The following is a 64,501-nucleotide window of genomic DNA, read 5'->3' on the forward strand; positions in this document are numbered from 1 at the left end:
AGAACATTCATTTGCATGTTACATACATGTACACTCACTGGGAACAACATGATTTGGTCAAATAGCTCTCAGTATAATGCAGTTTTTTTAAAAACAACCACTATAATGAAAACATGCCTCTGAAAGTGCCAAACGAAGAACGCTATTGCGTTTGAAAAGAGCTCTATAAGTTATTATATTGTACAGGTGTACTTAATCTTGTCGTTGGTAAGTGTGACTACAGTTTACAGCAGCTATTAACTAATATGCGGCTGATTAAAAGGCATTAAGTACAGTGGATTACCAGGCATCTTCCATCTGCTTTATTGGGCACTGAGCCAAGATCATGATAGTAAATAATGATACTCAGCAACAATTCATGACAAACAAGCACCTTTAACACATTACAGCTTTCGATTTTTCTACCCATTTCCAACTGTGGAGTTCAGTCACATGTTGCCTGTATGCAATTGATCCTATAGCCTTCTCTTAATTTTTATATTGTTTCTCTTGGTTGCATGTTCTGCTTATAGTAGTGTATGTTAGAGCTGTCAAGCAAAATCTCCCAAACGTGGGTGTGTGTTGGTGGTGTAATGGTCTGATGAAATATGGAATCAAGGTTGAACTTTTTGGCCATATTTCCAAAAGTTATGTTTGACACAAATGCAACATGTCCATCAAAACAACCCCATACCTACAGAAACATGGTGACGGCAGCATCAAGTTTTGGGGCTGTTTTTCTTCATATGGCCTAAGTCAAGTTAGAAGAAATTGGCACCAGTTCGATACCAGTTGGTGTACTCACAAAACCGAAAGACCTCTGCTCGAAAGAAAAAAAAAAAAAGTTAGAAAAAGCCCACTAGAACAGCTGAAGTTTAGTTTCGGTTAGTCAGGGGCACTTTGGTGGCAGGTGTGTGCTGCTGACTCCAGTTTAACACGAGTTTGAATGTAACTGGTTAATTCTGAATAGTATCACATACCAGATGTGAGGTTAATTCACACTAGTGCAACCACATTATTTCAGTCTATTTTCACTCCCCTTATTGAAAATATTTTTTCCATTGCGATGTAAATGTAAATAATGTCTCAAAAGGTTGAAGTCATCTGTCTTTTCTTTTTCTTTTTTTTTTTTACATGACAAAAACGTGGCATATTTGGACAATGGCGTGTAGACCTGTTCTCTCGACTGTACATGATAGGAGACCAAGGTGGGGGCCAAGTGAAGTGAAGCAACTTTCAACGTTAGTGGACCCATTGGGTATTTCCTTCCACATCCAGTCCCTCCTCACATCAGCCCACTCTAAACTAACCCCCCTCCTCCAGTCCTCCTCCTCTAAGGCTACTTGGCCAGATGGTGCAGCCTTTTCTTTTGTTTACCCATCGGCCATGAGATGACCTAACTGTCCCTAGCTACTCAACTATGGATGCTAACTGGGAGCCGTCATTCGACAAGTAAGTCAGTCGCTCTTGGTCGCCTAACTCCCTACGCACGCCTTGTAGTCGCTTATACGTCATTTAAAAAAAATGCAATCTACCTTTGACTTAGCTGACTTAGCCAGCTCATAAATTTGACTTGTTCTCCACGCTCGGTCTTAGCCTTTCTGCCCCATGTTATATTGGTACAGGCACTATACTATGTGTATAAATATATACACATATGAAGAAGCTACTTTTCACACTCTTGCTGCTAAAGTTTGACACGACGATGATACTTTTATTTGTGACTTCTCATTCGAACCTGAGTCGAGTTCTCCACATAACTATTGGCTGCTAGATTGACATCCGTGTAAACCAATGGAGGGCAATACAAGTATGTGTGTACACTGCCGTTGTCAACGTTACAGCCATCCTGAAAAGTCGTGGATGGGAAGGGCGGGACTAAGTTCTAAGCAAGGGTGGTTGCACTTTTGGAGCGTAAGCGACTGAAGAAACTTTTAAACTGTTGTAAATAGAGGAGGAAACGCATTATTTTCAGCACAATGTCATTGCATATGACTATGTGATGGGTAATATTTCCCTAGAAAGGCCAATTATACAATTGTTGTTGTTATTATGATAACCTGACAACGCCTAAACTAATGCTATTACGTGACAGGGACGAAGGGACGCCGTGTTGAAACTAGTAATAATAAATAAATGTAACTAGTCCAGTCTACACGGTGAAGTGAACTCAAGAGTAGCGTTTACAAGTGTGTGTGGATGTAGTTCACCTGCAAAGGTGCCTGTTGAAACACCGCTGAATCTTCCCATTGGATAAAAGTTATGTGACGTCATCCCATCCAGGTGTTACACCTTGAGTTTTTTTTCATAATAGGCTGTTTGGAATAATTCATCCATTACTTATTCCCTAACCAGTGAGTGAAAAATGATTTTATATCGTGAACTATATAATTGGCGGCACGGTGGTCGACTGGTTAGCACGTCCGCCTCACAGTTCAGAGGTCGTGGGTTCGATCCCGGCTCCGGCCTCCCTGTGTGGAGTTTGCATGTTCTCCCTGTGCCTGCGTGGGTTTTCTCCGGGCACTCCGGTTTCCTCCCACATTCCAAAAAACATGCATGGTAAGTTGATTGGATACTCTAAATTGCCCCTAGGTGTGATTGTGAGTGCGGATGTTTGTCTCTGTGTGCCCTGCAATTGGCTGGCAACCAGTTCAGGGTGTCCCCCGCCTACTGCCCAAAGACAGCTGGGATAGGCTCCAGCACGCCCCGCGACCCTTGTGAGGAGAAGCAGTACAGATAATGGATGGATGGATGGAACTATATAATTCACTCAGAAGTCAAATTAAAAATACATTTTTGAACCCTACTCGACTCGTATTAATGAGAGGTGGATGTGTCAGTACATCATTATTTCCGGTTGACCAAATCTGTCATCGTCATTTTAACCGCGCTTCAGTCATTGCTAAATTACAATTCGTCACCGCTATTTTAGGACCATCAGCCAGTCCGTTAGTCCGTCATCGTTATTTTAACCATGCTTCCGTTATCGTTAAATTACAGTTCATCACCACTATTTTAGAAACGCCAGATCTTCTTCGTCTTCTTCTTCGTCGGCAGCAACAGCCAATTGGCGAGAATGTACTACTTGCTTAAGTCACATGCATTCGCAGCACAAGCAGCGTATCTACTCCGATAAAGAACCATGGTTCAAACTGATGTCCACAATAGTTTTATTGCTTGTCCATTATGGAACACCGTGAAAACTAAAACAAATATATTCCATAGTATTTATTTACAGTCAATATTTACAATACTCTGACTCAAACATTCAATAAATAAACAAAACATAACATACCTTGAAAACCAGTAGTAGGTAAATTGAAGATAACACAGTTCCACACACAGTCACACAATATTGCTCTCTCGCCTCTCTCCAGAAATCTTTCTCTGTCTGACTCTGTCCAGCATACGTGATCCCAAACCGGAAGTAATTCTTCACATATTCTCAAACAAATCATTTCACCAACATTTAACAGAAAATCATAACCATAAAGGTTTATAAATAAATACACAGGCATACAATATTAGACTCAAACAAAGGTTTTACATTTTTGTTGTCATGGTGACCAATCAAAGGTAATATTAGCCCCAGCATCTGCAAAGTTGTGAAGCGTAACCGTGTTGATATTTGACTTTAATTTAATCCCACTTGAAAAATAAAGTAGAAAGTAGATGCTCAGCAGCTATGCAGAGTTCTGTCGTGACACCATGCACTTCACCCTGAACTCTGGGCTTTTATGTAACTTTAGAACAGGGGTCTGCAACCCACGGCTCCAGAACCACATGTGGCTCTTTCATTCTTCTGCTGTGGCTCTCTGTGACGTTTGAAAGTACAGAGTATTTAATTTAAATTTAAATTATTATTTGTTTTCATTTCACAACTTGTAATTATTAGATTTGAAGATAATGATGCTCGTGTAACATTAGAATAAAAACATTTAAATGGTATTTTTGTTGCTAAAAATATGCGTCACAAGCTCAATTGGACCTAAGTAATTTAAATATGTTCTGCTTCTTGAGAAGTGAAAACTTAAGAGCATATGCCATCCAAACTATCATCTGGTCTTTTCTGCAGGTAAATAAGTCTGACATGAGGATGGGTGGCTCTACTTTAGGAAGGCTGTGCCAGAGCTGAGTCCAAACTTTCACCCCTCCGTTGTATTTGCCACTCGATGGCAGAACTTTCTGACTAGAAGACGGAGGCTGGCTGCTCCAGCTTGGCAGCGACTGAAATGTTCTAAACAAATAGATGAGAGAAAATCCTCTGGCACTATGTTCAAGCAAGTGGATACGTCATCAAGAAGACGTCCTCATGGTGGCAATGAGGCCAACCGGCCCCACTCTCCTCCTGTCCAACACAGGCGAATCCGGGCTGTTGAAGTGGCCAGAGGGAGGACGGGATACGGTTTCACGCTCTCGGGTCAAAGCCCTTGTGTCCTCAGTTGCATCCTGAAAGGCAGCCCCGCGGATTATGTGAGTTTGCGATCAGGAGACCACATCCTCTCAGTCAACGACATCAACGTCTCCAAGGCGTCCCACGAAGATGTGGTCAAACTGATCGGACGATGCACCGGTATCTTAAAGCTGGTCATTGGTGAAGTGGAGCGCCACAGGCGACACCATCACCAACAACGAGGCGCTGGCGCTCGCCACCATAGCAGCAACGCTATGGCCGCATCTTATCTGGACTCGTGCTCCAGTGACGACGAGTTGGACGGCCTGTGCGACAACATCGTCAACACCAACAATAACAGCAGGACGGCCGGCGGAGCTCGCGGAGGCTGGTTGAGACCCAAAATGGATTCAAAGCAGCTCGGCATCAACCGTGCTGAGCGGGTCGTGGCCGAGTTGCAGTCCGGAGGAATTTTTAACATGATCTTCGAGAATTCCAGCCACTCGTCCAGCAGTTCTGACAAGGACAGACCCGGACATACCTCATCATCCAAACCACGTCCGATGTCCGATCCAGAGTTTCCTACATGTCGAAGCTCCTCTCGATCCCAGAGCAACCCAGTCCTGCTCTCTGAAGAGGAGATGGCCCAAGTTCTAAATGACGACTCCGTTTTCCTGGACTCAGGTTTTCGTCATCTCCACCTCCACCACCATGATGAGCAAGACATGGATGTTGGCGATGGCCGGGACTTGGTCCTAGATCCAAATCAGGACATTGTCAACGTGGGCATGATTGTGGGCTACCTGGGCTCCATTGAGCTGGCCTCCACAGGCACCAGCCTGGAAAGTGACAGCCTGCAAGCCATCAGAGGATGCATGAGGCGCCTCAGGGCAGAGCAGAAGATCCATTCCCTTGTCCTCATGAAGGTTAGCTCAACTATTTCTCAATACCAATATTTTCAATATTTTATTGTCAGAACGTAGATTGGTTTGGAAGTGTTAAAATATGATTCAGTTCAATCACTGTGTTTTAAAATGGCGTTTTCAATTATACCGTGAACCCCCGTTTATCACGGGGGCATAAGTTCCGAACCCATCTGAAAATCTGTGGTATTGAAGTCCTTACCATTTTAACGGTTTGACCTATGGATGTTCAATATCACTTTTTTTCAGACCTATACCAGTACGAGTACCCAACTATTGAGTACTGACTGAGATTGATACCAACTAACCAATCGCACAAGTACTTTTGATATATACATTATAATTAAATCAATGACAGCAAATTTTAAAGACCTTTCTTTTATTTCTGACGAAAGGCAGGACAGTCTCTCGGTCCGAGAATTTAGGTCCAAAATAAAACACAGAATTTAGGTGTTAATCAGTTGTGCAACCTCCATTGCAAATATAATTTTATTGCAAGTGCTGTACTCAGGCGACTGGTGGATTATTTTTCCAAAATAAGACACACTTTTGATCAGCACGTGTGCGCTGCGCATGCACGTGTTCTTCGGGTCGGCAGACTTTGGCAACAAAATTTGGCAGACTAGGCTCACAAGAACGGTTCTTGTGCGCTCGAAACGCTTTTGTATTCAAAATGTCTTCTTAGGTGCTTATAATTGAGTTACAAATAATTGGAAAGGAGGACTTGGTCGACATCAGATTTTTTTTGTGTTTTTTTTGCCATCATCGGTTGGTGGTATCGGCAGCTTTCGCGAGTATTCAATATCTTGAAATAAGGCTGGAATTGGACTGATACCGATACCTGTATCTGTACTCGTTCATCCCTGCTTTAACCACTCCCACACACTTTAAGCACATTCACTTAAACTTATGACAACAAACTTTTTAAAGTATTCCTGTTTTTGCTCTCACTAACATTGTTCTCCAATTACTGTACTGTGAGAGTCAAAGCGTGCGTTCTTCTTTACAGCAAAACTGACACATAAAAGAGAATCCACACATTGTATATTTTAATGAAATCATGTTTAACCAAGCCATATTATTTCTCCTGAAGAAAGTCTGCCATCTTAATGATAACACATAATGTCATATAGACCAGCTCATGGAAATTAGCATCGATAGTAATTACTGTACAACCCTTTAAACAACTGCTCCACAAAGAGCTTCAAAACACATACAAACACAGCATACAGCATTGCTAACAGACATACAGTATACTGTAACATAGTTAAACTTTGCACTATTACACTGAAGGGGCGCCCTCTTTTATCAAGAATCCGCGATTTAGTGGCAAAATATTAACCGCAATATTGTGGGGGATTCGCTATATTTTCCCTTGTCTCGATTTCTTATGCACGTTTTCTACCCTTCCTGCCAGGTCATGCATGACAGTGTTCGCCTGTGCAGTGACAAAGGCCAGATCCTTGCCACGTATCCAGCAGAAAAACTAGCGTTCAGCGCCTGTTGTCCTGATGACCGGCGGTTCTTTGGACTGGTCACAATGCAGGCCACAGACGAAGACTGTCACCTCAGCAGAGGACGATACGAAGAAGGAGGTTTGAGGACTTCTTGCCACGTGTTCATTGTGGATCCTGACCTGTGTCACCACCAGGTGTGAATACAGAAAGTGCTTGAGTATTCTGGATAGCTTTGTGGTATTTACCAATTTCATCCAATTGTAATTTGATGAATTGGAAGGCTTACTGTACTATAATCTGTTTTGAAAAATCTAACCTTAAAACAACGTCCACATTGTGGACATAGTTTTCTCTACTAAACCATCTCCATCGCATCATTCACTGCCGTCAGTCATTTGCATTTATTTACTAAATCAGATTAGAAAATGTGATGAAAAATTCCTCTAAGAATAATTCATTGTTACATTAATATAATCATAACATACTGTATAATACAATAATGTAATAGAACTATTTTTAATTCCAATGCCAATCACCCAGACAAGCACTGATTCAAGTCATTTAGTGATTGATAGCTCAACTAGTGGCCTACCTGCAACAAGGTGTTGTTCTTCAGTCTGGTCTATCTTCCAGACACCAACTTTCTCCCCTCACAAAACAATACAGTTAGATGGCTGAAAACACACCTTTGCTATGACTCATACCACTGCTTGCTCATGTTTACAGTTCAGTTAAAAGAAAAATTATAAAAGCAATAAAAGCTACTTTCTAGTATAGAGTACATACCGATACCTAATAAAACAAACAACGTTATATATCAATATATAGGATGGTAAATATAATGTTGTAATAATATTGTATTAATACTAGGGCTGTTAAAGTTAAAACATTAACTATGGAGATCAATTAAAATTTTATAATTAAAAAAAGATATAAAAAATTAACTCAGTTAACTCAGTTTTATTTACATCCTGTTGCAGCTGACCTCTGCTCACTGTGCAGCCAAACTTAGAGGAAACAGACCTTTACGTAGATTTACGTTAAAAGGTTCATTTGGAGAAATCCAAAATATTTTGCACACTTTGCAAAGCCAAATTCAAATACCATATTAGTTGTACATTTTTGATCAATCAACTGTTTTATTTTACAGGAAAATAATCGTATTCAAGGATCAAGGAAAGGTATTAGAATAGTCTTTGAATCGTAAAAGTATACTTTTATTTTTTTTCCACATTAATTCCAAGATTTTACTCAAGTAAATATCAGTTCCAAGCTTCGTAAAAAATTGTAGATGGAAAAATGCTTTTAAACGCGATCAATTATGGAAAATTTTGCGATAAATTAGTTTTAAAAAAATGTATCACTGGATAGCACTAATTAATACATTATATAGCATTCTGTATTAGTGGAACAAAGGCTTGAGCATGTAAGTAAAGTCCCCTTAATTAATGTCTTAACCCTAATAGATGACTGGTACACTCTACAGTTGAGGAGAAAATGCAGTATTTTGGCAACTGTATTTCATGTGGTCCGTTGTTTTCCTCAGGTGCATTTGGGAGTGGCCAGGAGATTTGGTTTTGAATGTACCCCTGACCCAGACATGGGAGGCTGCCTGGAATTCCCACCCACTTCTCAGTCTCTCCTCCACTTTGTGTCTGTACTTTACCGGGACATGGGGGACAACATTGAGGGCGTCCGGGCCAGGGCCTTTCACGATCCAGATAACGATGCCCAGCAGAACCACAGCACCAGCAGTAATAGTGATAGCGGGATTGGTAACTTTTTACCTGAGGAGAAGAGCAACAGAGTGCTCTTGGTTGACCTGGGAGGGCCTCTTAACCACAATCACGTCTCCGGGCCGCGCCACTGGGACAGCCCGCCTTCCTCGCAGCAGGCTTGGAGCCCCACCCTAGGAGCCGCTGCCGCTCAGCCACTTCCACCCCCACCCGCTATAAGGAATAGCCACTACCGCCATGAACCATACCTGGCCGACCTCCCTCATCCCCTCCCACTGTCGCACGCCGACGTAGCAGCGAGACATGCTCGAGGGGTCCACCCGCACCACTACTCGCAGGGAAAGTGGGGAGGAACCGTCGGAGGCGGGGACAAAAGAGGGGCTGGAGGAGGGGTGGAGCCTCAGCGTTGGCTGCCAGTCCACGTGCTGAGAGACTGGCATCAGCAGCCCCACCACCTCCACGGCTTGAGCAGCGATCAAGAGTCGTACGCCGAATCCACTGACGGGTGGTCATCAGCTAATTGCAGCACCCTGCCTCCACCCATGAGTAAGATCCCTGCTGACCGTTACCGGGCCCCGCTGGTCCCTGCAGACCCCCTGCTGCCACCTGGAGGAAGCCAGCCTCCACCTGCTTTACATGGCCAGACCCACACCCAACGGCTGAAAGATGAGTGGGCCAAGAAGCTGTTTGGTGCTGGCGACAGAGAGAGGAACCAAACCGACAAGAAGCGCGGGGGTGCAAAAGACGCCGAGAAAAAGGTAAAAACCAATCATGATGACTGCATTTTGTTTCTGGTGACTGCCATTTGCTTTCATAGCTTCCAACTGAATGCAATCTCTTTCTTTCCACGACGTGATGTGTCACTGTGTTGTTGATGGATTTTGGAGGAGTTATGTTAAAACTAACTATGCAATGAGAAGCCTTGACAGCAGGTAGCTTCCTCCATCACATAGTGCTGCTGTGGAAATTTACTCAACTCAAGTCTGTCCAAGTGCACTTTATTGAAGTTATAAATCTGCCTGTGTTCATGCCAATTCTTCCCATCACTCCCTCTGTCTGAAAGCCTCCTTTTTAACTCCAGTGCTCTTTGACTCAAATGCTTCTCTCACTGTCATGTCAAACTTTTCATCCGTGTGAAAGTTTCTGAACCCCCACCAAATATCCCTGTACCATATTGAGTAATGTGAGCACACAACTTGGGTCTCTACCCATCAACTACATTGATAAGTTATTTATCCCACTGCTCCAGTATCAGATCATACATTATGCACCAGCCAGACATATGACTTGACCTGAAAACCACCTGTTTTCACACGCTACTGAGTCCAACTGGAGTGGGTTTCAGATCAATGTCACAAAAAGTCTAGGATTAGGCAACTGTGGGACACAATGTGCACATTTGACCAAGGAAAGTGGACTTTTGTATTGATCTGAAACGATGTAGAACACATTGTTGGTGGTAAACCTAATGCAGAGATCTGGGGGAACGTTTGCTGGTCCGTTTATCTCAAATGGTTGCTTGTATTAACATTGACTGCCAGAGGACTGTATTTTCTCAGTTGAGCTATTTAAAGGGAAGTCAACCCAAACATTTTTTTTCAAGAATATGTTCTATGCAGGCTCACTATTTGAAAGGCATTTTGATAAATATTGCATTTGTGGAATAAGAGTTAATTCACCCGTTTTTAGCCATCTCTGGGGGCGGTCTTTTTTTCACTTCTGTCCACTGAAGATGACATCACAACTGCTCAGGTAACGACCAATCACGGCTCACCTGTTTTCTGATGCTGAGCCGTAATTGGTCGTTACCTGAGCCCTGAGCAGTTGTGATGTCATTTGTAGTCGACAGAAGTGACAAAATGGCCGCCCCCTGAGATGGCTAAAAAGGGGTAGATTTTGCTGCTTGATTCATATTCCACAAACGCAATATTAATCAGAATGCCTTGTCTCAACTAGTGGGCCTGCATAGAACATATTCTGGAAAAAAAAACATGTTTGGGTTGACTTGCTATTTAATGGATGCCAAAAAGATCGACACGGCTATGGAGCCTTTTCTGTGAGATGTGGAAGGTGGTCTAATCCAGGGGTCTCAAACACGCAGCTCAGGGGCCATTTGCGGCCCGCATGATGACATTTTGTGGCCACTTAATGTTCATGACATCAAATTTAATGTTAGTGTGGCCCCTATCTGGGCGTTTTTATTTATTTATTTTTTTTATGACTTATGGGCTACCATAGCTCAGGCTCATGACAGCTTTCGGCAAAACATAATTCTGAAGTGATACCAAGTGGAAGGAAAAAATATCCCGTAACCCAGTCCCTGTCGTGTCTTTTTCAAAACCTGCCGCGAAGAGAAAGGGTGGCGATGAGAACAGCCAATTTGACGAAAAACAGGAGACAAAATGTTTTTTTGTTGAGCACGGGGGTACCCCGACATGTCTTGAATCCACAGAGAAAGTTGCGGTGCTCAAAAAATCAGACGTCATCATGACTCAACTAGACATGCTGAGCAGTATACAAAGTATCAGGGAAATGAAAGAGAAGACTTGGTCAAAAATGTGGTTCACGTTCTAAAGAAGCATTGTTCTGAACTGTTATTAATAACGATTGAGAAGACTGGATTAGTTGTACTGTTTTTTTTTTTTTAATACTTGAACCCTTTTTTGTGGAACACTTGATGTGGCCCAGAAGACACCCAGACTCCAGCGGCTCCTCCATAATTGGAGTTTTAGACCCCTGATATATGTGTGTGACCCTTGAGATATGTGTGTGTGTGTGTGTATTAGTAAAAGTAATACCTCTCTGACATTGCCAATCAATACAGAGCTTGTATTGGCTTGTTATGTGTACCAAAGTGTTGGCAAGTAAGTACATATTGTTCTCAAATGGCATCATTTACATTTATAGCAAACGCTGTCACATACTGTAGGCGTAGATGGATATTTGCTTCATATTGAACCAGAATATTGCTTCTTCCTGGTCCCAGGGCCCCCAGGCCACAATCAGAGGAAGTGTTTCAAGGCCGGGGGGGGTGGGAGGACATGAAAGGTCTTAACAGTTACAGGAAGGTGGACATGAACTTTTTTTTGTTGTTCAGTATCCTTCATATGGAGAGCATAGACATAGGCTTTTGAGGCTATTGTCATTATTACTGTGTCAAGATAAAATGATGGTTGTGCACAGTAAATTTTGTAGAGTATATTTTACTCTAATTATACTATATTTGGTCCCAGTCCAAACAGAGAATACATTGTTCAGAGTCAATTTTAGTCAAAACAATGGAGTAGTACTTCAAACTATTAAAATCAACTTTTATTTTGATGAGGAAAAAAAAAGTCACTCAAGGGTTGAGGAAGGAACCTACAACTTTCAGGTTGGGAGACAGCCACTCTACCGCCCGAGCCATACCGCTCCTACTGGGAGTTAGTAAATCGCTGTTATCAGGCTAAATACCCATACCTACGTTTTTGGGGTCTCCTTTTGGAGACACCTGTGATTTGCTAACTCACACTAGGAGTGGCTTGGCTCATGTGGCACAGTGTCTGTTTTTTACCTGAAGATTGTGGGTACACTTTAAATTTCACAGAATACATTTTACTCTAAAAAGACGATATTTGGTCCCAGTAAACAGTAAAATTTGAGAGTCAACTATTCAGCGTACACTTTGCAAAGTAAGTTTTATGCAGAATTTTGTGCTGAATATTTGACTCAAATTTTACTCTGTTTAGACTGGGATGAAATATAGTCTTTTTAAAGTAAAATGTACCCTCTGAAATGTACTGTATACATTCCTCAACCCTTGAGTGAGTTTTTGTTTTAAATAAACTAATACTATGCAAGTAAAATGTACTCGAAAACTTCTTTGTAAAATTTACTTTGAATTTCTGAGTGAAAAACACATGGTTTTTCTGTTTTTTTTTCAGTGTAACATTTTTTCAGTGTAACATTTAATCTGGATATTTTACTCTCTTCCAAGTGTAAATTTTACTCTGTTTCGATAGGGACCGAATATAGTCTTTGTTGAGTAAAATGTACTCTACGAAATGTACTGTGTAATGTGTGCTACAGCTGTACCATTGCCGTGGTCTTTTTTTGTTTTGTTTTTGTTTTTTAAATCTAATATGGGTTTGAATTTGAACCTGACATATTTCAACTGGTTGTATTTATGTTGCAATACCACATGGTGGCACTGCTTCCACAATTTAAAAGATTTCATTATTAGGTACCATTATTACCTGCACAATCTAATCAGTTCAAATATCAAATTATGCCTTTACAAACAATATTATTATTATTACTGTTATCATCGTTGTTATTATTATTATTATTATTATTACTACTACTACTACTATTATTGTTAATAAATCTCTCGCTGTATCCTCACAAGGGTCATGGGTGGGCTTCGGCCTATCCCAGCTGACTGTGGGCGAGAAGCAGCGTACACCCTGAATTGGTTGTCAGGCAATCACAGTTCTCAAATAGATCATTCACACAATTTAGAGTCTTCAATTAACCTACCTTGCATGTTTGTGGAATGTGTGAGGAAACCGGAGTCCTTGGGGAAAACCGGCATACATACAGGGAGGACATGCAAACACCGCACTGGAAGGCCGAAGCTTGGACGTGAACACATGACCTCTGAACTATGAGATGGATGCCCTAACCAGCCGTCCACTGTGCAACAGTAATAATAATTAAAATGATAATAGTAATAATAATAGTAATATTAATATTAATAACAGTGTTAATAGTAATGATAATAATAATAACAATACGTTTTGATTGAGACTGTATTCATTAAACCAAACAGTCGTCATTGTACTTTTAGTTTGCAGTGATGACTGAATTACTGACTGGATCTCTGTTTTGACTTGAGGGAATCCTCTTCTCTTTCACTGTCCCTTTTGTTGTGTGTGCATGTTTGTTTCGTGTGAGAGCGTGTTTGAGCAAGACAGATCGTTGCATAGATACAAGCCACATTTTTAGATGCTACTTTGCAAAGGCTCTAACCGAACCAGATCTCAAAAAACTTGCTACCTTGAAGTGAGGTTAATTACTGGCATGCTCTGTGTAATGCTGACTTTAATTAGTGTTGGACACATTGATTTGTCAGAGGGCATTAATTAAGCAGGGGTCTCTCATTACACGCTCTCTCCTGCATTAAGGGCAAATCATCTTTCAGAGGACAGTTGAGTTCTTCAGTTCCCCAAGCACAAAATAACATACGATATTAAGAGTGTTATGTGGAAATGTGAAGGCAACGAAAGACTTCTGTTTGGTTTATGGGTTACGTCATTGTTTGATGGCTTTGAACAGTAAATCTTGATGACCCGGTGACTAATCTCATGCACATTTAAGGCAGCAGTTTATGACTAAATGGAACAGCTGGACAGTTTTTGCTTGTCACTCCAGTTAATGGTTTGCTACAGCAAACCATCTAAATCCATCTACAGTATATATCTATCCATTCATCTTCTACTGTATACCATTGTGACGGACCATCTCTGTCCAGCTGACATTGAGTCAACACCCTGGACAAAGTTCAGACAATAATTAATAGAAATAGAAGGCACAATGCAATTAAACCGATTGGTTGAGTCAATATAATCACATTGTACAGTCTATTATGTGTTTCAGTATTTGTGAATGTGTGGTTTACTATTTGAGTTGAATCCTACTGGTTGTACATGCAATAACACAGGACTGCACATGCCTGTGTCTTATGTGGAATTTAACATTTCAGTGGGAGGAAAAAACTGCTTGCGTAAATGGACTTGCCTCCACACTGGCGCAAAGTCATACAAATTCTGAACAATGGGTGACACTTGACTACAGTGTTTTGTAGCAGGTGAATTGACATTTACAAGAACCCACTCTCAGTAGAGGTAATAGTGATCCTTTGTTTGCCACAGATCCAAATTTGAGCGGGTAGGTTTGAATTAATGTTCTCTGATCATGTTCTACCGCTTACTCGATTCAGACTAAACAACTATAGTCAAGATGACCCGAGAGACGGGGCAGGAGAGTTCTTGGTGTGTCTGCTGGCCGGAAAAAGGAGAACTGGACTAAACCACCAACTGCTGCATAGCATACAGAAAACAAAGTTAACTAAGAAGAAGTGGGACACTGATAGTTATGAGATGAGAAAAGGAATACAAGGAAACGTTACATAAGGCATGGGTAGAGGTAGTAGAGGCCAAACCGGAAGCATACGATGACTTGTAGGCCAATTTGGGCAGTCAAACTGGAAAGTAAGCTATTATACCGCTTTGCTGTTCAGAATGATAGTGATTGGAAATGTATGCAGCAGGTTACGGTGATTAAGGCTAGAGATGAAAATGTTTTGACCGATGCCCGGTAGTTTGCTGAATATGACAGCAAAGGAAGAGGAGAAGATTGCCATAGACCAGGAAGTAGCAATGGTTAGTAAGGAGGAGTTAAAAGCAGGCATACCCTTTGCCATTCCACTTGGCAGTTTTACCTGAACGAAAGGTGCACCAAAGTAAATTTGATGCTGTACTTGAACCATTTGGAGTATCGGCATAGTTTTGGTCTCTTTTTGAAGATGACACTTTGAATTTTTCTCCTCAACTGTCAGAATCATAAAAGAAGGCGGACCCACGGACGACCCACAGTCTTCTATGTATTCAAACTTCCATAATTCAGTGCCAGCAGCACTTAAAAAGATTCTGACAGTTGTGGAGAAAAATTCAATCTTCGTTGCACCTTTCGTTCAGGTAAAACTGCCAGGTGGAATGGCAAAGGGTTAAAGAGGATTAAAATGGAAAAGCAGTTGGTCCCGAACAAACATGCTGGAAGACAAAAGGCCCTCGCATAAATGTTTTCGCTCAAGTTGCCACAAAGTGTTTGAATAATGTGATCATTTCATGTGAATTAGTTAAAGCATATAGGGTAAATGGCTTTGATAGAACTGAAATTCAAAAACATAACTGCAAGACACTCTATAAGATGGGGAACAGAACACTAAAAATATTGTTACATTCATTTGTTGATGAGGGCAAGTTTGTCTGTTCATATCGTCGGGGCAGGGTTTGTTTTTGTGATGCTTTTTCAGAATCCCTTCTCCACAACAGATAGATGGAAATGTCCAAGATTTTATCTAGCTTCCCAGACCTTCAATTCTGTCACCACCTGGATGTGAAACCTGTGACTACGTTTACGTGCCAATGTCAATGTTCGGGTTTCAGAAACATTCGGGATAACGCGTTTATATGCGTGTGGGCTCAGAGTTACTCCCGTATGAACATATTCGGGTTTTTGGGCGTGTCTATATGACCTTTCACACCCCGAATATTGGCAAACTTTGGGTTATCGACTGCATGTAAATGAAGTGTGTGTCTTTTCTCTCCTTAGAATGGTCGGTTCCGAGGTCTGACAATGGGTTTCCCTCCTCTCCCCCAGCGCTCCTCAGCCAGACGCTCCTTCAGACGTTCCAAACGTCTCAGCCTCGCCCGCTCCCTGGATGACCTAGAGGTAGGAGTGCACGTCTGTCTGTCTTTCTGTGTGTCTCTCACACACACACGCACACCGCAGCGCACACACCCCCACACATACTCATACAGCCTTACATACACACAAAACACACTCTCTCTACATTTTCAGACAAGTGGCGCGTGTTATTGCAACACTCGAGCTTTGTCTGAGCGTTATCGTCACATTTGAGCCACACGTGCACCAGCTCTTTCTAATAATAGCAGCTCATGCGCATCATCACAGGACACCTCAAGCCCTCTTTTCATATCACCATGGCAACGTACACACAGTTGTGGACAAGCCAGCCAATAAGGAGTATGGCGTATGGTTATGTAGATTTAGATCATACAATGTTTGACTGTTGTTACTGTTTATTGTTAACCCATTAAAGCCTGAAGCCCCTCGTGAGACATCTCTCTAAAACCTACGGTTGTCTTTGGAGTCACCCTTGAAAACATGACATTTTCGCCACCTACAAAATAAGGAATATTCCAGCCCCTGTAGCAGATACAAACATAATTCCAAAAGAATTTGAGAGCTTAGACATGTGACTCTCACACAGGCCCGAGTTTATTCATCTTTACTGTTTCAATCGTAGATGCAAGTGAAGCACTATTTTTATTTTTTTTTAAATCGAGTGGTAATTACCATTCTTTATTCTCTTACAAAGACGTTGAAATCGTCATTGTCTAAAGAACATACTGTGTCTTAACCATACATCACGTTTGGATGGTTTCACGGCTTCAGATCTCCTGTGATCGACTTTGCCGCCATTACTCCTTGAAAAAATTCCGGATATCCTCCGACAACTCATGACACGGTCACATGTATATTCTGATGCATTTCATTGGCTAAGAGACCGAGAATTGGATTAAAAAAAGAAAATGACGTATACACTCTCCGGCTTTAAAGGGAGAAAAAACGCAACAGCGCTCCCGGCTTTAATGGTAGAAACGCGGTTATGCGCTCCCGTCCTTAATGGGTTAAAGCCACTGAGGTATAATAATCCTACAGTACGTTGATATGTGTCGTTTCAAGAAAGAAACTTCTGTTGATCGTTTTAGATACGAACCCCAATTCCAATTAAATAAAAACAATACAATGGTTTGCAAATCCTTTCCCACCTATATTTACTTGAGCATTCTACAAAAACAAGATATTTAATGTTCAAACGGATAAACGTTGTTGTTTTTTTTCTATATGATCTAATTTTGAATTGATCCGTGCAGTATATTCCCAAAAGCTGGGAAAAGGGCATGTTTATCACTCTCTTGCATCGCCTTTCCTTGAAACAACACTCAAAAAGTATTTGAGAACTGAGGACACTAATTGTTGAAGCTTTGTAGGTGAAATTCGTTTCCATTCTTGCTTGATGCAAAACTTTTTGATCACCAGGCCGGGGTCTCTGTTGTCGTATTTTTCACTTCATAATTTTGATTATTATTATTATTTCAGTCTGAAATAAACACTTTTCTTTTTAGTTTGTTGATTTGTACTTTTATATACTTTAGTAAAGTATATATATATATGCTGCTTTTTTATTCAAATGCTTGTTCGCTGTTATCAGCATGATTATAGAATGGGGATTTTGGGTCTAAATCCGTGGTCTACTGTTCTTATTCTTGGTTTTTGTAAAATAAATTTACCCCAAAAAAGCAACTTATACACAGCGAGTTTTTAAATGTCTTTTACTTCTTCATGATGCATTTTTGATGGGTGCAATTTATAGTCCAAAAATAAGGTATTTTGCTGGTCGACTAGTCACTGATAGTAGTCCCAATTAGTAGACTAATCTGATAATATTGCAGCATATTGCACCAGCAAGCAGCTGATCTTACTGTGTATAACTATCATTATCTTACAGCTTGAATTCCTTAAGGTATGTGCACACCAAAAATAAAGACCATTGAGATGAAAGTACATTGAACTTTTATTAAATTTTGTATTCCTCACGTGTTTATAAATGATGGTGCAATTTAAATTGAAGGCAATACTATAGCCTTAATATTTTTGGCTGTAAATGTTTAGTACAAAATCCATTTTGGAATCTTTTGATGAAATCATAGACCACAGATGATGATATCGCTAGATTCCTAAACATTGTTCTTAAATTGTTGGGACAATTTGTTCACGCAGTTGTTGAGCCTTTTGGTAATGGTCCTTTTACACCCAATAATATTACTCACCTGTTTTCAATTAACCTGTTCACCTGTTTTTTAATTTTATTTTATTTTTAGCTTTCCCTAGTATTCTCAGTCTTTTGTTGCCCTTGTTCCAGCTTTTTGGAAGGTGTTGCAAGCATCAAATTAAAAATGAAAAGATATTTACCAAAAACAACACAAAAAAAATAAATAATGTTCATCAGTTATAACATTCATAAAATTCATTGTAATTGAGGTTTATATTTTCTTGTTATCACAATACAAATAATCATTTTCTCGTACGTTCTTACAACTTGGCAACTTCTTCTGCAAACATGCCCGTAAAGCATTCCGGATGAAAGTAAACAAAATAATACGTCTGACACTGGAATCTGTGCTTTCCCATAAGAAACTGGAAACCCTCATAACAATTATTATTAATTATTAATAAGTTTTAGAACATATAATAATAATTCTAATTTTAATTTAAGGTTAACCACTGTATTGTTAATGTTAAAACAAAACAATACTTCAAACAATCTCATAACGTCAATGATCAATGAGAAGGGTGTGGCAAAAGCTGCATAGATGTTCAACATTTTTAAAGTCAAGTATAAAACAACACCAATCAATTTTACAAAGCCCCCGAAAGAAAAAAAAAAAACCTCTAAACCTGTGCCAACTAAAATCACAGTAATAAACATATTGTTAAATCAATACCTAATTGAAAATTAAAATGTTATCTTTGCCCAAAAAGTAGCTCTTCCTTTGTCCAGCAAGAATTACTACGGTATCTGCGTTCAACCCACCCCTGAGGAGCATGCAAGAGTATTGCATCTTATTGTGCACCTAATAAGGGATGCACCCAACACTACAGGCATGAGCTATTATTTCTGTCTTCATTAACATGGCAATGCTGCGCATTGTAGTCAAACCAAGCTAAACATCGGGAAGATTGTTAACCTCGACTGATGTCTGCTGGAGAAGAGTGAGATGGAGGCTGAGCATAATTCACAACAACAGTTTTGCTTGCCTGTCCTCTTAAGATAGAGATCAGAGGAAAGTTAAATATTTCCGCTGTTGGTGGCTGTTTGAGCATTGTGGAATTTTTCCCTTTTCCATGGTTGGTCTCCATCGTAGGATTTTATAGCAAGACTAGGCAAAGACACTGGGATGCCATTAGTATTAAATGGCCTTCCAATGAAAAGTTTTCTCCATGACATGGTATTTATTTGTCTTGAAGGCACCATGGGTATTCCCACTATTTGTATACAGCATATTACAGTATATTATGATTATATTATCATTTTATTCAGTATCCTTTCCTCTGCCCCTGCCTCCCTCGTTATCTTACCCTTTTCTTCCGGTCATTAGGCCTCTTTCTCTTTGTGCTCATGCAATAATGTCCACAGACAGAGACAGCTTTGTGTTTGTGTTGACCATGGGGGATGTGTGTGTGTGTGCATGTGCGAGTGTGTTTTTTTTTTTTTTTTTCGGAGTGGGGTAGCTCGAACATATCTGGCACTCAAAATGAACTCTGATGAGCGGCAATATGCGGCACATATGCACTGTGCAAATTCACAATCAGAGATGGGCAGAAAAAAAAATGAATGCTCTTCCTTTGAATGACAAAAGGCAAAGCAAGGCAAGTTTATTTGGATAGCACATTTAATGTACAAGACAATTCAAAGTGATTTACATTAAATTGACATTGAAAAACATTATACAGAAAGAGAAACAAAACATGAAGACATTGAAAAACGGTAATAGAATCATCTGAAATAATTAGATTCAAATGAAATGAAAAAAACAAGCATCAGTCTAGATAAATTAAAAGACTTGGTATGCTCAGGGCTAAGATAACGACCAATCATGGCTCAGCTTCAGAAAACAGCTGAGCAAAATGGCCGTCCCCAGAGATGGCTAAAAATGGGCGGATTAACCCTTATTCCACAAACACAATATTTATCAGAAAGCCATGTTTCAACTAGTGGGCCAGCTGGGAACATATTCTTGAAAAAAATGTGTTTGGGTTGACTTCCTTCTTTAAGCTTGATTTTCTTTGCATAGTTAGAATTGTTTATACAGTTCTTGTATTGAATCTCATTTTTGGTGCTTCTGTAATCAATGAAGCACCCAATGAGTGTATTTAACCGACTCGTACTTAATAAATGAATGATTATTTTAAGAAGTGCTTCAGAGTTACTATTTTTGTGCATCAAATGAAATTGAAAGGCCACCGACCCACACGAACAATTCTTGAGTGGCCCTGAATGGCTGAACACAAAATGGCAAGGTGATTGTAGTTGCAATTGTCCCCTGCTATACAAACTGTTCACCAGCAAGACTCAACAATGAAACCAGGGCAAAAAAAAAAAGTAAGAAATTAAGGCTTGAATCTGAATGCACAAATTTAAGTGTCCTACAATGTACACAATCGGTTGATTGCAAGGCTGATTGCAAATATTTCCCCCACAACCTACAATGTTGTTCTGTTTTTGAGTTGGTGCGGATAAACAACATGGAGGAGCTCTCTGTCATGCACAAACGCAGATATGAAGACAAAGCCACTGTGGTCGCTGTGGTTGTTGGTTGCCAGAACCCCTATGGCGGAATCTTTTGTTGATTTCAGTGGATTTAGCCTCTATGTACTTTGTGCTTTAAGTTTGAATTTTTTTTACATTAGTGTGATATTAATATTCATGAAACTCTGGTTTAACCCAAACACACTGATAATTCCTCCTGGTTCCATATTGTATGGCATTGTGAAGATGTAACTAGTCTCTTAGAATGCTAAGTCACCCAAACAAAAAAAGTTTCAACTCAATAAGAAAAAATGCTGAAGTAGCAAATATACTAGTTTTTGCCCAATTATATAAGACCATTTCACTCAGGACTGGGGCGGCCCTTCTCTAGAGCATTGAATATTAACTTTCCACTCCCCAAATGACAAATGAAAAGTTCAAATGAATATCCTAATCCTGCTTGCTAGTGCTGCTCACTTTGCTGTTTCCTGGCCCACTGGGGGCTCTCCTGACCAACACAGTAAAGGAAGGACAGGGAGCTCAGGCACGTCCGAAGTGGATTTTTTTCTTCCTTGATGGAAAGTGCAAATTCCAATACGGTAATAGATGACTTCATCAGGATAAAATCATAATGTTGGATTGGCACAGTTGGGTACTCACCACTGGCATGGAGGCTGAAGCCTCCCTAAAATGTTCTTAAGCCCCCCTAAATGATTTGATTGCATTTGTTTTTTCTTTGTTTTGTTTTTTTGTTGTAACATTTCTTTTTGACAAAAAAAAGTACTACAAAGTTTGTAGGGAGGCAGATGTTTGCAAATGTCTTATTTTGTTAAAAAACAAAAAGATAATCAGTCTGCTTTTGTGTAGGGCTACAGAAATCAATGAATAATTACTGTTGAGAAGCTGAATTTGGACAATGAATGATTACTCAATTCTTAAAATAGAGTTTGATTAGAAGTTGTCGATGAATCTGCTCATTTTGGCACCTCTAGGACTGCTGATATTTTTCAGAGCTGCAAGTTTGTGTGTTTTACTTTTTGTTTTTATTGTGGAAAAACGTTTGTGTTGGTGATTTGACTGATCAATCGTGGTTCCTATTTAAAAAAAAAAAAAAAATTACACTTAGATTGAAGTGATGCTGCACCCACTTTCCCCACCTCAGGGCCTTTCCTAGGCCATGAAGGGGAAGGGCAGGGTTATAAGTGGGGGTGTGAGTGTGTGTATCACCACTGTGTGTCAAGGCATGTTGTGGAATGCACCCACTTCTGAACTCTTCTGTAAAGTGTGACCATTCTAACGGTTTAGTCAGCTGTGCCGTCCACTCCGCTGTTTCGTCTTCTCCTCCTGCCCTTCTGTCTGCTCTATCATCTCTTGGTCGTCCAAGAAGGATCAAAGTCAGCCAATCAAATTCTCCTTCCCTTTCCTCCCTCGTCACGAATGTCACTTATGCACGGGGCATACTAATAAGATGACAGATGAGGGCACTGAGGGTAAGGCATTCACTCAGAGCTGAGCATGTATGTGTGTGTGGGGGGGGGGGGTCTCTGTCAAGGCGGGGGTCTCCCTCTTCAACTGTGCCTCACATTCTGCATCTGATTAGTGTGTATGCGCATGCCTCTCACACCACAACAGTGTGGGTGGAATAGGAATGACACAAGGGTGGGTGGCAATGCAGAGAAAGAGGAGGGTGAGAGCAGAGAGGCAGGGCGACGGAGACGATAGAGCGAAGAGGAAGAGGAGGAGGGGAGATGAGAAAGAGCAAGCAAGTTGGAAGGGGAATCTAGCAACAGCGACGTTCTGAAGCGGGTTGGACTCTTAGACGGCATCAAGATTTAGCGCGCACGCACACGCACGCACGCACACACCTATTCGGCTGATAGCAAGGCGCACCTTGGGGAGCTCTCACATGTAGTGTTGGGAATTAATCGTGTCTTTCTTCATGGAGCCGCAAACTTTGAGTGGGGACTCAGAAACGACCTCGCAACCAGTGAGTAATCGCGGGGAGGTGGGGGGGGGGGCGTTGGGGGGGTTGCACATGTGTGTTTGTGCGCGTGTATGCGTGATCCAACCAATGAAGTCCTTTTATCCATTAACACAGAATGATACGCAATCTTGTCTTATGAACTGTGGTGACAAATTTCAATCTTTTTCTGCTCTTTAGTCGAACTTCTTCAATATGTCCATTTGATCTTGTGGTTAAGTGCTTGTTGATTCACGCTAAAATTGACGCTACGTTCTGAAACTTTAGTTGCACTGCCCAGCTCTGGAATGACAGGTCATGTGACCAGTGTCAGCCAATCGCCGCGCAGTTTTTGACAACGTTTCATCAAAGGGATACCTGTTGATTTCTGGCTGTAGTCTATTAAAGCAACAAGAGAGAACACGCTCAGTTATGCATTGGATGTGTTATAAAAATCCCATTGAGTATCAAGGCGCCAGTTAGTCATTCTTGGCTCTAGGGTAGAAACCAGCGCAGAATCTATTTTAATTTCACAAAACGCATCGGTGACAAAACAGTAGTTTGCAGTTCATCTGACCCAGCGTGTTTATGCAACAATCCCCCCAACCCTTCTTCCATCAATAGACCCAGACATAAAACGCCCATTCATACCCTACCAAAAAGGAACAATCGCACAATATGTTGCCCGCCCAAAGATAAGTGACCCACACACACATTACTGCTGTGTGTGTTCCTCGTGATTTCCCCTGGGATCAAAAGTGTTTGTAGAGAAGGCAAATCAGATGATGAGTCAACACGGCTCCTGTACACGAAAAACACCTCAGGATGACAGGCTCAACATCAGATGCAAGCTCCACTTTCACATGAAGACAAGTGCCTCTTTTTTTCCCCCTCATCAAGTACCAGATGGGCGCAGTTCACTTCAAGAGCGCAATCAAACGTTGCCATGTGATAAGCCACTCGCTGCAGTGTGTGCTCGTTTTGTGTGCAACAGGAGGATAATTTCAAACATTGCCTTACGACATTTTGCTGCACTTGTGACTGACGGACCAGCCTTCAGCCAACAACCACAGCAAATTACAATGACATGCATGGCCAGCCAAACACTCGAGTCCATTAAAATGGAGGTCCGAGTGGAATGTTGTGTTAGCTTGAATACAAATTAAATATAGGATTGTCCCATAATGTCACCTTACTAAAATAATGGTCACCTTTAACAGAATAATACTAATGATAATAAAATAGCCTCATGCATGCCGTCATGATGTTGGCCACCTCTGCTAAAATCGGCTACATCCTTCGTTAAACAGATCATTCAATTCTACCCCTGAAATGAAATTATTCATTAATATAATATATTCAGTTTAGTTCAGTCTTGAAAGAAAAAAAGAAAAAAAAAGACTTGAGCCATTATTTCAGGAAGGTGATAGTGGTAAATGGGCTTTCTGGGAAACGATTGTGTTACAGTGTCTGGAATTATCTCATAATTCCAAAATTTATTTTTACACTAAACGTCATTATCAAATTATCTGAGTGATCTCAGTTTGATTGCTGTCCTCTGTGCTGTACTTTGATTCTAACAGCAGAGGGCAATGTTGAAGTTTTTTTTTTTCCTCCGGATGAACTTGGGTGCACGGCAGTAAAAAAAAAAAAAAATCAAGAGGGATAATTGAGGCTGATGCCAGAATGGATCAGCAAGATTGATAGTTCTTTAATTTTCACAAACAACGGTACTTTTTCAGCCTCTGGATGCTTTAACACAGATCTTTACTCATGTGTCTTGCACTATTTAAATCTGATTTTATGTATTAATCAATGCAGCAATGTTTTTTTTTCTCCTTTGGACAGATGATTGTGCAGTTGATTTTATTGATCCATGACATTATAGTGATTTATGAGTAAGTACCCCTTTAGTCCTGAGACAGTCACTCCATACAACCTGATAATTCTCAAACAAAAGTCTGTGGTTAGACTGCATGTTCCAGCCAATAGTTGTACAGTATAACGTTTCTCCTCCTTTTCGGCTTCTTTTCTCTTTTCAGAACGTCCGTTTAACTAGTTTGGACTGTGTCATGCCCCATACTGTATGTGTGGGCTTGCAATTACTGCGGCTGGGAGGAGGGTTGGGGGTGGCATTTGTACCGCTTGAAGCCCGTGTCATGAAGGCTTGTGGCAACGTGCTTCGCTTCCGTGCGCGCGAGGTGGTGGGCGCTGCATGCTGGAGCCATTCCTGATGTTGCTATGAGACAGGGATGTGGAAGGCTCACTTCATCAATAGCATACCGCAGCATTCTGGGCTGGCTCAAGTGAAAAGCTCGCTTCAAAAAATGAACAACGGCCATCACCTTTTCGATGCTTTTCTTCTTTGGGATTCCCTCCCAGCAAGAGAAAACGAAGAGAGTGATAATCAATCAAACAAATTTTTTTTTCATACAAAAAAAATGCAACTCAAAGTGTTGTCCAATAAAAATGTCCAAAACACAACATAAAAAGAAGACCCGCTCCTGCGCTCCCTCCCAACAAACCCAAAGACATATATCTGCTAGTACATCACCACTCGCACATACACACACACCCAAACCCACACACACGCACACACACAAAGCACACAACCTGATAAACTGTGTTAAAAAAGACATGACAAGGTACAGAGAAACCATATGAGGAAAGGGTACCCAAGGGGGGCTCATTCATGCTGAGGGGAATGACAGGCCACGGGCCACGGGGAGTGCCAGATTAGCCGGGGAGACCCCACATCTAGTGTAGAGGCCCTCGGTCATCTAATGTCAACATTGAGTTGTATGAATGTACTGCATAACTCTGCGTTCGGTTTCGACCCCAACTCAACACCCAGAAACCCATAACAGGAAATTAGGGGAGTGAGGTGTAAGCTTAAAGGCCACATGCACATATTGAATTGCAGTCTTTGTTTCTATATGAGTAAGTGGACGTGAGTGGTGTGTGTATTTCTTGTGGTTTCCGAAAGGGTTGACCTACTGGGTGGTTTAGTTAAGTATAGTTTTATTAAAAAAGATAAAGAAAACATTTAATGTAATGAGCATCCAAAGTGTTTTATTTCAAACAAAAAAAATGACAGCATGCGTCGCAATCGTGCCGCAGTCTAGCAGCACAGCAGTGGTCACTTTTAATTTAATTGACGACAAGCTTATTACAAAGGATCAAGTGCGATCGGGGCCGTCCTTACCAACAGGCTTACCTGGGCTTGAGCCCAGGGGCCTACGGAAGTCGGTGGCCTATCAGAATTTAAAAAAAAAGAAAAAATCTTGCTTTTTCTGTCAATCACTTTACCTTCCTGCCCTGAGTTGACCAGGCCGCAGCGATTCTGTGCAACGTCCGTAGAAAGGGTCCCTTGCTGCAGTACACGAAGCCCGCTCTAGGTAGCCTATCGGCAGGCATTCAATTCCCCATTATTCTGTCATTAGTTTATTTGTCAGTCAATCATGTCATTGTGGCATCCGCGGACCAATCACACACCAGTACGATACACTATGACAGTTTTCAGCCAATCCCCATGTAGAGGAAATTCCAGTTACAGAGCTCCTGACGTCACGTGACTGATCCCGCGCGTATTTGTTTATGCAGCCAAGCTGACAGGAGCGTAGCTTGGCTGCACTTTATCAGTCAATATTCCGTCCAAGTGAACACACATCTCACTTTGATAAAAAGGACATAATGAGTGGACAGGTTGGAATATCACAGATGCACCAGGAGTGCTTTTTCACCGACGGCAGATGCAACTGGGGAGTCCTAGCGAAATAGTTTCGCAATTGAAGGTTACAAAGTTTGGGTTATGGGTCGTGTGGACTTAGAATCGTAGGGCTTTAAAGCGGAAGTCAACCCAAACATATTTTTTTCAAGAATATGTTCCCAGCAGGCCCACTAGTTCAAACACGGCATTCTGATTAATTTTGCGTTTGTGGAATATAAATGAAGCAGCAAAATGCACTCGTTTTTAGCCATCTCTGGGGGCGGCCATTTTGTCACAACTGCTCACAACGACCAATCACGGCTCAGATTCAGAAAACAGGTCTTCCGCTTTAAGCTTTTAGACCGGCATACTAGCAAGTTCAACCAGACTGCCTCGGAGCCAGGGCTGGGCTGATCGGCATCTTTTGCTCCCTGTCTACCATTGTCAAAGTGTGGTGTTCCCTTAAATTAGTGGCAAGTTTTCTACCCTGCCAAAATGGCCTTGTTTTTATTTGGCGCAGGGCATTGTGGGATGCGTGATGCCAGCGTCCGGAGCTCTATATTTTGTTTTGTATATTTTTGTACTTTTATTACTTTCTACATACTATTGTGATCCGAGCAAGTATTGTAGGCTCAAGAGTGCACCACCTGTGCTAATTTGGTTAAGGATAGTTTTTTGTTATATCAGGGCAATACTATTAATATATATATTTTTTTTAATTCATAGAAGTGATTGGGAAATGCACTATTGGTTTATAAAAACTATAGTGCGTGAATGCATACTGAGCTGTTGGTCAATGTTAAAAAATCAGTTAAGAAAAGCCCTTTTTACGCCTGCACTGAGCAAGGAACAAGTGCAGTGTCTTCGAAGGCAGTAAATGTTGCGCTCACATCTGAGTTTTCCAGGGTTCGTTCAATGTTGCAAATGATCACAAAAAGTTCACCAGACGTTCGCCAACAGTTGGATGGATTTTTCTTGTCGCGAGAGAATTTTGAACATGTTCAACAAGAAAAGTACAGGCAAACGTCTGATGAATGTCTGACGACAGTTTGGCGAACATTTACGACCTTGAACGAACCCTGACGTGAACATGCATTTTTCTACCTTCGCCAACAGTCGGAAATGTTCGCCCCCAATTTGGGATAGGGGCTTTAGAGTCAGGGAGGGGGGCCTATAGTTGATGGTTAGCCCCGAGGCCTATAAGTGGCTCAAGACGGCCCTGGGTGTGACACAGGTGATAGAGTGCTCATCTCCTCAGCCCGCTCTGACCAGGTTTTTTTTATTTTATTTACATATAAGACGCTGCCCATGAAGAAGGTAACGTCGGCCCCCGTCTATAAAATCCAAAATATTGCGACTTTCAATGTAATATTTTTAGGATATGATTTGGCCACGCATATATGTGCGCGCATAAACTTTTTGGGACGTAGAGCTTTTCATAGAAATGCATTGGAGGCAGGGCTGTGCAATTATTCGAAATTCAATTACAATAACGATTATTACACTTCACGATTACAAAATTGACATAATCGCAAAAAACGATAAATGTTTGTTTACACAAGGAAACCGTACTTGAATTTATACAGTTGCACTTTTTAAAAAACATTTTTATAACAACTAATTTTATAAATTTTGTTTGGTCCAAAAGTAACATACATGATTATAGTGTTAAACATTTTCTTGTTTTGTACCAAAAAATAAATGATTGTTTAAATAATCGTGATTTCAATTATTACCAAAATAATCGCGATGAATCTTTTTTTCATAATCGAGCAGTTCTAATTGGAGGCTTGCAGGCAGACTGCATTGCCAGCAACTGCCACTGTAAATGCCTTTTTTTTCTTCCTTCTTAAAGGAAGAACATGAAACCTGACAGGAGTGCTGACTAAATTATGGCAATGCCTCAGGACAATTTATACAACTTACATTTTCAAATAAAGTCCAAACTTTAGCACACTGAGACTTTAATACGTAACTTAAATTTTAGTTTGGGATTGCAAAAAAATGGGACACTTGATATGAGGCTGTGATTTGAAAAGGGAGACAGAGGAAGAGGCTGGAGAGCTGAAGGCTATGCCGGGACATGATTGGCAGACTGACCTTTGTTCCCTCCCCCTCCTCAGCTCACGCTGCCTGATGGGGGCGTGTCTCTATGGAAACAAGCCGTTTGTGTATGTGACAGAATGGAACTTCCTTGTCAGTGTGTCGGTTAAACGTGTGTGAGAGTTTGTCAGCCTTGGGACGGGAAAAGAGAAAACGACTGTGCTAGCAATGCATTGGCTTACTTGCAGCTTTATCTTGTAAATCTGTTTGTGTGTGTGTGTGCATGTGTGTGACAGATGTGCAAAGCCCTGGTTTCATCCATATTGGACGTCTGCATGGGTTTCCTGTTCTAAATATCTCCAGAAGAAGCTCAGTGGGTGTCCCAGTGCATGTGTGTATTTGTGAGCAACATGTAGATGAGGTAGTCAGTAGTCAGCAGGATGAGCCTGAGGAAGAGGCTCTCCTTTAAGCGGGTCTGGAACTTCAATACAGTGAGTAGTGCACACTCTCTGACTCTCTTTTTCACACACTTAGGTCTACTATATTACACCTAGCGCTAATCTTTTAGTGTACTTATTATTTTCATCAATCAGATCATAAAAGTGTCGAAGTGTCATCGTATGCTGCCCATCTACTGATTCATGTGTTTGAATTCAAAATTAAAGTAAGTACAAAATAAATAGAAATAAATAATAATCGGCTTTTCTTTAAAGACTATCTTTAGTTTAAGTTGCATGGTGGTGATGGAGCTGGAGAATATTTGACAAAAGTCACCGTATGTTTGTATTTCACTGCTAAGGACACTGTATACCAGGGTATTATATACATCTATACTGGTAACTTTTCATTTATTTATATGAAAGCAATATTCCAAACTGAGATGACTTGAAATTTCATTATTCACTCCAGACACCGCAGAAAAAAAACACCACCATTTTTGTATGTTTTTAAAGAAGAAAAAAGTAGCAATGTATTGTATAAAAACTCAATAAAACAATCAAAGTAAAGCATTAAACTGGCTTTATTAAGTGTAATTACTGAACATTGGGAGAAACAGAAAGTCACATCGGTATTGTTGTAAATGTGCCTTTCAGGGGCGTGGCCTCGTGAGAATAGAAACGGTTGCGGAAGTTGATCTGCTAATCTGGTGCAGCAAGGGTGGCATCTGCCAAACCGTGCTAAATTGCCGCCAGTTCATTTTGGTTCATTTGTAGGAAGAGTATATGTCGCTGTCCTGTGAAAAACACTTATGTCCATTTTTTTTGTTTTTTAAATGTTTACCTTAATGAAGCTTCCGTTTTACAGACATCCCATTAACGTGAATTTTCTTTTTTTCAATGGCAAAATTGGTCATGCATGTTTTTCACAGGACAGCGACGATATGCAAATAGATGAATTTAGCATGCGCAATGTGATTTATGAAACCTGAGACAAATTGCCGTTGCTGATTTTCTGCCTTTGAATAGCGTGTCAGAAAGGCAGGTGCGAACCAGCAGGCAAAGTGGCTCCATCTTAGCACAGGCAAAATGAAAGGTGGCGAGGAAAAATTTTCCACTCTTGGAAAACATTTTTGAAAGGTCAACAAAAATTATTGAAACAATATTGTCTATTCAGCAATACAATTTGGGGGATTCTGAAGGGCTGACTTGGGGCCAGTCACCTACGACAAAAGTCCTTTCAATTCTGCATTGCCATGAGTCAGGGTCATTTCACCGCACCGTCACAATTGTCTGGTGCAGAGCGTTTTTTCAGGTGTACTTCCCATGCTTTGAACGTAATGTTACGCAGGATGGCCACTGGGGACGAGTTCAACAAAAATTGGCTTTCATGCTTCCCCAAATTTAGCAAAGCAATAGATTTCCTTTCTGTAAATCAGTATTATGTTTGTGTGACTTCTACTAACACTTTAAACTTCATTTTGGGCTTGCACTGCTTTCCCAAGTATCAACACTAAAACCCTCAGTTTCAGTTTCAAATCTATTCAGAATTGATTATCCTATCGACTGTTCCATCGAATCATCAAGTGTGTCAACTGCAGTCTCGCTATGGCAACCCCCGGTGAGGTTTCTGATAGACTGAAAAGGTCACAAACGCTATGTTAATGTATGCTGGAAATGTCTGTGTGCATTGGTAACATGGTGCCCACGAAGCTTCGTAACAAACATTTTGTGTCGACTTATTTTGGTGGTGGTTGACTCATTTGACTTGAATGCCTTTTTTCTCAGCACTACCCTCTTTTAAATACGCCAGTCTCCACCCCTTTTACACCTGTTGCCTACAGTGTTTACAATCCGTTAGGGCAAACGTGCCATTTAGCGCCCACTATTTGGGATCTTGGTTAATCAGCCCCATAGTGTTTGTGCGCTGTTGTTGCTTTAACTCCTTACGTTCATCGCAAGTAATGTTCACGCAACATGTAAAAAACATAATGATAGGATTTGTAGGTCAACAATAGTGAAAGAAGAGGATTTGTGCCTGAGAGAAGGGGAAAAGGTAGATGGAGGTAGAGGGCGAGGTAAAGTGACAGTGAAAACTAGCAAGCTCTAGGCTGTTTCTCATGCGCTCACAAGCCAGATGTGTGTTGGCTGAGCAGGAGAAATAGTCCAAGGTGGGGACATTGCCAGAAATGAGGACAAATGGACACTAAGACAAAAAACATTTCTGGCCACTGTTAGTCATGATGTCTCATTCATACACACCCAAGACATACGTACGCGAGAGCCTGTGCGCAATGCAAAAGACAATGGAAAGATATGCCAACTGCTTCTATTCCTTCGGTTCCTCTCCAGTTATCGAATTTACTGTTGGGACTGGTTGCTACAGAATTTATAGTTCATTCAAACAGATGTTTTGATTTAATTGTACTGCAAGTCTGTTCTTTCTTTCCCCTGTCTTTTATGTGACAGTGGTGATCTCGAGGCAACCAGCCAAGTGAAACAGACATCTATCACCCCGTTCGCCTTCTTAGTCACGTCTGATGTGTGACTCACTTGTTGGGAAACAAACATCAACTGCATTCTTTCCTTTTGATAGATCGACGATATTGATTTACAAAGTGCCTCATGGACATTCAGACTTGCCTGGAATTCCATCAACTCATAGATCTAGTGATTTAGATTTTGGTAGTCTCTTTTCAGATTTGTGGTTAAATTTGTCATTTGAGCAACCACATCCCTGGATCACACTGGTTACCCCGTTCATGCTCACAAATGAGCAGCCACCAGTAAGTTCCTTTTGGGTCATAAAAGCCAATAGCCGGTTTCCATCTTGCCCCTCCCATATACAGACTAAGCAGACCGGGCACGGTGTCTCAGGTCCTCTCAATGGCCACCACTATTCACCTCATATTCAAAAGTAAACAGTCAGGCACGCACACGTTCAAACTGTTGGTGCAACAGCTTCCTCTTCAGCTGGAAGCGTGTTTGTGCGTTTGCCCTATTTGAAAATGAGTCTTTTCCAAAATCAGGAAAAATGTCAGTTTTCGAGTTTGATGTTTTAGGGCTCTCGCTGCCACATTTTAAGACTACTTCAACAAGTCGGTGTTTGTCCATCTTTAAGCCTTCTCTGGAATCATTGAGTTCCTCTCGCACACACGCGTGGATCTCATTCCTTCCTAAAAGGTGGCTGTTGCCGCTGCAGTGACGGAGCCAGGAATAGGTTGCTGTGGTACAAACAGTGTTGTCTTTGTGTTATGTTGAGTGCCTATGTGATCCCTCCGAGTTTCTCTCACAGGTAGAATTTTTTTTGTTCACCAAGTGAAGTGTCACTACCTGCTTTGTGTCTCATCCTATGCAACAGAGCCTTTTTTTTTCCCCCAGGAGTCCTTGTTCCAACTTGAAGCCCATGCGCACACAGGAAATGTATTGGAAGATTTCGTTTGTTTAAAGAAAGTTTTATAGCTGTGCAAGTCAAACTATTATGAAAACAGTTGGAGCGGATGGCTATAAATTGTGCAGAGTGTTTAACCCCACATCCTGGTTTCATAGCAGATGATGTAAGCCTCACCTTCAACCAGCTCACAGCTAATAAATCACTTGAGACTAACACGCAAGGTAACCAACCACTCACTGTATGTACACATACGCAGAAGCACAACAATAACAGCAGCACATATGGCGACATGGGGAGCTGAAAGGGGAATATGACGGTAAACATGCATAATACTGTAGATGCCTTCTCATAAGTGGAGCAGCATTGCTGCCATTGGCTTGGCAACCCCAAATGAAATATTGTGGTACAAAAGATCCGCTCAACTAATTTACCATATTTTCCGGACTACAAGTCGCTCCGGAGTACAAGTCGCACCAGCCATAAAATGCATAATAAAGAAGGAAAAAACATATATAAGTCGCACTGGAGTATAAGCCGCATTTTGGGGGGAAATTTACTGAATAAAATCCAACACCAAGAACAGACATGTCATTTAAAATTTAAATGACGAACAATTTAAAATAAAAATAGAATAGAAGCAAGAACTGAGCTTGGCTGAGCTTACGTTACATTACACAAAGCCCCGAGGAAGCCAAGTTATCTCCGTCGCGTAACGCTAATATTAAATGCACAAGCTAGCATCTCCGTCACGTAACGCTAATATTAAATGCACAAGCTAGCAAATTAGTAAAACAAATAGACGTGTTGGGCACCACTCGCAACTCCCTGCTGACGGTGAATAGTTATAGGGCCGGGGCGCGAACCGTGTAGACTTGTATGAACACGTCCGTGGCATAAAAAAGATTGGGGACCACTGCTCTAAAGAAGACATCCGGACGCTTAGTCTAGAGTGCCCTTTTGCAGTGTACTGTGAAAATAACGTGAAATGATGTACCGGTAATAATATGTTAATAATTTCACACATAAGTCACTCCAGAGTATAAGTCGCACCCTCGGCCAAACTATGAAGAAAATGTGACTTATAGTCTGGAAAATACAGTAGATGGCCCATCCTGACACGACAATGAATAGAATTGCGATTGAAGATGGAGGACATCCATCCATGCATGTTAGATGGTCACCTAAGGCATTTGAAAGTACTGTGATGATCACTTCATTGTTGACGTCTTGGTCAAACTTGTTTGCCGTCACTGCGTCCTTACTCAACCTACAATGAATTGAGATGTAATGCAGAGAAATCTGATTTGTAACGAGTGCAGTTTACACAATGTTCTAATTACAGTATAACTGTCTATCAGACTGTACAGCTTCATCCGAACATGCAGTTGAGATCAAGCATGACGAAGCCCTCATCCCTCTCTTTTGTTCCTTATTATAGCGTCTCTCTGACTAACGCATTTAGTGCGTAGTCACACTCAGAGCATTTTCTCGTGATGACCGAGGCAATCCTCTTTTGTAGTGGAGAGTTGACCACCTCAGACAGAGTTTGTAGGGCCTACAACTGTGATAAACCAAGTAGGTACAGTATAGCGGTAAGTCTTTGCCTCTGGGTAGGCGATGACGCTGTTGTCATTGATTGTTCAACTGAGAATTGTCAGCTCTCTTCAAGTACTGTAATAGAGTAGTAAATAATTTTACAGTTAGATTCACATTCACCTTTATTGCTTCATTCCATTCGTTCATCTTAAAGCGGAAGTCAACCCAAATATATTTTTTTCAAGAATATGTTCTATGCAGGCCCACTAGTTCAAACAAGGCAATATGATTAATGTGAAATACGAGTTAAGCAGCAAAATCCCCCACTTTTTAGCCATCTCAAGAGGCAGCTGTTTTGTTACTTCTGTCGACTGAAAATGACATCACAGACTGTCTCTGTCGACTGAAAATGACATCACAGACTGTCACTGCTCAGATAACGACCAATCACAGCTCACCTGTTTTCTGAAGATGAGCTATTGATGGCTAAAAAGGGGTGGATTTTGTTGCTTAACTCAGATTCCAGAAACACAATCTTAATCAAAATGCTGTGTTTCAACTAATGGGCCTGCAAAAGAAAACCTAAACAAAATGAGACGTATGCAATATTGCACATCATACCAGGGTACTCTTAGTCATTTGTTGTTGCAGCACTATTTCTGTTAATCTTCTCAAATATTCACACATAACATCATCATAAAATGTTGCTCTTATTACGCATTGCTAATAGTGGGGGTGAGCAGAGTTACAATACTATAAAGACTGAACGCACAGCAAAGATGTGAAGTGGAATTACCTTTATGGAGGGATTATATAATTCTATATTCCCAAAGATAGATTTTCAGATGTGTGGATCCCTTGGATGTCGGGAAATGTTTAGAAACTCTCTGTGTTTTTCACTTCTCCTATCAGGAGGGGCTGACATATGCCAGCAGCAGGAGGGTGAAAAAAATTGGAGCCTGGGAAAAGGTAGAAGAAGTGATGAACTAATTAAGAAAATAAGATCAATGAAAAGTGTAAAAAAAATAGTTTCTAATTAGTGTTAGTAAATATGCCTGTATTGAGGGAAAGGGGAGACCAAAAAAAGGGAGCATGGAAAATGTTGTGGGGGAGTGAGGAAAAGAAGAGATTTGGGGCCTTTACTCGGGGCCAAACCACCCCACCGCAGGGGATGTCTGGAAGTGATCACATTAAGAGTTAGGGTGGGGGAGAAGACGAACGCACACTGCATAAAACAGGATTCTCCTATATAAAACACACACACCAGAAACAAGGCACATGCCCCTGAAATGTGAGCAAGAAGCTCTGATCAGCAAAGCGAGTAGAATTCATGGCAAGGTTTGCCCTCTGCCAAACTCACCCAAGCATGCCTCTATCGGCCTCCCTTTGTGCACTGGCGCACAGTGATGCTGGAACAGAAAGGTGCCTTCCCCAAACTGTTCCCAGAGTTAAAACTTTGATTTGTCTAAAATACAGTCGATTAATATGGATCTAAGGGGACTGGCTCACCCTGGTTGAAGATTGATTAGGGGATGTTTCAATACATTAATGTGTAAGTAAAACTATGACTGGAAGCATTTTGGTGGAAAATGTGATGCATTTATGCTAATGTTAGCTGGTTGCTGTCGAACTTTGATGTCCCAATGTTCTGCTGATAGACATACTAGGACCATTTTATTTTTTTCCCCAGTGTTTTTTGTTTTCACGTGACACCTTACTTATTCAGGTGGAATGTAGGGATTTTCGTCAAGGCCTTTCCCATATACTTAGGTTACCGTAAACAGCAAAGCACGCACGCTGAGTTCATGTCAATCGTTGGAAGGAAGTAACCACAACTATTCTTTACATTAGTAGTCAAGGGATAGGGCTTGATTCTCGTTTTGTTGTTGTTGGCGTTTGTTGCTTGGTATCAGAATTTCTGGGCCGAAACTTGTCAGGAGGCTGTGATGAACCAAAGGGGCTGACCTAGTTCACAGTTTTCTGGTCTCGCATGCGTAGGGCATTCCTAGGTTAGCCGCATCAGAATCACTTTTTCTTTTATTTCTTTAGTTCTTTATTTTTATTTCTATATTTGAATGGGAAGTCTAGTGACTAACTGAGGTCAAGGAAGATTCAGTTCAATTTTGTCTAACTGTAATCACCAGGATGACGTAGAAAGTGGCCACTCCCCAGTAGAGCTACAGAGTCTTACTGTAAGTGTCTATTACACATCATATGACTTTCTGGAAAAACTTAATGGTTTTCATCCTCATGCAGAAAACATTCCCCACTTACTGTATTATTTTCACCTTCTCTGCATCTTTGAATGTAGATGAGAATCAGCATTGCCAATTTATAGTTGAAAATGAGAGTCAATTATGTCATTTCTAATTTTAACGTACACATTACTGCACATTGTGTGAACTTATATGTCCATCAGTTTAAAAAAAACAAACAAACAAACAAACAAACAAACAAACAAACAAAAAACTACCAGAACCTTATTTAAAATGTCATCACTTTCTTGCCTATTGATATGTTGAACGCTTCCCTTGTGGATTTTATTTTATCATGCTTGTTTTTTATCAGAGGTGAGAGAGTCAGTAAATTTCACGGTCGGTCATTCACCAACGGCCAGGCCACCCGTCCGTCATCGTTATTTTAACCGTGCTTCCCTCATCGCTAATTTCCAATTTGTCACGGCTGTTTTAGGACTGTTAGATCTTCTTGTTCTGAGTCAAGAATGTACTACTTACTACGTCTCAAGGGGGAAAAACACACACACACACACACAAAACGCAGCGTAGTGATTAAAAAAAAACAATAAAAGACAATGGCATTGTGGGGCCAAAAGGTATATGCAAAACAGCCAGCTTCCTTTGCCGGCTAGGTCCTAGCTTCTTTTTCTTCTTCTTCTTCTTATTCTTCTGCTTCTATTTTTAGGCCATCCTAACCGTTAGGATGACCTAAAAATAGAAGCAGGCTTGGAGAATGGGAACCGGGATTTAGCACCACAGATCAACAAATTGACTAGTGATTTTTTTTTGTTTCTGTTGGAGGACGGGGAGGTCCTCCTCCGCTGCGTAACAAGGCAACCCCGGTGTCTTGATTCCCGCGAACAACCACGTGCAAGACGCGCATCTTACCATCAGGCGTCATGTGAAACGGAAGTCCATCAGTGATGGACTGGGAATGTCCGTCCGTACTGACCCGGTTCGGGATGATTCTTTTGACGGACGAAAACCAGCTTAGTCCGTCAGTTTTTCAAAGTTCCCGTCAATGGCGGATTGATATACCTTCTGTCAGCACTGATGGAATGCCCACCTCTTTTTTTTTTCAATTTCAATGAAAACATTTTACACTACACAATGAAAACATTTGCACATGATAGCCTGTGTGAGGTCTTACATTCCAGGGCTTGAGCAATGAATTCATGATGAGTCTGTAGTCAATTTGGAGGGTTTACGAGCTGAGCATTTATCCAGAGTGCAATAATATGTGATGGACCACTCCGAAACAGCAGATTGAGGATGAAAATATAGTACCTTGTAGCAACATTTATTGGATTTAGCCTCCCCTAAAGGGCGCCCTCCATTTAGTAAAAATAAATGAGGCATTCTCACGTATATTTCATTTCTTTCTTCATATATCACTTTGGCAAAATGATGTGCCTTCCTCTCGCTCTCTGGCTAGTCATCCTCCTTATCTTATTTTTGGCAGGTTGTGACTTGACAATATATTCTTTATAAACTTCCCCTAAACTCATCTCATCTTGAGCAAAGGTCGTGTGTCTCAGCTTTATTCAAATATTGTATGGAAAAGGAAATGTGGATATAATGATATTAAATTCTAAAGACAAAAAAAGCTGCATTCACTACAGATATGAATGAAAAACATGTTATGTTGACAGCACAGAGTAACCAAGCTTTTCACTTCTGCCTCACAGCCAAGAGGGTCTCCTTGTGTGGACTTTGTATGTTCAGAGTAGTGTCAAATGCAGTACCTTTACAGCATTTTCTTGTATTTTGCCTCTTTTCATAAATATGGCAAAATTAAAGGTTTTTTTCAAGATGATTCAGTATTATTGTAAGAATAGGTCAATAATCATGATGATCAAAATTGAGCATTGCTGTCTTTCTCACCTCAACTTTATTTCTTTGGATAAAAATGTAATTCAGTGGCATGCCGTCAGGGCCTTCATAGCTTTCTCGACAGGCCCAAACACATTTGCAAATTTTATGAAATGTTAATAATTTATTTCCAACAGTCTTTTGTTGGCCATGCGGTTTCCCTTTTTTTGGTCAAATAAGTTTTCAGTTTCAATGTGTTGCCATGCAAATATTTCGTCCAACGCCTTCACAATCCAAAGTGCAAGCGTCAAATCGCAGGTTCTTCTTTTAGCCAATCAGATTTTAGATTCACCATTCTACGCCTTCTCACAGGCCCAGTGACGAGTGACTTTTTCCGTTATTGGTTCAGCGACATTCAGCTTCTGATTGGTTGAACTTTATGTTCATCTAAGCTTGATTTACGATGGAGGACCATCATTGAAAATTCACTTCAAGACGCACTTTAAAAGAAAAAAAAAACTTTATAAGGCTTGGTCAAATATCACTGTTGCTGAGTGGTTTGTTTCACTCCGGAATTTTTTTTTTTTTTGTGTGTGGGGGGGGTCACTTTCGTAGTAGTTATGTACAAGTGGAACACCGATGTGTCTCCGGTATGATATCAGTCATCCGTAAAATCCAACCAATACATCATGAAAAGCCCCTTCATTATGCCCTCCGCGCGGGTAAGGGAGAGTGCTTGGAAGGGAGAGTGCAGACAATCCTATGTGAATCTGCAGAGTTGATTATAGTAACACGCCCTGCAGTGTGAATGTAGCCGTAGTTTTATAGCTAGTTTTTTAAAATTGCATTTTTTGTTCATTATTTCGTGACGTGATGGCATTATTAAAAGGCGGGTTAGGTCACTAAATACCCACTGAAGTTTGAAGTTTGATTTAAATGTGCTTTGTATGGGTGTCGCTGTTGGATGGACGACTGGAATTAAGATAAGAGTTGATTTTTGTGTACGTGTGCTTTTCGTGGTGAGACATACACCTCGATTAAATCACACTTGACTGTGAAGTGCTGTAGTTTGAGCACTCGCAGACAGTAAGCACCACCCGTCTAGGGAGGTGTTGTTGCAGAGCAGGCACATCCAGTTCACAGATGATTCCACCCACTGAGGACTTCAGTCTATCATGATGTGTGTGTCTGTGTCAGATTCCGTGGAAAGTGTTCCTTCCTGCCGGCACGAGTGTGTGGGCTCAGGCCAGATGTCTGTTGGCCTTCACATCACTGTACGAACATGTGTTTGAGTGTCTTACCTGTGATGAGGAGAGATTGTAATCCATGTCTCTCTCTGTTTTTTTACAGTCTACCGCAGTCTCCGACGGAGGTGAGTTGCTGTTTTTCCTATGAACAATCATTGTCATTATTGTTGTGTTCTCGAGATCTGCTTGTGTTCTACTAGTTAATGGTAATTGCCACACTTCTCCCCAGTGCTCAGTCGGCCGCCTTCTCTGGTTCTATTGTTGTTCTTCCACTGATTGAGAAATACCATGACAGAAGTACTGGGGTAGTGGCCATTGCCGTTTCAATTTTGTCACAGAAATTTTGATGCTTTCATACAAGATTCATATAAATAGCAAACAGTGTAGCAGTTTGACCCGTTCAGCCTCGAAATGCCTAGTCTTGAGTTAAAAAAACAAGTTTGCCACACGACCAAGGGGAACATGCTTTTTTTCTCCCATACTAAAATAAAGTTGAATTGCACAACCACTACAGTAAGTGGCAGGTGATTTTTTTTTTTTTTAGGCAAATTGATGCACTTCAAATCTTTGCTGTTAATGACTAAAAAACAATCGCAACAAAGTTGTTTGTTGTAAGTCGATTTATATTTCTTTCTTTTTTTAAATTTTTTTAATGTTGACAAGGATATGATGTTACTGTACTAACAATGATTTTATAGACAAATTATGTTTTTTAAGTTGAGGCAAAGAGTTGAGGGGCCGCCAAATATTTTTATTCTTCCTAGGGGGGTCGTAACAGAAAATAATTGAGAAGCACTGGTTTAAATGAATATTATGTGTCTGTCACCCTGCTGTTGCTCGTCATGTGGCTAGGCAAACAAAAGGCATTGATTGTGGATCATGCTAATGCTTTGACACCTCGCTGCCACAACAGATGGGAGATAAAAGGAGGAGCTGGAGGTGAGGGAGGCAAAGAGACAAAAGGGATGCAGGACACGTTGATTTTAGATTGCTCACTTGTCACTCGCACAATGGGAGTATATACAGCACAGTTTGATCAATCTGATCAAATTTTAATTGATAATAGGATCAATATTCCAATGAAGAGCGTTTGGTGTATCACAATCACTGAGTCTTAATGAAAATGTAGCAGAATAATGACACTTTGAGGTCTGATAAGTGGCCAAACATTTGAACATATACATATCTTTAGGTGTTTCCTTCGTTTTATACTATGTTTTTCATTGATGTATTGGCCTGTCCCACGTGTGTGTCGTACATGGTTAAATGATACTCAATCAAAAACAAATTCACGCAGTTTTGTTGTCCACAAGAGTTTTTTAATCAAATGAGTCATTTTAAACCTTTATATTTTCTCTTGACGATCACTATGGGGTAACTGCCCCTCAAAGAAACATTCACTTTCTTCATTGGAGGATGAAACAGTGGCTAGTTGTAGAGTTACACATATTTTTAGGGATGTTCAATACCACTTTTTTGTCAGACCAATACCAGTACGCACACTAAACTCTTGATGCTGATATCAAGTAATACCAATATAATTACTACTTTTGATGCATACAATTTCTATTATCCAAATGAAAGAGAATTTTAACAAAATGCTTTCATTTAGTTCTTACAAAAGGCAGAACGGTAAATCTGCAATAGAGAATTCAAGTTAAAAATAAAACACAAACAACTTACTGTAAAATCCTGTGAATAACGCTCTTTTTTTTTGTGAAAAAGAAGAAAAATCCAAATTGGCGTAGATGGCGTTTTAATTTTTTTTATTTTTTATTTTTTTATGTAATGTTGGGGTATCATACTAGAACGGAAAATTATTCACATTGTTTAGACCTTTACAAGTCCCTCGGCAGTTTCCCTTACTGTGATTAAAAGTACAACATTTGCAATCAGTTACAAACAGAGTTAAAAAGATTTAAAAGCAAAATAAATAAATACCAATCATAGCTGACCTGTTTTCTGAATCTGAACCGTGATTGGTCGTTGTGAGCAGTTGTAATGTCATTTTCAGTCGGCAGAAGACAAAATGGCCGCCCCGGGAGATGGCTAAAAACGAGTGCATTTTGCTGCTTAACTTATATTCCACAAACGCAAAATTAATCAGAATGCCGTGTTTCAACAAGTGGGCCTGCTGGGAACATATTCGTGAAAAAAATATTGTTTGGGTTGACTTCCGCGTTAAGCCATCATTCCTGACATGTTTATAAATGAGGGAGCAATTTAAATTGATGGCGATACTCAGGCCTTAAAATTTTTAGCTGTAATTATTTAGTGCACTCTAAAATGGAACCAAAACTTTACATTATGCAGAGTTGTATTAATACAGTGAAATGACCTATAAATACAAAAAGAAATACTTGTGTACATTATTCACTCTTCTTGGGCACCAAGACTTTTTTTTAAACATGGAAGCTAGTGAAATCAGAGGGCTGAATTGGAAACAGAGGGCTGAATTGGAAAATGCACTGTGCTAAAGAAAAACTAAAACCCTTGTATTGGTTTTTAAATTTGTGTTACTTTAATGGTCAGGGTGCAAACATTGAAAACTTTTCTGTAGCCCTCTAGAACCCCCTTTACAATGCATAACTGTCATTCAAATGTGATTAGGTCGTTGGTAGACAGCGGTTTAATCACTAAATACAATTCAGAATGCGTCGTTTGCTGTTTGAATCTCGCGCCTCCTCATCTTCGGCTTTTTCCGGAGATGTGACGTCACAGTAGCCGGAGGATTCAGTGACTACTAGGGGTGTAACGGTACACGTGGGTGTATGAATAAGTTCCGGTATGGCATGTTCGGTTCGGTCCACTTGCGTTCGGTTCGGTCCACTTATTAGCGCGAGCTTACGCACAGGCGCTATTGACTGTTGCATGTGAGAGAGGAGGGCGTCGGCACTAAAGAGGAGCCAGGATGCCAGAAGCCGTGATAAATCATAAATGCGTGGATAAATGAGATTATAATGGCATACGCAAAGAAGCCAGAGCTTGAAGGTCCCCCGTACACTGTGGTCTCCTGTTTGGGAACATTCTAGCTTTCCTGTTAATATCGCCGATGGGGAAAGGTCCGTGTACAAGTCCCAAAGTTGTGTGCCGACATTGCTACTTGAGATCGGCGGCTATGCTGTAGCTAGCACGTCTAACATAATAGCACTTAAGACGACATCATCCGACTTTGAATGTTTCTTAGATGAGGAAGCAAGCAGTATTTTTTGCCAAAAACAAAGTATAACAGCTCTGTTCTTCGTTCTCCGCTGCTTCTCTCGCGAGCCGTACGATGCATTCATGAACCTCGGAAACATCACAACTCAGCAAAACACAAATCCGACCACAACACAGTTAACCCAATTCGTTACGATATGCTGTTGAACATTCAAAGATTTCAGTGCCTAAAAAGTGTAAATAATTTCATAAAGACTTTAAAGTTACTGTATTTTATTACAAAAAGAGTTTTAATACAGTTAGCAATAATTGTAACTGTTATTGTATGTATTTTTTTTCATCATAAAAAGTGTATATGTACTGTAATCACAACTTGTCTTTAACTTCAATACTTAGATGTGTCATAGTCATAGGCTGTTGCTGCTGAGAGTTTAAAGATTTCACTGTCTTAATAATTTACAAAATTAAGAGACCTTTATTGTTACTGTATTTTCAAGTCTGGTGTAATATCTTAGAATGTCACCTGAATGGATCGCTTTTAATTTTTATTCTAAAAAAAAAAAAAAGTACCATTTACTTGTCATCTTTTCAAAATAAACATTAAAAAAAACAACAACATTTTTTTGTACCGAAAATATACCAAACCGAATTTTCCAAGAAACCGAACCGAACTGAACGTCACTTCCGGTGGCTAGAGCCACGATTCCTCAAGCTTCCATGAGGTTCGGAAACACCCGGAATGAGTAAGTAAAACCTATTTTCTAATCGATCTGTGGTTGACAACTTGCAGGAAGTGACTTGTATGTATTATAAAACCTATTACCAATGAGAATATGAATTGTAACAGACTCTGAAAAATGTTTGCACCCTGACCTATAACCTTTATCCAAAAGGTTTTGTTTTTCTTCACTAGTATGCATAATTTAAAAGTAATAAATTGATCTAGACAATCAAAATGTGGTATGCACCTGGAACAAAAAAAGGACAAACTATTTTGCAGTATAAGGTAATATATTGCAACAAACGTAATTATGGGTGCTATTGTTATGTGATGCCGATGAGTGGCACATATGTCATTTTTGTGTTGAGTGCTGATATTTCCCAGTTCATGAATGCATCATACATCAAACACACACCGCAACGTGTGTCTGCTAACTGCAGCTAGCTATTAAATCCGATTGTGCCTATGGCAGGAATGAAATCAGGCATAAGACACAACTTGCTTCCTTTTTTTAAATGATTGGGCATCCCTACCGTGCTGCCAAGAAAGACAGGTTTGCATTTCATTGAGTATTATTTGGTGAAATGCGCCGTAACTCTCGGACTCTGTTGCCAACACGAATTAGCCCTTACACTGCTTTACCCACAATGCTTCTGTTTTGTTTACATCACAAATGACCCGGATTGCCACTACTGTGCATGTGCGTTGCAGACAGGACAACAGCCAGCGGGAGAAGCGCGAGAAGAGGCAGCTTCGAGAAAAAAACAATGTGGCAAATAAATAAATATATAAATAAACGAGGCGTCGACTATTAAAATTAATTGTCGACGATTTCGATCGGCGACGTCGTGATTAGTCGGCTAATCTAGGCAGCCCTAATATATATTGAGTAAGCAGATACAGTAGCTGTAGTTCAAATATTAGATATGGGCTGTTTCTACCTAAATATACTATAGTTGGACATTTTGGTATAGCTCAATTCTATAGTTTTATTATTTATTTAATATTAGTTTGCCTTGATTTGATATGTCAGAGAGGTCAAAGCAAGATTAGGCTGACATATGTACGTCTACTCATTTTGTGTGAGTGTCTGTGTGCATGTTCGTACCTGGAGGCCTTCTTAAGTCACAGCAGTGTCCGTCTCTTAACTACCTCCTAATTAATACTGCAGCGTGTGCTGGTGGCTACGCGCATGTGTGTGTGTGTGTGTGTGTGTGTGGGGGTGTGTGGGTGTGTGTGTGTGCGCGTCCTGTCATTTTTCCTTCCCTCCTCCCTCAGCTCTGAATTATTTATCATTTCAGGACCTGTGTAGGCATGTATCACTTACCGTGAGCAGATCATTGGTGGACGCACGCAATTATACATGCATGTGGCCGTGTGTGTGTTGTGACCCGAGTCTTTTGAATTGTTAGTATGACTACATCTTTTACTCCTTCCACTCTTTTCAACATTGTCCTCTCTGTAATGATGTCGCAGTGTGTGTGTGTTGTTTTACCCCGTGAGGGGCCCTGTTAGTGTGACTATGGATGGAGGGGCTTGGCTACCGCTTAGGATTCGCTACGGCTGGCACCACACTGGTTCCTACCAGCTCTACCCAGGTGAGGAGACAGCTGGCTCCTGCTGAAAGGCTCATTTCCGATTTTTTTTTCCCATTCGATCTGGGTCACTTTCAAATGTGGTCCTGAATCGGATACGTATCATATTTTTTGCAATGCGACCTCCGTCTGAAGGGCCAGGTCGCTTTTATCCGACCTACAAGTCATCAAAAGCCCGAGGGAACACCGATGTATATATGAATGGACTAACAATGCCGCTTAGTGAATTGAAGTGGAGGAGAAGTGAAGCCACTGGCGGCCATCTTATGTTCCTACCTGCTAAGCACACCTAATTTGAGTACTTTAATTTCGCCTCTGCGTTTTCCCGTTATTTTCTGTTTCTATGGCGAAAATGCCACCGTGTATGGCATACGGTTGTACCAATAAGTCTGGGAGATTGGGCACACTCATACTTGAGTACATATTGAACTGGCCTTGTCTGTTGTGACTTGATGTGTTTGGAGTATTATCTCATGATCAGATCAAGATTAGGGATTTTTATTTATTTAATTTAGTGTTCAGTGGGTTTTTTTTTGTGTTCTACTTAAATGCAAGCCAAAACCACTTCTGTATGCCAAGCTTGTGACATTGGAAAAAAGTTCTGATGATTGTTACAGAATAGCTATGAAATGGAGTGGGGATGAAATGAGCTGAAACCGGTTTATTGGATCAAGTGTGTCTGGGTGTGCTGATTAAAGTTGGTTGCTAATCTCAATGGTATGGTGATTAAACATTTTCCACCTAACTAATTGTGCAACATGAAAGTGTGGCAAATTAGTTTAAAAAGTTGTGAGTGAGTCGGTACTGAAAGAATCATTCATTTGTTGACATTTTCACAGTAATTATAGTCCGTTTTCAATCATTTTGTAAATGTAAAATGTGGTTTCAGTTACCTATTGGTTTTTATATTATGTTGTTAACGAAAATCATTTTTTTTTACATTTCTGGTTTTAGTTATTTCATTAGTTTTAGTTAACTACAATAACCTTGGTTCAGTATGATCATTTCAACAGTAATAGAACATGTACATTCATTTTAAAGCCTCTCCGAAGCTCCAGTTGAATCATTTCAACATTTGACAGTACAGTACGAACCACCAGAGGTGGGCATTTTACTCAAATCTGCAGGTCCATCAATCACCATCTGTCTGCAGCCTGCACTCTATAAAAAGTTGGGCTAAAAATAACACAATGTGGGGTAAAAAATTGACCAATCCACTAATTGGGTCAATTTGACCCACCCCACCTTCTTGCATTATTTTACACAGAACCATTTTTTGGATTGTTTTCTGCAAAAAGAACCCAGAAAGTTGGGTCAAATTGTCTATTTGTCAATCCGTACCAAATAGTAATCTCCTCTTGGTCAGTCTGTCTATAATTTTAAACGCGCTTCCGTTAGCGCCTCCGTCTACCATCTTACCTTACAAAACGGGCATCCATCATAAGGCCTAGATACACCAATTTGATGTTGGACGTCGGTAAGCGTCGGGGCATCTGATTGTGCCGTCTGATTTATGTAGCGAACACCGTCGTCACATCGGACCTCGTCAGGAAGCGCCCGGTGGGTATTTCAGCATGTTGAATCGGCGTCGTGAGTCGTGACATTTGGTCACTCTGGCAGTCGGGTTGGCCGTCTATGCAGATGAGGTGTCCCTTATTTATTTTTCAGGGAGTTGGCAACCCTATCTGGTGAACCACGTTAAGAAATTGTATTGTGAAGTCAAGTCAAATTTATTTATATAGCCCTTAATCACAAAAAAGTCTCAAAGGGCTTCAAATGCCCATAGTTGACAAAATATTATCAACATCCGCTGATCTTAACCCCCAGGAGGACAAGGAAAAACTCACCCATCCGGGAAAAAAATTTGAAACCTTGAGAAGGGACCACAAATGGGGGAAATCCCGCTTCCAGGATGATCAGGCTGCAATGGAAGCCAAGTGGGCTACATTTAACACATATTATGATACCATACCGTACAATGTTGGTTAAAATAAAATAGTTCTTATTCTACTCTCTTTTTTTTTTACACACACTCATAATTGGCTTGTTTATTAAATGCTAAAAGTATAGCAGCATTTATCATGCTGTAATCCAAATTGTTTGATTTGGAAACTGCCAGTCAATTTTTCCCTCTTGCTTTATGATCATCTGTATCATGTACAGTATTTTAAGTTATCTGCTATATCTCTCTAAGGCTACGTTAACACTTCAGCTCAATTCAGATTTTTTTTTTTTCTGTCCCAAATGCGACACATATCCGAATTTTTTTCAAATCCCACCTGGGCCTCTTTTTTATGTGAATGTAAATCGGATATGTATGCGATGCATCTGACTTCCATATTCAATTGTTTGACTACATACCTCTAATCTTGTTAGATTTAACAGAGAACGTTTACTTGTGAAGTGACCCACCCAACTCCGAAATTCACATCATACCAGGAATTATTTCAGTGTACTCTTTAGAGCTGAACAGTGATGAATAAATAGAATCACAACAGAGTAAATACAGAAGTGTGAAACGGTGACCCAAAAAGGTTAACGTACGCAATTGCAGAAATCATGCTGGAATCACACGGGCTCTGTCTTGGGGCCGGATTTGAATCTTCTTGTTCATTCAGAAGCTTTTCATCATTTTGGCCACCTGATTAATGATTCCCCAAAGCACTGCTTTATTGCTGCACATACCATGTTCACTTTATCCAGCCTTGTCTTATTTTTATTCTTGTCTCCTGATCTTGTTGTGTAGTCTATTCAAAAATTGATGATACAGACCAATAGTCTTAGGACAATTACATAACACTGCCAAAAAACTCATGCAGTTCAACTATTGCATGATTTTTACTCAGAGTGTAGACATAATATCTGTAGTGTTTAAATTATTTTCAGTGCTTATTTAGGGATTGTAAAAAAAACAAAAACAAGACGATGTTGACGTTTCTTGCCTGACGTGACAAGTCAACACTAACAGATACCTGTGTTTGCCATTGTTTCCTATTAATGTACTGCTCTGTTTAGCATCATATTTTATGTCTTGCCCTTCTTATGGAGCTAAATAGGGTAACAACAATATAGTGTTATTCAACTCTATCATATTTATAGGCCATTCAAAAAACCACCGCAGCTGCAACAAAGTTCTGGTGATAAATAAAAACATAACATGAAACCGAAGAAAATTGAACATAACATAAACAATAAATAAAACGGACAGAAAGTTAAAGAGGAAGCCAAGTCAAGTTCTGATTAGTATTATTGCTTGAAAAAAAACAAAAAAATAAAACAAATGATGGTTTTGGAATGGCCTAGTCAATGTCCAGACTTGAATACGACTGAAATGGTGTATGTGACATAACCTTAAAAATGTCGTTCATGCTTGAAAACCCTCCAGTGGTGCTGGATTAAAGCAAAATATCTCTAGTTTTTGCCCCCCTAAATAAATCGGGCTGTAGGGGGAAAACTATTGTGGAGCTGAGCAGCTGGGAATTAGCGAAGCACGCCACTTCTCTCGCTTGGACTTTGCCGCGTCCACCGTTCCGCTCATCAAATGCGCAGTGGCGTACTAGAATCTGGTGCATATTTAACATTTTCATTGTGCATGTGCACCTGCACCTAGTGAATGTTTAGTCTGACTTGCCAGCGGACGGCTGTTTAAAATTAGAGGCGGACCGGCCTATAGACGGGTACTATTTTTTTTGGTGGGGGGGCGAATAACTACAATGGAAAGGTACCCACGCTGCAAACGGAAGACGAATAACGGATGCTCAATTTTTTGTAAAATGCCCAGCTCTGCTATAGACATTTATTTGAATAGAAAGACTGACTCACTGCGCCATGGAAACTGTTCACAGCCATGGTCCATCACTCAAATTTGGTCCTCAGGCAACTACAAGTCACTATTGGTCCTCGCTGCGCAAAACCCGCCTCGAAAAGTAGACTAATGACTGTCTACAGACGAATGATTTATAAATAAAGGGGCCTCCGACTATTCTTAGTTCGTCTATTTTAAAATTATACCCGTCATTCGTCAACCGTCAGCAAAACGGGCGTCCGCCATTGACGGATAGACGGACTTATAGGCGGAAGGCCCAGCTCTGTAAACAACAACAACAACAAAAGTGGAACATCCAGATCTTCAAACATGGGAATCTGATTTGTGTGTGTGTGTGTGTGTGTGTGTGTGTGTGTGTTTGTCTAGAACTGAACAGCGTGGAGCTGCAGGGCTGCAGCAGTGACAACAGTCTGAACAGTAATGCCAGTCTCCCCAGTGTGCAGAGTCACCGGCGCCACACCGAGAGAAGAGTGGCCAGCTGGGCCGTGTGCTTTGAGAGACTGCTGCAGGATCCCGTGGGAGTCCGCTACTTCTCGGTACTCAAACATATCGTAAAAGTTTTTTTTTTTTTTTTTTTCGTTTTGTAAATGAAATGGTCTGGTAGCTTCCCTTTGCAGGGACATGATGGCTTGAGCCTCTTGACTTTGCCAGATCAGTGTTCCTGGAAAGCGTCTATCGAGAAACTAACTGTTCTAATCGTGCTGGTGACAGTTCAAGAAAGTACAATTCACCTTTGGCCCGCAACACTCTCAGAAAATGAAAAGTGGTAAAAATAAAATAATTGGGATACACCTAGCAAGTCAAGTCCCACAGTCCGCAGTTCGGCATTCGCAAATTTGCCTATTTGCCGAATGTTTTTGGAACATTTCCTCGTTGTTTGTAGAAAATGTCAATGACAGTGTTGCTTTGGTGCTATACGGTCATATCTTGGTGCCAAGGAACTGTTGAAGTGAGTTGAGGAACTTCATTTAGACAAAAGAAGTCATCTTGTGTCGTCTAAAGGCAACTGGCTGTGCTGCATTGGGATTGTCCCATCAAAAGTTCTCGGTTTACGCAATGATTTTCCTTCCTTTCTGTCCTGGAAGTTATTATTGGACTTCAATCATGAATCATGAGGGATGCAATAATATTGATTGTACCCTGAGTGGCAGAAATGGACTCCAGTCCCACTGTCATTTGACATACATATCGTCGCTGTCATGTGAAAAACACTTATCTCCATTTTCTCATTTTTACACGAGTCATGTTTCCACGTTACAAACATCGCATTGTGAAAATTAAAAAAGTTTCCAAAATTGGAGATAAGTGTTTTTCACAGGACAGCGACGATATACAAAACTTTTGTATATACAATAACTACTCCAGATAGATTACAGCTATTCCTGTTGTTAAAATAATCCTGACCTTTGTAATCCACATTTTTATTACTGCAGGAATTCCTGAAGAAAGAGTTCAGTGAGGAGAATATTTTGTTCTGGCAGGCATGTGAGTTCTTCAGCCATGTCTCTGAAAATGACAAGAAACAGGTACAGCGTACACTGCACGCTTCCTTCTTTCGTCTATACTCTTGTTGGAATATATTGGATGCGATAGCGTGATCTCCCGTCTTGCTCCTAGTTGTCTCAGCGAGCTAGAGAAATCTACAACAGTTTCTTGTCCAGCAAAGCCACCACGCCGGTCAACATAGACAGTCAAGCACAGCTCGCTGACGACATCCTCAATGCCCCCCGACCTGACATGTTCAAGGAGCAACAGTTACAGGTTGGCTGGACGACATCCAAAACACACATTTATTCAACTTAGACAAAACACTGAACGCAGTGTGAAGACAAGCGCTCAAGATAAAAGAAAAAGAAAGAAAATACTATCTTGATACTGTATTAGTTGTGGAGTCATGGTTGCTTATATAACACAAGATAAGCAAGGCATGTTGTGCAGAGAGAAACGTTACCAAAAAAGCTCCATTATTTAATCGAAAATGTTAACGATGTCTTGAGTCACAAGGCTAGAAGGTTGTCCTTAAAACCATCCTTTATGTTTTGACTCATCTGACGGGAACGCTACAGCTACTGAACCGCAGATGTGGTTTTCAAAAACACCCTAAGCCTGTTATCTTGTGATGCGGTAATTGCAATTTCGACAACCACATAAACAAGTCAGTCCACTGGTTTCTGGTTCCACTGGAGGCCTGCTTTCCCCGTGCCCCTGCTGGGGTTCCTGCTTGAGGGGTGGGGCGGCCCGCTATGGTGGTAAAGACATACTAATAAATTTGTATAGGTGAAAACAATTACATCGCAAATCTGTACGGCCGGTGTCAAATTTATCATGTTTACTTTTTTTTCCTTTTTTTTAAATGCCACCACATATTTTTTCAATGGAGTTGTACTTCGTTGCTATGGCCATTTGCAAACTGTCCCCTGCTCGCTCTCGCGAGATTCTCATTCTTGCGATATTCTCGCGTGATCCCGTCTGCTAAAGCTGATTTCCGATCACGTGACAGCAGCCATTCGAAAATAATGTGTAACGTCTAAGATTATATGTAGGGCAAATTACAACTTTCTTAAGATTCAGCACAGGTATGACAGGTATGGAGTGACATTACAAAGTTGGTGCCAAGTGCCACATAAGCTACTTTATTCAGCACAGCCCCATCTCCTGGATCCTGTGGGTCACTGCCCACATTTGACCCTCACGCAAGCAGACTGTAACAGTCATGTGAAAGTACGTCCATCCATTTTCCACAAGGCTATCCAAGAAGACTTTTAGGCAAGAGCCAATTGCACACTCACATTCCAAACCCACGGGCAATTTAGAATCTTCAATTAACCTACTCTGCCTGTTTTTTTTTTTTGTTTTTTTTTTTTGAGAGGAAGCCAAGAAGGCGGAGCATGCAAACTCCACACCCGTAACCTTTGCTAAACACTCATTCACTGTGCCTAAATTAAATCCATGTTTGTGCAATGTTGGTCTGTAATAAAGTAATCATCCAACATACATAATGCCATCCTCATATTTTTGTTGCTCCGGTGCTATTTGTCCTTGTTGCTCTATTTTAGTCTATTCCTCTCTCTAATCCTTTGAGCTTTTCTCTTAATCTTCATTTGTGCTTTCCGTCCCAGTGTTGATTACTTCTCTTTTCTTCTGCCGTGTTTAGATTTTCAACCTGATGAAGTTTGATAGCTACACACGTTTCCTCAAGTCTCTGCTCTACCAAGCGTGCATGTTAGCAGAGGTGGAGGGCCGACCTCTGCCCGACCCTTACCACATTCCCAGCAGCCCCACCTCCAAACACAGCACCACTGGCTCGGACCGCTCCAACCTGTCCACGCCCAAGAAGGTAAGCAAGAACACGTGCGCCGACCTCCACTCTGCTGTGGGTCAAAACAACTGCCGTCTGCCCATTTCCTTGCTTCCTGTTTGGGTTCTGACAGGAGGACAAAAGGAGCAAGTCAGGCCGCTCTTTGAATGATGACAGCCGGGATGATTCAGGAGACCGGAGGAAGGGCATGTTCTTCTCCTGGTCCCGCAACAGGAGCTTTGGCAAAGGCCCAAAGAAAAGAGAACTGACCGACTTTAATTACAGTCAGTAGATTTTCATACTTAATCATATATTTTCAGTTCCGTCAGTCTTGACAAGCCAACGATTGTGTAAATGCAACAATTAAGTTTGATCGCTGAACGGTATGTCCTTATGTGTAATTAGGGGACAGCTTTGCCTTTGTTACTGATGTGCAAGATAACTGACGGGATCGCGTGCAATGCAGCATGTTTCCTTCTGCCACAATAACAACACGTTTCCAAACTTTGCGGCAGTTCTAGTAGAATATATTTCATTGTGCAAACACGAATGGAATCCTTTTTGTTTGATCGCCAAACCATCCCTGTCTTTTTAGAGGTTACTAAATGAATTATTTTTCAGATTTCTCTGGTAGCAATGGTCGGCGTGAGTCCCAGGGTTCTCTGTCCTCTGGAGCCAGTCTGGAACTTGCTTCTGGGAAGAATGAGGTGAGTCTGAAAAGACTATAAAAAAAAAAATCAGCATTGTATATTTAGGTAAGGCTTTGCAGTAACAGGAAGTTTCATGAGTGCATGTAACTTGATCTCGTCATTGTTCTTCACTTTTGATTTCCGCATGTCGTTCCACGCCTCCTCTCACTGTCTTGTCTGTGTGTGTTCTTCAGGGAGATGTGTCCCGTGTGGCGGTATCAGAGCGTGCAGGAGGCAGCGCCCCCCTGAGGCAGTGTAACATAAATTTGCCGGATGGTTCTTGTTGCTCCGTGCCGCTGCGGGCTGGTGTGTCCATCAGGGATTTGTTGCTGGGACTCTGCGAGAAGCTCTGCATCAACCTGGCAGCTATCGACCTCTTCCTGGTCGGAGGGGAGAAGGTACAACACTAATGGATCTGGTGCTTCCAAAAGTATTGAAGTCACAATGTTTCTGTCCCAAGAAGTCGCATGTGGTTTTCTACCAGATGTATTGATGACCCAAAGGAGCGCTGTAATGAGTTCAAAGGACGTGTGTGCACACCATTTAAAAAGCAGCTGAAGCAGCATTTGAAGTTGCTCTCACCCCTAATTTTGACCGTCTTTTGTAATAATGATAACTAAAAAAAAAATTGGAAATCTTTTCTTCCGTAGCATTGTTTAAGGGTTTTTTTTTTTTTTTTTTGTCAGCCACTTGTTTTGGATCAAGACTGTATGACATTGTGTTCCCGAGACCTGAGACTTGAAAAGCGCACTCTCTTTAGGTCAGAACCTTTCAGTATTTTCAATTATTACCAATTTGATGAAACCTTTTTGACATTTTGAGCAAGTCTTTCAAGCTCCGAATTCTGTTTCCTCTCGTTCCAGGCTGGATTTGGTCCCTATTAACCGCTCAGTGGGCCTAAAAGCAAAGCCCACCAAGCCGGTGACGGAGGTTCTCAGGCCGGTGGTGGCCAAATACGGTCTGCACCTCTCGGATTTGGTGGCACGTATTGTGAGTCTACGTCTTGAAGGCTGGAACACTGCAAAGTTGAATTGTCTGAATTCAATTTGTGTTTATTTGAATGTGTGTGTTTCAAGAGTGGTGAATCTGAGCCCTTGGATCTCGGTCTTCCGATATCCAATCTGGATGGGCTGAGAGTGGTATTGGATTCGGCTGATCACATGCCAGGAAAAGGTAATAAAAAAAGTTCCTCATTCGGTTTGTGTTCACAGAAAACAAGCACATTTTCAGTGGAGTCACTGCTCCTCCCCTTCACATTGTGTCCTTCAGCACCGTCCAAAAGCCACATCGCAGCTTCCGCAAGCAGAAACCAATCAACAACAGTAAGATGCCTCCCAGCTTTTATATCATCTCCCATCCCTGGAATGTTTCATAACCCACTGAATGTCTCCACTTCCTGATGATGATATCACGCTACTAAGTGTCTCCCCCGCTGTCCTCAGTTGACTCATGTCTGTTTGCAATGTATTATAAATGTGCACAGGTGTATGACGCGTGTCTATGGCAGCATCCGCCCCGTATGTGTGTGTGTGTGTGTCTGTTTTTTTATGTTGGGCAGCGAGCCACGTTACACTCTCAAAGATCCTCTCTTGTTCTATTTTTGTCTGTTGTCCAAAGCATTGGCAACTTTTCCATCTGCTTTGTTATTTCTTTATTTCTAACCCTCATAAGGCCTCTGACCAAGTCGTGCTACTGTTGGCTTTTTAAAGCTACACAAGGTCCCTCTGGAAGAGAATTAGTCGGTGGTGGGAGCACTACAGCCCGAGATTGTAGATTCTCTTATCTAATTGATGACAGTCTGCAGTGATTATTTTTCAGGCTATTTGTGGTTGATTTGCTTCTGTAGTGTGGCTTTACATTAGGTGTTCGATGTTGTGGTGTGTCACAGTGTTGGTGGTGCATTGTACACAGGTGTCAAGTCTGTGGTGTCCATAAAAACTTTATTGAATCCTTTATAGCAGCGGTCCCCAACCATCGGGCAATGGATCATTTGATACCAGGCTTAATTACCTTAATTCGACCTTTGCGACTTTCTTCTTATCACACTTTGGATGAATGAAACCCACGAGCTATAAGAACATGTGTTATACCAAATTAGAAAAAATAATAATGTGGAGATTCTTTGCCAAAAGCCCAACGTTGAATAATCTGAAGAATTTAGTTCTACCAAAAAAAGAAGGCTGTATTTAAATTACTACACCCCATCTGGCTAAATTCACAGTGTTGAACAAATTTATTAGACCAAATACGCAAACAAGCAGATCTATCCATCCAGCAGCACAACGCTTCCATTTTCAGTGAACGTTCAATGTACTACCATTTTGAAAAGGAATGAGAAATTTCAAATGAAGTCACTTTTATATAAACGTAACACAAATTGCTTTTGCGAGGGAGCGCAAAGTTGTTGTTTTTTTCCTTCCATGTCACCTAAGGGACTCTGTACAATTTGCTCTCAATGATTCTGCGATATGAGACTTGTATCTGTCAGTCTTTGTCCGGTTTGGTCCATGAAAAACCAAAAGGTTGGTGGCCGCCGCTTCATTTGGCAGTTGTCACCCTTTGTGATCTCAATAATTACCAAAATAATCGTGATTAATTGATTTTTTTTTTTTTTTTCATAATCGAGCAGCCCTAGCCTACATTGCATTGATGATTTATATTTGAGGCTGTTCCATATTTTCATTGCTATCATTTAGTTATAATAGTGTATGATTATGATATCCATTTTATTTTCTAACTTTTTTCTTCACTGACTACCTGGGAAAAATCGAGCACTTCTATTGCCTCATAATGAGCTACTGTACGCAGGTTCCAAGCTACCAAAAAGTGCTCGATGGTTATTTAAGGGTCCAAGAACACCATTGGCCGTTAATCCCATCGAGCCCACAACCGCACCGTCAAGATGCATTTTAATAGCCCCTTCTTCACAAAAGTGGCCCCCACGCTCCATCCAAACGCTGTCACGCTGGTCTCCATCAGTAGCTCTAGTCACTCGTCCTTCTGTACGTTGACACCTCTCCGCTCCGCTCTCCTTGTGGCTCCCAGGGGGAGGACAGGCAGTCAAGGAAAGCCGCTTCCACCCACCCCCATGGGGAAAACGGCAAGGCCGGGCCCAGCCTTGACACAAGGAGCCAGGCCTTACCCAACCACTCTGTCTCTCTTCATAAGGCTCCGGAGAAAAGAAAGCAGAAAAAGATTAATATAGACGAAGCCGAAGGTAAAGATACAAAGACCTCCTTCTACTTTCTTTCTTCGATTGTCTTTTGCTCCTGAAACTGTGTTGCTGCAATGACACTAACTCGCTGGCATGTGTGCCGTACTGCAGGAGCATCACAAGCTAGCTATATGTAGCACAGTCACCTTTGCTCACACTGAATGTAGCTTTGACTTGCCAAACTGACTCCCTCTGCTTGCATGCCGCCCGAATTCCAACAATGAGCACTGTTTTCACCTGCGATTTGGGGGGTTTATTCATGTGTGTTTCTGTGCTTGTGTCTGCACATGTATTTTTGCCTCTGTGCGTGCGTGCGCGCGCGTGTGTGTGTGTGTGTGTGTGCGCACAGAGTTCTTCGACCTCATATCCAAAGCTCAGAGCAACAGAGCTGACGACCAGCGAGGCCTGCTGAACAAAAGTGACCTGCAGCTCCCAGACTTCCTCCGCCTGTCACCGTCGGCGACCGGCCGAGCTGCGCCTATGACCTTTGACCCCGAGCCCAGTCGCTCAACCCCTCATTCCCGCAACCCCGGCAACGGCAGCGCTCGCCTGGCCAGCCACAACGACAGGGCAAGTGGCAGCCATTTTCTCAACGCTCATCATCAGTCTCAAAGTTTGGACTCTGCGTTGGGCTCTGACTTTGGAGGCTGGGGGAACGCCAGACCCGCTTCCTTGCCGTTTCCCGCCACAATCTCTCCCATCCACCCGTCCCAGGAGGCCCAGCATGGTGCACTCAAGGACACTGGCAGGGGGGCGTCAGTCCAGATGCTGGAAGAGGACGCCTTGTCGGACCTGACTCTCGTGGGCGAGGGGGACATCAATAGTTCCAGCCTCAACTACGTCACCCCCTCCAGCCTGCAGTCCAAACCCCACCCCCAAGCCCAACAGCAAACACAGGACGCTCGGCCTAGCTCAGGTACATCCCCGGTTTGACCTTTCACCTCTCCCTTCAGCCCACTGCGAGCGGTAGTGGCCTCTTTCAAGTCAGTTTGACGTTTTCGGCTGAGACTGAATGCATCCACGTCTCCTCCCTTCCTTTAGTCAGCTCAGTCCTAACATGCGGGGCAATAAAAACACTCCCTGTGGTACAGAAGCATTCCGTTTCACACTACAAATGTGCTTTGTTGTATTATAACAGTAATGTATGCGCTGTGTCCTGCGTCTCAGTTGACCGGACACAGGATAGGAAGCTGAAGCGAGGATAAATGGATGCATTATTATGAAAGGTCACAAGTTGTCCTTGGAATTTTCCTACGTGGTGTGTATCTGTGTGAACCTTTCAGCTAGCTTGCTGTGGATTTTGCTTTTTCTTTCCCTGAGATGTAATAGTGAGGGGGAGCGCAAGGATGACCGGTGCCAAACTCTCATCCAGCTCCCTTCACCAAAAGAACATAATGATGCACTTTAGCCCATTACGAACAAGACTCGACACACGTTTGTACACATGTTGACAGTACAAGTATATTCACACTCAATGAAAGGAAATTATAAGTTATATATGGGTGATGCGAGTGTATCCTTTTCTGTACGTCTTAGTGCAGACTGCACACTGACCATGCAAATGCAAATGCCCTGCTCTCGTAGCATGAACAAACACATTTTGCTCAGATGTTCTTTGTTCCAACTTGAGTACAGTACATTCTGTGTTCTCACCACTCTCACCTCAGACACTCCTAATACTATTCATGCAAACACAGGCCACAGTCATTGTGTGCATGCTGGCACTGCTTGCAGACCAAAACGACACAGGAACTTTTGCACCGGACTTTCGGTCTCTTGTCTTCTTTGCACATCACAAAGCAGTCTTGTTACAGAGTAGCTTCCTGCAACGACTCTTATAGAATAACTGAGCAGGTAGGTCCAGAAGTATTTGCATTTTGGAACACGACAGAATTTGTGGCCTTTTGCCTTTTAGATTTAAAATAAAACGGTCAACATGATTGAAGTGTGGATCTTTATCTTTACTTCAAGCGGAAGTCAACCCAAACATTTTTTTTTTTCAATATGTCCGATGCGGGCCCACTAGTTGAAACAGCATTCTGATTCATATTTTTGTGGAATAAGAGTTAATCCACACGTTTTAGCCATCTCTGATGTTATTTTCAGTCGACAGGAGTGACAAAATGGCCGCCCCCTGAGATGGCTAAAAATGGGTGGATTTTGCTGCTTAACACATACTTCATATTAATCATATTGCCTTATTTCAACTAGTGGGCCTATATAGAACATATTCTTGAAAAGATATGTTTGGGTTGACTTCCACTTTCAAGAGGTTTCCCACTGACATTTTTCTTCGACATTTTATTTACAGTGCAGTGCCTCCATTTTCATTCGTCCATCCATTTTCACCGAGGCAAACAGTCACACTCAGGTTCACACCGTCACTGACAACAGATCCTATATGCTGCCTGCATCAGGCAAGTAAACCACCAAACACCTCCATTTTAACCAGGTGCTCAAAAGTATTTGGACAAAGTAGAATCACTGTAAATATCACCATCATTTTAATCATTTAAAATCCCGAATAAAGGCAAAAGTCACAAAAACTCAAAATGCAAATGCTACTTGACTCACTACATTATTATGGCTAAATGGTTCACTTTCCACCTTTTCTGTTATGTGTTGTAACTTTGAGGAAATATTAATTTATCTCGCTACCTTATATTTTTTACCCTGTCAGTAAAACAGAAAGTGTTAATTTGTACAAACTAGTAAAATGTTGCTGTTGTTCAACTGCATTGCAGCTCTGCTGTTTCTTCAGCAGTGCAGAAAACATCAACCTTTATCTTTATCAATCTTTATCTGCTCTCTTGCAAAGTGTCTGTAAATAGATACAATAAATGTTAAGAGCTTGAAGTCTCTCTTTGTCTTACCAGAGCAGCCTCTTTTTCTTCTCTCTGTCCTCTGACCTTATTCAAGTCCTGTGACACGGCACGTCAAAGCAGCTATCCTACGGGAATGCTGCACTACATCATCGCATTTCATCGCCAATTTTGTCTGACGACAATCCACAGATTTACAGGGAAATATTCATGTAGAAATATTTGTCCCAGTGTTGAGAATGGGGCTACTTTTACACAGCTGGTTAGAGTCTAAACGTGGTCGTCAGTGAATGACTCTCAATCTCAACATCCCTCCGCAAAGTAGATTGAGATGTTGTCGATATAAACTGTTATAAACATCATCATAATATACAGATGCGTCTCAATAAATTACATTATGGATCATTTTATTATAATAATTATTATATATCTTTTTTTTCAATAGAAAAATTGAAAAAGCTGTGACGCCCGGTGAGGTTTTACAGATGTATGATCCAAACAGAGCACCATATTTTCCATTCAATTAGCAACCTGAAAATGGATTTAAAAAAATAGTATCGTAAAAAAATGTATCCGCCTTGCATTTGAAGTGCTTTTGTCACTAAACAAAACAAGAAAAATTACAACTTGGTGTGTTTGTATAGTTTGTATTGAACTAAGGAGCTAACTGGAGCTCGGAAAATGGGGCACATAACACCTTCCCCCCTCTCTATCCATTTTTAAAACCCGTTTGAAGACACATTTTTATTCGTGGGCTTTTGATCTGACCTCAGAATGACAAATTTTCGGCTGTTTTCCGGTGTCTATTGTATATAGTGTTTTGTGTTAATTTATTGATTTCACTTGTTGCTTTATGGCTATTTTTGTTGTTGTATGTAAAGTGCTTTGTTACAGCTGTAGCTGTTGTGAAATGCGCTATATAAATAAAATTTTATTGTATTGTATTGTATGTACTGACATTAGTGCAAGTGATACATCCTATTCGTAATCCATTTCCAGTTGAATTTTGAATCGAACTACTGAAATAAGATAATTTTTCTCTGACATTCTAATTTATCGAGCCAGTGATGTTGCTTTAGGGTTTTATTTTTCGCAGGTTACTTAGGTGCCTACGGGGCAATATGGAGGGAAAAAAAGTGTTAACTCTCAAAACTTTGCATTTTTCGTTGTGAAGTTTTCCGTTTCCTCGCAATCTTTTAATTGATTCACTTCTTTAATCAGGATAACCGTAAGCTTAATCATTGTCACAGAAAGGCGTTTCACTTGGAGCTGGCATATAACAAAATAAGGTTAAAAGCAGACATTAAATAGCTCTGGATTATGCTGTGCAGATCTGCCCCACAACTACGTACAAACACAATACTACATCAACATCACGGTAAATGATGTCTCTGACAGTGTTAATCAGAAATAAGCCTTATCTTGGTAAAGACAGAATGCCCCGTGTCCAGTGAGTGTACATTGCACTAAAATTGACCCATAGTCAATCTACTTTCAGTGTTACCAATACCCGTTAAGGTAATCCGGGTACTTTGTCTCCATTTGGCCACAACCTCTCAATCCTTACAACATTTTCCCTCACTATTTTGCTTGATATTCTTCTCCTCTTGCTACTTCCTATTCCGTTTAGCAGAGCTGGGTGTTCCGTCTATCTGACGCACCGGTCCGTTATCCGTCACAGACGGACGCACGTTTCGCTGACGGTTGACGAACGAGCGACATTATTTAAAAATAGACGGATTAAGCATAGACGTAAACCCCTTTATTTAGTCCGACGTCTATCAGCAGTCCGTCATTAGTCTATTTTTTGCGGCGAGGCTTCGGTGGCCGCGGCGAGCACGGGGAGGAAAATAGTGAGTTGTTGTTGCTTGGGGGACAGATTTAAGTGAGGGACCGGGCAGGACTCGCCGACAGACTCCTGTTTAAAAATAGAGGCGGACCGGCCTATAGACGAGTACTATTCTTTTACCTCCTCGGTAAAAAAAAAGCAAATGACGGATGGGTAGCCACGGATGACGAATAACGGACGCTCAATTTGTAGTAAAATGCCCAGCTCTGCTGTTTAGTTCTCATTACGTGTGAGAGAGAGTGAGGGAGAGGGGGTCAAAGCTTTTGTTTCATGGATACAAAGGTTTTTTTGGGGGGGGGGCAACTGGGCTAATAGATGTGCATGGATTCCCTTCGGCTCAGTGCCTTGTTAGGCAAGCTTTGTCATGTTAGGCTTCAAGTGCCAAGTTCAATCAAATGTTTGTCTGATGACTTCAGACTGTCAGAAAAACACCAGTTAAGGTTTTCAAGGGGAAACATACAAAGACGTGGATATCGACATACATATTAATCAGACACAAAGAGACGTGTGCTCCTTTTTAGACATGGAAGGTGGCACTTTGAGATGTATTGCAATGTATTGCTTGAAGAATGAAATTCCTACCTTTGAACTGTTTAGCTATTCATCACAAATGGCTCCATCTTCTGGCAATAACAAACACTCACACATGGAAATTTGGATAGAGAGAGGGAGGAGGGATGGACGGGCTGATAGATAGATAGATAGATAGATAGATAGATAGATAGATAGATAGACACTGTTTTGCTGGCTTTGAGTCTTCTATTTCTTAAATATAATATATACATAATGCTTTGAAACAGGAAGTCTTTTGAAATTCAACAAATCTGTGAGTCTCAATTCGGTTTTTAAACAGAAACCCATATAAAGAAACAGGGGCAGCCATTCTTTTCGTCAGCCACTTGGTGGCATCAGTGCGCATGAATGAGCAGACACTACAGGAGTTGAGCAGCTTGTCGCGCTTTCCCATGATGTCATGGACAGTTTTGGAATACTAGTTATATCCACTACATTCTCTCTCTCTCTCCCTCTCTCCCTCTGTCTCTCTGTCCCTCTGTCTCTCTCTCTCTCTCTCTCTCTCTCTCTCTCTCTCTCTCTCTCTCTCTCTCTCTCTCTCTCTCTCTCTCTCTCTGTCTCTCTCTCTCTCTCTCTCTCTCTCTCTCTCTCTCTCTCTCTCTCTCTCTCTCTCTCTCTCTCTCTCTCTCTCTCTCTCTCAAAAAATCAAGCTCTGTGCCTGATTTGTCTAAAAAGTTCCCCAGTTACCAGGGCCTGGGGCAAGTGGAGGTACTTTAAGTTTCAGGCAGCTGCGGATTCATGGACCGTCACCCAAGCCAGTGGAATAGGCTGCCCATCTTAAATCCTTCATTTAATTGACTTACATTAACTCATCAGGCACACTTCATATACACACTCCATGTTGTTTTACGGCCACTCAAACTAGGATAGGATAAGTACAGTACTGTTATACACTCGCTACTCTCCTTGTGGGTACCTCTACACAAGCTAATGACTTCCAATAAAAGCTGTACCAATGTACTACATCATATTGAGAGGTTCTGCCCCTCTCGTTTAGAAGGTGATGTTACAAACAGCACTGTTTATGTTGTGCAGTTGTACACCACTGCTTAGCACAATAACAAGGGTTAGGATTTTATATACTGTATATAAATACTACAGTATTTCATTTTGTGAAGAGGTAGACATTAAAGCAGAAGTCAACCCAAACATTTTTTTTTTCAAGAATATGTTCCCAGCAGGCCCACAAGTTGAAACACGGCGTTCTGATTAATTTTGCGTTTGTGGAATCTAAGTTAAGCAGCAAAATGCACTCGTTTTTAGCCATCTCTAGGGGCGGCCATTTTGTCTTCTGTCGAATGAAAATGACATCACAACTGCTCATAACGACCAATCACAGCTGACCTGTTTTCTGAATCTGAACTTTGTGATGTCATTTTCAGTCGACAGAAGACAAAATGGCCGCCCCCGGACATGGCTAAAAAGGAGTGGATTAACACTTATTCCACAAACGCAATTTTTATCAGAATGCCCTGTTTCAACTAGTGGGCTTGCATAGAACATATTCTTGAACAAAACATGTTTGCGTTGACTTTCCTTTAAGTGATAAATGTGCAGCTCCATTTTAGTTTCTTGTTTTTGTAATATCCTGCTAACATACACATAAACATTATCTCTTTGGTGGAGGCAACAAATATTGTGTCTCACACAGCATCAATCCAAACTGAGCATTATCACCTTCGTAAAGTAATCTGGATACAGCTCTTGTTTTGGATAATATACAGGTGTAATTATAGAGTTGTGACAGGTGAGTGTACTTAAAATGTTCATAGTCGCCGTATACGTTTTCCAAGCATGTTTGCTGTGTTTTTGCGTGTTTTTCCTCCTCCAACAGTTGCTTTTTGATGTTAGCGTTTTTACAGCAGCCTCTTTGTCCTCAGGTAAGGACAGAGACAGATGGAGAGGGAGGGAAAGAAGAGAGAGTATCAAAGTTGTGAGCAGAATAGCATCCAACCGTGCACCTCCCTCTCCATCTCCTCCTCCTGCCCCCCACCGGCCCCCTCTCCGCTCACGGCGCAAATCCAAGTCACCTTCGTCCCGCTCCAACCGCAAAGTTACCAAACAAGCCTTGGATGTGGACAAAGTTGGCGTGAGTCATAACTCTGACAACACCGGGCAAGCCTGCGCAGGCTCGCAAGACCGACGGGGCCCTCGAGGATGTGAACTGGACATGAAGTGGGAGGATGTGGCTTCGGAGCTGCGTTGCCGTGGTAGCAGAATGAGGTCAGCCGTGTATCAGACCTCAGACCTGCCCTCCATGGTCAAAGCCAAGAAACACTTGGCACAGAATGAGGGCAAAGGTCCAATAGAGCGAGGTAAACTGAAAGCAACATTTGTATGAGGAGCCCACGTACTTCACTGTCTGACCTGACTGAAGCTTAGCCTCTGAAGCGGCTTGTTATCTTCAAAGTGGATGTGAAGAGTCTGCGGTCAACAACTGAGGAGCACATTAATCATAGGCTCTGAGCCTCTGTCCCGCTTCCACTCTGTACACTGTCATGCACAATGTTTGTCCACTCGAATAAAACTATACTCAGGCATGCAGGAAAAAAATACCAATCGGATCATAATTAAGAGTGAGCTACTCAATAGGAAGGGTCTCTACTCATAGTGTGAAACTCGATGTCATGGGCTAACAAGTAAATGTTTAGATGAATCGATTCACCTGTTGAAAAAATGAGGGAAATCCAGTGGCTTGGAAGTTATTTTTATTATGAACATCTGTTCTTAATGCCTGCTTTAACCTCCAAAATTATAAGAACAATTGCTTCACTCGTTAGGATTTTATAGACATTGAGTGTTATTATCATTAAGCAACATTAATCTGTGGTGGGCGGCTGGGCACCAATGGTGTGGAAGTCTGTAATATCCATCAAATCCAAAATATTGGGGCGATAGTTCTAATATTAGAAGTTGGCATAAGTGGAGATGTGCATGTACGTTTTGGTGACGGTTGGTTGTTGTTTTTGGGCCTTAAAGCAGAAGTCAACCCAAACATATTTTTTTCAAGAATATGTTCTATGCAAGCCCACTAGTTGAAAAAAGGCATTCTGATAAATATTACATTTGTAGAATAAGAGTTAACCCACTTGTTTTTAGCCATCTCCGGGGGCGGCCATTTTGTCTTCTGTCGACTGAAAATGACATCACAAAGTTCAGATTCAGAAAACAGGTCAGCTGTGATTGGTCGTTATGAGCAGTTGTGATGTCATTTTCATTCGACAGAAGACAAAATGGCCACCCCTAGTCAATGATTGAAGTGTGGATCTTTATCTTTACTTCAAGCGGAAGTCAACCCAAACATTTTTTTTTTCAATATGTCCGATGCGGGCCCACTAGTTGAAACACAGCATTCTGATTAATATTTTTGTGGAATAAGAGTTAATCCACCCATTTTAGCCATCTCTGATGTCATTTTCAGTCGACAGAAGTGACAAAATGGCCGTCCCCTGAGATGGCTAAAAAGGGGGTGATTTTGCTGCTTAACTCATATTCCACAAAAGCAATATTAATCAGAATGCCGTGTTTCAACTAGTGTGCCTGCTGGGAACATCTATCCATCCATCCATTATCTATACCGCTTATCCTCACAAGGGTCGCGGGGCGTGCCGGAGCCTATCCCAGCTGTCTTCGGGCAGTAGGCGGGGGACACCCTGAATTGGTTGCCAGCCAATCGCAGGGCACACAAAGACAAACATCCACACTCACAACCACACCTAGGGGCAATTTAGA

The 64,501-nt window shown here is 41.2% G+C and overlaps 1 protein-coding gene across 2 annotated transcripts; it reads left to right on the forward strand.

The window, feature by feature from the left end:
• Window positions 1-1,223: 1,223 nt before the first annotated feature.
• On the forward strand, window positions 1,224-58,381 carry rgs12b (regulator of G protein signaling 12b). Of its 2 annotated transcripts, XM_086034759.1 has the most exons (19): window positions 1,235-1,431; window positions 4,055-5,298; window positions 6,713-6,946; window positions 8,299-9,246; window positions 15,863-15,982; window positions 39,127-39,148; window positions 48,691-48,860; window positions 49,758-49,850; window positions 49,942-50,085; window positions 51,479-51,661; window positions 51,756-51,906; window positions 52,244-52,329; window positions 52,506-52,709; window positions 52,998-53,071; window positions 53,175-53,301; window positions 53,388-53,484; window positions 53,581-53,633; window positions 55,357-55,528; window positions 55,875-58,381. In XM_086034759.1, exons 2-19 carry the CDS (start codon window positions 4,252-4,254, stop codon window positions 56,456-56,458), a joined length of 4,509 nt encoding a protein of 1,502 aa, XP_085890885.1. In that variant the 5' UTR covers window positions 1,235-1,431; window positions 4,055-4,251; the 3' UTR covers window positions 56,459-58,381. The 2 variants fall into 2 exon arrangements, with proteins under 2 accessions (XP_085890886.1, XP_085890885.1); XM_086034760.1 differs by lacking the exon at window positions 55,357-55,528 and having other exon boundaries at window positions 1,224-1,431; window positions 55,875-56,085.
• The last annotated feature ends 6,120 nt before the right edge of the window (window positions 58,382-64,501 follow it).

This window comes from Filicampus tigris, chromosome 6 (genome assembly GCF_054856515.1).
Source record: "Filicampus tigris isolate MCC_2025a chromosome 6, RoL_Ftig_1.0, whole genome shotgun sequence".
Lineage (NCBI taxonomy): Eukaryota > Metazoa > Chordata > Actinopteri > Syngnathiformes > Syngnathidae > Filicampus > Filicampus tigris.

What these genes read in the sequence shown, in the direction of transcription:
- rgs12b (XM_086034759.1), top strand. Translation starts at nt 4,252, where the DNA reads ATGTTCAAGCAAGTGGATACGTCATCAAGAAGACGTCCTCATGGTGGC. An exon ending in TCCTGGTCGGAGGGGAGAAG is followed by an intron (nt 52,710 to 52,997) that starts GTACAACACTAA and finishes TTTTTTTGTCAG; the next exon opens with CCACTTGTTTTGGATCAAGA. An exon ending in GCAGAAACCAATCAACAACA is followed by an intron (nt 53,634 to 55,356) that starts GTAAGATGCCTC and finishes TGTGGCTCCCAG; the next exon opens with GGGGAGGACAGGCAGTCAAG.